Raw genomic sequence first — 50,623 nt, 5'->3', positions numbered from 1 at the left:
CATGTTTTCTACCCAGCAATACAGCCATCTTCTGTTAAGCACTGAGAAAAGTCAATCAACTCTACTTCGTCTGAAGTTTTTAATACAGTTCTCATGCTACTTACTTTGTCTTGTTAAGTACATTGTGTATGATGATGAAAAAAGGTACTGACAACTCCTTAATAAATGAAAATTAATGGCCATAAGTTGACACCAAGTACCCTTATATATGCGACTTAGATTTTTCACACTGTTTGTCTGACACAAATTACTTATAAGTCAAATACCTCCATTTTACAAGTTTATTAGCAGCTTGTTTATTCTTCTAAATATCTGTATTAAGAATTTCGCTAATGACTTTATCACTTACCAGTTGTTCTTTTAAGGCTTCTTTCAATCTTACGAGTACTAACCTACAGCAGATACAAGCCTTGTTTTAATTGTTATATGATAAACCACAGCTAGGTTACCTTCTTTATCAATATTAGAATACACAAGTGCATTAACTCATAGTTTGCAGGTCAGTATTTGAGACTAGTGAGCTGGAAGATAACCTTTCCGGTGCACACGCCTTTCTTCAGGCCTGAAATTGGAGGAGCAAATTCCAAAAGGAATGCTCAGCTTGTGCTGATTCCTCCTAATTTTAACTGGATATTCAGAATATTTGCAAAACAAGACAGTTGGTATCTGGGCAACAGATGAGAAATAAAACAGATGAGAAAGAGCATGGGAAGTAAGATGATTTTCTTCCTGAAAGGAAAGAGCAAGGCAGGTAAGTTATGGTTTGTGAAGAAAAAAAAAAAACAAAAAGAAAAACAAAAAAAAAACAAGGCAAAGTACAAAGCAGATTTTTGCCTAGTATGTATTTTATTTTAAAAAATTTAATTCAGAATTAAGGATTCAACTCACAGATTTGTCTTGGGAAGTCATTCTGCAGATTTTCCCTTGAGGATGAGCACTGAAGTTTCAGAGAGCATGCAGATATTTTGCCAGAATCACTACTTATCTGCTTTTATCTTACATTAAAGGGCTTACTCTGACATGTAACACAGTTGCCATGACAGTTTTAGGTAAACTGGATGAAACAGAACTTCCTCTAAGCTCTACTCCCTCTTATTACCTCTGCCCACAAATGAGACAGAGGGTTTTGAGTTTAGACTGGACCATTGCAGTTACTACAAAATCTTGAAATGTTTGTGCAAACACAGTCACATCCTTTGGAGTTGAAATAGATCCATAAAATATCAATTAAGAAAGACTTTCTATTACCACAGAAGCTTTTTTACTGATAAGAAATCTCGGATGAAATTTTAATTCCAGCTATATTTCTAGTCACACTTTATCACTTGGCACTTGGATCATTTCAATGCCTTTGATTCTTTTTTTTTTTCTTTTTTTCCCAGTGATGGAAAAGAGCATACAGGATTTTAATGACACATTTTATCTGTGGAGATAAAATGCAGAGTTGGTAGCCATTCTTCCTTCTCACAACTGGATAAATTTAGCAACCAGCAGAAAGTCTGACCTATGTTGTGTAGGCCAAATGCAATTTGCAGACAAGTATAAGTTTTTAAATAATATCTTGGCTTCCCTTACACTGAAATCTTATGACTGACAGATAATCAAGAAGAAAACCATGTGACTGAGAAGGGAATTAGCTGTCTGCTGATAAATCTTCTGCAAGGCACATATGTAAGTAACCATACACCATTTAGTTACAAGGAGAGATAAAGGAGGGTTTTTTTAAGCAGTAAGGTTTCTCTACTACCATATATTATTAACCAAATAAGCTTTTGAAGACTAGAAAGGAGTTCAAATCTTCTTAATCCAAGAATAAAAGCTTCTCCAGTAGTTTTAAATGAGGAAAACTTTAAATAACATCATAAAATAATCACAAGCTTTCACTTACCATGTAGTTCCTGGAAAAAAAAAATCCTTAGGTAATTTGTATTTGAAAGTAATTTTCAAAGGTATCTGCTTTGAAAGTCATATTGTGTCATACTACTGCTCGATTCAAAGTTATTTAAATAGGAATACCAGCTTCATTTGTTAAACTAACAAGTTAGAGATGATGCCAGTAGACAGTAAAGGAGGGAGGAAATTCCTTGCTTGTAGCACTGGTGTCCTGACAATTCTTCTGTAGCTTTAATCTTTATATCATTTAATAGGATTTAGAAGCTCAGATTTTACTAAGAGAGATTAAAGACTCTGAGGAGAAGAAAACCCAAACAAGCACAATCTGCTGAGAAACAAGAAGTTTCTTTACCTTTAGGCAGAGATTTGTGACACCCTCAGTAAGGTTAAGCACCGAGCACTAAGGGGGTGCTGCCTGGGCTCGTGCTTTGGAGCCAGTTGCATCTGAGAAACCTGTGAAGATAATGTGTTCCAGGCACAAGGTTTCTTCAGCTTTGGACCTGAGCTTCAGACCTACAGGAACAGGTTCCAAAAGCCACCTTGCAATGTGAGAAGCTGTTAGATTTAGCACTGACAGGATCATCAGAATTGTTGGTAGTATATATTAAACCCTGAAAAAGAAATTAAAAAAGCAACCTTCTACTGCCAGTTTACAAAATGTGTACAGTTGGATCATTTATTTATTATTTTCTTTAACTTTCAGGTGTTTTTTCTGCACAATGTCACTTTTCACACAATAATTATACAATATCAATCTTAGTTTTGGTAGCATTCAGTATCAAAAGTATACCTGTAACATTTAAAAAGTTACATTTACAAATGTGGCACATTGAATAAGATTTATTAAAGTTTAGTAGTAACAACTACACAACATCTAGAAAAATACCATGTTAATTTTAAAAGAAGCAGTATGAAATTTTATTATATAGTACAAAGTCAGGGTTAAATGTCTCTAAAGATGGCATTATTATAAATAATAATTTGATCTCAGTTTATATAGTGTCAATTCTAACAGAAATGTTCAAAAATACCTCATCCCTCTTCCAAGCTTTTATCAAAAGTGGATAATCCTCAAGGTGCTTTACACTACAGAATTCACTTTAACAAAGTATTTACTGCAAAGTTCGTGATCGCCAAGATATAAAGCTAAAATATGTATTTCCAGCATAGCAGGAGGTAACCACGAAGGCAAAGAACTGTAGAGAGAGAGAGGGGAAAAATAGGTTAGGAAATAAATACAATTGAGAACACTGTAATTTCTAAGGGAAAAAAAAACAGTTATGGGACTTGGGGGAAAAGGAAAATAGCAAGCTGACTAAAATGGCACACTCTCACCTCCTTGTACTTGTGTGGCCATTGCAATCAACACTGTGTAAAAATAAGCTTATACTATGCATAGAAATATAGGCTTGAGCAGACAAAACATGACAAAATTCAACTTTTTTAATAAATTCCTCATTATATTGCCTCAGTACAGATCTTACAGATTGGACTTGGTACTTTTAGAGGCTGAGGAATTGTCTGTGGGACAATGTGAGCTCAAGCTAACACTGCTGCCCTGCTGCTGTGTTCCAGATACTGCCTATAGCCCACCTGTAGGGCTCACAGTGCATCTGCTTGCTTGCAGAGAAAGCTTGGATTCAAATGCAGGCCCAGGCATGTTCTCAAACAGCACTGCTGATTACCTTACCTATTCCAGAGTCCTCTACTGATAAATAAAGATATTCCTCTTTGACAGCAGCCGCACTGTCATATCACTACTTTGTCAGAAATTGGTAACAGAACAAGCCCTCCATAGCAGGCTAGATTTATTTCACTTCTACTGATAAAGTCAAATTCAGCACCAGTGCTTAAGTTCCTGTTAATCACTGCATGCTGTTCCAAACAGGCAATATTAAACATGGTCTTAATGACAATACCAGAATGTTTTGTGCTGGTAACTGAATCCAGTAAAGCTGTGACTGCAAATACGATTAACACCACTTTTCTAAAAGGTGAGCAGTGATAGGACAAGAAGGAACAAACACAAGTTATAGGACAGGAAATTTCAATAAGATATTAGGGAAAAAAAACCCCAGCAACACAGAGTGAGTAATCAAACAGGCACACAGGCATTGTGGAATAGCCATATTTGGAAATACTCAAATTCAAGTGGACAAGGCCCTGGTAGCCTGATATGAATTAGCCCTGCTGTAGGAGTGGAGAGAGTTGAACCAGATGACCTCCAAGAAGTCCCTTTCAGCCTAAAACTACTATTTTATGATTCTACAGTTGTTCCTGGCTTATATGGCATCACTGGCATGGGTAAGCCCTGCTGAGCATTCATCCAGGCAGTAAATCTAAGCCTTTCAGCAGAGGGCTCTTGGTGAGCACTGTCTGATGTGAATTTAATCTGTAACATCAAAAAACTGTAGATGATGATGTAAAATCTTATTACAATAAAAAAATGTAGTATTCTTCTTTTTTCAATCATTTTGTTTCTTATTAAATAAAAGCTCCATCTAAAATCTTTCTAACAAAATGACTATTGGGGATAGATGATTTGCTAAATCCTCTATCCATGAAACCCTTAATGGATTTTGAAAGCAAGAATCCACATTTCATAGTTTATTTAGACACTGTGTTAGATAAACATTATTAGGAAGTATTAGAAGAGAATCCAGACCTCCCATGAGACACTGAACATTCATGCATTTTGCATAAAACCTGAATCAGCATGGAAGCTTATCTAGCAACAAGCAAGTTCCTGTCAGCTGCAGTGGCTGAGTAACAGATCCGTAGCTACAAACTGCCAAGAGGAGAAGACCCTGAGCACCACTGAAATGGCAGGGATTTAATCATCCAATTCCCAGGACAAAAACAGAGCAGGTGTTTGAGTTCCTGTGTTCATGGCCATATAAAATAAGCTTCAGACAGGATTTGTGAATAGTCAGAACAGCTGCAGAAGCATGAACACTCAATAATTTGGAATTCTTGTATGCAATTGAATTTGACTCCTGTTGCCACAACATGAAAAACGTTCTTTTACAACTCCCTTACTTTTGCTAGTGAATGCATTCACCTAACTCAAAAAGTGGCAAGGCTCTTTTCTGATCCCTTTTTGTTTTTAAGTTCTTTTTCATCCACTTTGACTGTTTTGGATTTCTAAATCTAAGTACTAAGATATCAACATCAGACAAATTACTGATTTCATCACATCACATGATTTTTCATGTATTGCCCTTGCAGCTCAAAGGAAAGACTATCAAAGGTTGAAGCCTTAACAGAATACCATTGTGGAAACAGCAAAAGCATTCCAGGGCTTTCCCCAAGGTGCTGGGTGGGCAATGTGGACAATGGCTCAGCCCACAGAAAGCTGAATGCATCTTATCCATAAGTATGCAAAGTTAGCTGAGTTAGTTTAAATTGCTTCTGAAGTTGTCCAAGTGCATTGAGGTGACCCAATGCTCACACAATCTTTTTTGTCTGCTCTGATGTGCAGGCTCTGACCTCAGCCAGAGAGCCTGTAATAAATGGGGGCAAGGGAGGAAATCAGCGTGCTCTTAAAAATGTTACTGCCTTTTCTGATGTGAATGTCATCTCCTGGTGGAATTTCTAATCACCTCTAAAAATTATGTAACAAATTGTAGCACATATAGTTTTTGTGTATCACTCTGCAGCTTTTCAAAATGCAGAACACCTGCAACTTCAACCCACGCTTCCAAGGAGCCTTTATTTGATCTAACTTCATTGGATGCAGAATTGATTTAAACAAGAAATGAACTCACTGAAGAAGCTGCCCAGCTGTTGTAATTGTGATTGTCCAGGTCTTTGGTAACTGAAGATGCGTCCACAATGGCAGCAATGAGATACAAAACAAAGGCACTTCCATTAAAACACAGACCCTGATGAAAAGACAAATATAGGTCATTAATATGCACAGGCATTTGTTTTCCAGCATTACAAAACTCTATTCTGAAACACACTGAACACATGCAACGTACACTAGAAATGTCATTCCTAACTATTTTTGCCTTCTTCCACATTTCTATCTGTAAACTTAAAATTTAACTGCTTTGAAGATGTATAAAAATTGGACCATATTTTGGACAAACTGTTCTCTCCATCACACTAAATCCAGAAAAGTCTTAAAGTTGGTGTGCTCTGATTTACCAAAAGTGAAAATAAGGACTCAGTTTGGTTACTGCAATCTAAGGACTAGGCAGTAAGAATATGACACTACATGATAAAAAACAAAACAAAAAAGAGAAACAAGATGAAACTGCACTTTGATTACATTTCTAATCTATAGCAATATAGGAATCAGTAACTCCTGGCATATGGAGAATATTTAAAAAGCCTCCAAAACTTTGTTTTCTACACTACTGAAGGAGATAAAGAAGGTGACATTTTTTTTTTTCTCAGTTTTATTCTTCCATCTCTCAGTACCTTTCCCTTCTGCCTGTTTTTAAGAGGAAAAAGAAACAGGTAAATCCAAGGAGAACAGTCTGAACAGACTACATGGGTCATCAAGACCCATGGCAGATGCTGTGTTTTTCAAGAGGCAAATTTAATGTCCCAGGGTACTTACATTTATTACTAAGCAAGAAGCAAAGCAGATAAGAATGACCTCACATAACACTACAGAGAGCAAACAGAAAGTTTGTTTGGTTTTTGCATGTGAGAAAGAACAGGAAAGGAAGAGAGAACAGATGTCTAAGAAGATGAAAGAGAAAAATGTATGAGAGTTTTTTTAAACTACATGATTTTAATACTTTGTCCTTTACTTTCTCACTACTTGGTCATGGAAGTTTCTTCTAATTAAAAAAACAAGTTAAAGCCCCTCAAAGTCTGCTCTGCTACTTGTCTAAGGCACAGAGATTTGATGCCATGTTTCAGTGGAATACCTCTGACATGCTTTGCATCTAGTTAGAATTTCAGGGATTGGTAACTCAGTATAGACCTGGTCCTAACGCTGCACATAATCAGCTCCCTTCAGCTTCTGACCCCAGTTTAGCATTCCAGAGTGTCACACAAATATAACCCTCAGCTCTTTTGCTCCAGTTGTCTAAATGTTGCCATACTGGTGCAGCTCCAATTTACTTATTTGCACCGTGTTACTCAGCAGACGCTAGGAATTTATGCCAATTACCCACAGTTTAATTCACTTTTCACCAATTTTGGCAAAATCTAAAAAAAGGCTGAAGAAGAGAAGAGAAGTTAGAAGGAGCAGTGGAAAAAAAACCACTTATCTTTCCGTAGGAAACTGGGCTGGGCAGTGCCTCAGCACTCAGACAGAGTCCAAGGACTGGTGCTTGAGATTTGATTCACACACTTACAGACAAGTGCAGGTTCACCTCACCTATGTCAGTTTGCCTAATAAGAGGTACTACATCTATCCACAGATCTCACCCCGTGTTTTATCTGGGCATTACAGCAATAAAATATCAAACAGTTAATTTTAGGATGAGATGCCAACAATTGGCACGTTCTGGTGAACTTCTGTAAAGCACCGATTTAGAAACTCCAAATTTGATTACCTAGAGTATTTTTGTTGTTATTTTCAGATTTCCCATTCCAAAAAGACTCAATTACCCTGGAAAGCTACAAATCCCTGCAATATCTTGTCATGTAGAAAAGAAAAAAGCACATAATTTCTGAGAAGTGCTGCTCTGGGAAATAACACTGTTGGGGAAGATGGAATGCACTGCAAGCTGACTGGGCCTTTACTGCCAATATATTACTCAAACCAAATGGTTCATGCTAAATTACCATCTGCTTCTTAAATTCAAATTCACCAGATTTTAAAAGCTTACATTGATTGTTTTAGCAAAAAACTTGCACTATGTAGGAGAGTCAGTTTTGAAGCACATCTTTTGGGTTAATTTGCAGTAAAAGTAACTGCACCTTAAGCAATTTGGTAATGTGCTTAACCTGCAAAAAGTGAATTTATGACGGAGAGGTCCAGATGTAATTTTGGATACTGCATACAGTAGGAACAGTTTGAGCTTACTGTTGCCTAAGGAGACAGAGCAATAACTGGCAGATACTGAAATTCAGAATTCTTCAGAGAATAGGGTAAAGGTGGGTGTAAACTCACTCAAAAAGGTGTGTCATGGTCTTTCTAACAAAGACTTTAAAAGCAACTCTCTGAAAAGAGACTCAACGTTCCTCTTGGCCATATAGGAGCAGCAGAGGACCAATTCAAGGGCTGTCCCCAAAAGCTCTTTTAATACCTTAGGGCAAAACAAGCTGTAGCACAAGCATCTTTTATTTATTTTGTATTTATTTTCTCTTTATATGACCCTTTTATATAAAGGGAGACTACCTTTTGGATTTACATTTATGTTCGTCTACAATATATTTGTAACTCAGAGCAAGAAATATGAAATAGAGACAAATCAAATATTCTAGAATGTCTACAACATAGATCAGGGGCAACTCATTTATGTGCTGATGAAAGAAGGGTAATGACCAAAGCTTTATTCAAATGGATATAAAGATGCTTTCCCCTTGAATGTACTTTACTTACATGTAATGCAACGGGGAAAAAAAAAAAACAACCCACACCTTTAAATGTACCCAGACACATTACTGCTATAATTGAAATAATCCAATATTTCTATAGCAGTGTTACAGCCTTAATGGTAATTGCTGGGTATGAAACTTGAAAATAGAGAAGCTATCTGAATATAATCCTGGTTGCTCTTATTAGCAATTGCTATAGCTGGCTATTTATTGCAGCAGCAAATGGGAACACTAAAAGAGAAGAGTATTCTAATATTCAATTTTAGTCACATACACAATATAGCTGATAACAAGCTGTTAGCAACACAGAAGTCAAATACATTTCATCATAAAAATAACAGAATTCTAATCAATAATATTAGGCATAAAAAAAACCCAAACAGAATCTCACTGTATCCAACAAATGCAAAGACAAAATTTATATGGGTCACAAATAGCCAGTTGGCTGAAATGGCAGTGACTTTTAGGATCTACTATCCTGAAGACCAGGCTGTTATGCAAATGAGGTAAAAATATACTGTTGAGAGTTGGAGCTGGACAGGTTTGCTCAAACCATAAAAACTGGATCTGCATTTTAAGTGCCTGTGAATTTTTTCTGTAATTACAGTAGCTGTTTATCTGATTTGCTTTAACTCTTGAGCTCAAAGCAAAGTATTACATGGTACATATTTTACATGTATGTAATTTTCAGTACCATTTTCACAGTGGACTACATATGGATTGTCAGAGTGTTTCTACCTCTGAACTATCCTTGCTTTAACTTTAGCAGAGGAAGACTCATCTTTTCAGAGCCCAAGTCCTGCTTCTAATGCATGGTGTTGATTCCAGTAGGGATTTCTGCTGTTTAAGCCATATGGCCGGGTCTGTTAGCTCAGAGGCAGCAACAGACTCATTCTTCATGGGATTTGACCACTACAGAGAGAAAAAGAGGTCACTGTGCATAACTATCAGTCACACACACACGCATTAAAAATCAAGTCACTGCAATAACCGCTGAACAAAATGGTGAAACATCATAGAAAAAGTTATGAAAAGTGTCTGTGTAGTATGAAAGTTAAACATTGCAGGTATGCAGCCACACAGTAATTAGGGAAAAATCTGCAAAGAGTACAAGTAGAGTTGGTTAAATACACACATAGAATGCACCAATATTTAGAGTACAAGTAGAGTTGGTTAAATATATACACGTACAATGCACCAATACTTTATTCTCTTCAAAACCCAGCAAACCTGAAACAACAAAGAATGTGTGTATTTACCACCATGGTCCATGGCACCTGCGGGATCCTGGTGTAGGTCATTGTCATGTAGATGATCAGAAAGAAGACGGTGAGAACCCAGTAAAACACAGCCACAAACATCACCCAGCCAAAGGCTGGGTATAGAAAGTATTCTGTTCCAGCGATCAGGGTCCACACCAGCAGCCCCAATACCTGCAAAAGTTATGGAGAAGAAATAAAACTGTTACATAGTTCTACACTTCATACACTCATTCAAGGTCAAGGAGTGACACCACTGCCACCCACATGAACGCTGAATTGGGATGCTGCGCTGGCAAAATACTGAGCTAACAAAAACGAACATATAAAACTGGTTTAACTGTGGCAGAGTATCACAAAGGGAAAGGCATCTTATCTGTTGATTTAACTCAATTTGGAGCCATACTTGCAGTGGTTTTACAGCTAGCTCCCAAAAGGATTGATTATTGTAGCTTGCTGCTGTACATGAAGGCAAATACTGCTGTTTTGCTGCCGGCAAAGTCACTTTAGAAACAACAGCCTGTGAAAGACCACTGGGATCTTCAGGTTCTGTCTGCCACAGTCACAGGTAACTTACCAGCTGGGGTCCAGCTCAGGATGGTCCATACCTACTCTGTGGATTGGCAGGCACCACAGACACAGAACAACTCCTAGACCTTACTGCGAAAGGTTGTAGTAAAATATCAGCACCACTACAACATGTAACTGTAACTGGAGAAAAGCAAGGCAGATTGGGAATGTCATTATATTCCACAGTTCTTAAAACATCTCCCAAGTGACTTGACCCTAAGTAGCAAACAAGGATGCACACTCAAGCAAATTCCTCAAATAAATCAGTCTGGGGGGAAAATCCTCCCTCCTGATGTGGCAGTCTGTTCAGATCTAAGACACCAAGAAATACGTGAACCAGAGATCTAAACATGCTTTCCAGTTCTCTCCAGTGTTAGGTGATCTCCAAGGCATTAAGAGGAATGAGGAGCAAGTGAAACATAAGTCAAGTAATATGCCACAGGAAAAAAAAGTTGTGTGTTTTTCAGGTTGTCCTGAAATTAGAAAAATCTTAACCACAAAAAGAAAGTGATATTTTATACCTTAAAAACATGCAAATAAATAAAAAGCCCACTCCACACACTTTATTAGAGTCAGATGTGAGAACTAAATTTCAAGCTTTACCCAGGCTTATCTCTTTCTGCTATCTGGACTATGGTGAAATTTCCTAGCAATAAGAAATGGAAGGATTACAAAATTAAAGCAAATAGCAACACCTTTAACACGTAATAGCCACAGCTGGACAGTCCAAAGAACCTTCTACCCCAGTATTCTATCTCCAGCAGCAGTTAGTACCAGACACCTGAGGAAATACATTAAAGAACAGTAACAGTAACATTTTCTAGGACTACCTTCCTCAGCTCTCAGGACTGTGCAGTGAAGGGACTTCCCAAGCTTGTGGTGATGTCTTTGTAATCAACAGACCCTGACAGCAGATGACAGCTTTCCTGCAGCTTCATTTGCACAAGAGCTGATCCTATTCCCATGCAAACTGCTGGCCATGGTCACATTTACTCCTCTATTGCAGAATTGAACGTACCTATAATGTTTAGAGATTTCACACTTACAAGACAAAACTATACTGTTAAGTTTCTTGTAATTGGTCCTCCTACCACCTTGCACCTGTTTATTTTGTCCTCAATTCATCCTCCCACTTGCCACACAAACTTAATTCAGCCCTCTATTGTGTATTGACAGTAGATTTCATGTATATTATTTGTACATTCATCTGCATCATCCATACATAGACACACTGCACAAATGTCTGTTTTATGGTTTGTTTGGAGTTTTCTTTCTCTCTTTACAGAGAAAGCATATAGGAAGTCTGTTTAAGAGCATTTTCCCCCCACCGTTTTCACCAATCCACCAATTTCTCTTCAATAGGAAACTCTAGAACCGGCTCATACTGGGATTAAAATTCCTGCTTTTCACAGCATACCAGGGGAGGGCAGCATTGCCTCGTAACAACAGTTCAAACAGTGTTAAGTGGATCCTTTAAAACACACTATTTTCAATGCAAAGTTACCGGTTCACCAGTGCTTCCCATAGTTCATTTTAATTCTACTTCCAACAACATTTTACTAATAGTAGCAATCCAGTTAATAGCACCTCAAATTGAATGATCTACCCACAATCAGATAAGAACCAACTCAATTTTAGTGTAACAAGTGTTGTAAGGCTAAACAATTCTGATAGACTGTTTAGCTAACAAAATGCCATTTTCTTAAGATACACAGTAGTTTTGCATTACACTCATCCACTTTAATTCAAACTTAAATTCATCATCCAGAAATTATACTGATAAACAATTGATCTCGTGCTTGATAAACAAGTATTAAAGGCAGATTTATCCTAGATATTAGTATCTTATAAAATACCAAGAACAGAAATTTCAAAGGTGAGAAAAAGGAATTAAACACCATTAAATACTCTGCTTATAAGTGTTGGTTTTTAGAATAGTTTTAAATACAGAAGTAGATTTTTCATGAAATGCATAAAACTATGAAATTTTTTTACTACTAACTGCAATAAGTTTGATAAGAATCTCTTTTATATAATGAATTATTATTCAAACGAGCAAAATCTTCACAAGCAGCAAATTATTAAAATTAAAAAGGAAAACTCTGAGATTACATGAGACCACTAATCTTACATTACTACACACTAAAGCTGTCAAGACATTCCCTAGAGCATGAGTATTCATGCTGGGCCCTGTTTTTTCCAGTAGTATTCTAACCTGGAGTTACCACCCCTCTTTCAAGATCATTTTAATATTTAGGTGGCTGTACACCTCAGATGTATTCCAAAGAACTCCTTTTAATCCATGTTTTTAGCTAGTTTGTATCAATGGCAGAACAACTCACCCAGGCAATTGAGATGCACCACAGATGCTACAGATTTATATTCTTAACTGGTTCCTGCATCGTAACTTTGATGGGTTGCATATTAGAGCACATTTGACATTTTCACTTAGATCCAGATACTCTCACAGCATATTACTGGAGCTGACAGGCTAAAATAATATTTCAGATTTCTTGATTAGACCTGAAAAGGTCAGATCAGCTCATGGTCAACAATTCACTCCCTGTAGTTAAATGATATGGCAAATGGTTTCATTGCATATGTAAACATACGCAATAAATTGATTTAAAGTTCACGCTGGCCGTCAGCATCTACAAAATACCTGAGGAGCCAAAGGAATACAGACATCTAGACAAGCCTTCTGTGATTAGCCTGTATTCTCAGCATGTTAAATACTGAGATTGCTTCTGTGGTGTTAAACAGCTGCCTCGTAATTTTCTGACTGTCCCTTACATGACAGGTTTGCTGTTCAACAGATCAGTACAAACTGGGTGACACTCCTGTATCTGCTGGAGTTGAGAATGTCACTTCTCCTACTGGTCTGGTGTCACACCTCCCCACTGGGAAAAACTGGACTACACTCAAATGTCATCTCGATGAGCATCCAGGGTACAGAATCTGGCAAGTGAGTGACAGGTAAGCAGTACTGGAAAGCCAAGATCAGCAACAGCTGGGGGGTGCCCGCAGTAATTCAGCGAGCACAGACACTGCACAGCCACCTTCACTACTCCAGGACAGCTCAAAGAAAGGGAGAAAGCTCCATCCAGGAAGTGGGAAAGGCCTGTCCTTTATTTATTATAACCAGGTAGGCTAGAGTGTATTAGTAATAGCTAAGTACTTGATTTTAATTTATGAGCAAGTCAGAATATGCTTAATTAGAATTACAGGAACATACTACCATCCTGGAAGAAATGGGCCCAGGAAAGAGGGAGGGAAAGGCATCAAGAAGGCCCAAGAAAATAATGCATGTGGTAATGGGTGAGAGGCGATGCTGGGTCCTAAGACTGTAAGGGCTCCACCAACAGGGTCCAGTCTTTCAAGTCAGATGGGAATAGGGATTTCAGTGCAAGATAAAGGCAAGCAGTTTTCTGTTGTTTATGGCAGGTTCTGATTTCAACTCAGACATTTATTTTGTGGTCATTTGGCTGCTGCTTGATCGGGTACCTCCATTACTAAAATGCATTAATATGTCAAATGCACTAATGCCTACTTCAGCAGCTGGCAGACACCATAAGAAGGAAGAAACTTGGTAGCAAAGTCCAAACATTATTGAGTGTGCAGATTTAAAACAAAATGCTTAATTATATATTCAAACCCTTAAATAAGTGCCATAATTCTTCTGCAGTGTTGAGAACTTCAAAAGTATCAGATTATTTAGTCACTTAAAAAAAAAAAAAAGCCTTTGTTGTTAGTACATGAGACACATCTTGGCTGGTGTCACAAGTTAGCAGATATAAAAGCAGGTGTGAGCTTGAATCTGTGTATCCAGTTTTACTTTTTAAAGCAGCTTAAAGACTGCAAAAGAAAATTTGTACTTGCAACCTGCGTTTAAAAACGCTACGATGTAACAACTCCTCTCCATTGACGGCAGGGTTTGGAATTTTCCAGTATTTCTCCTGAGCAGTTAACTCAACAACAAGGTTAAAAATGTATATACGTCCTTTCCACAATAAAAGAAGTCTCATTGTAGCAGAAGTGACATGAAGAAAAACCCGATGCTCATCAATTAAAAAAAAAAATCACAAAAAAACCAAAATGAAACAAAGCCATATATATATATATATATATATATATATGTATATATATATATGCCAGAAGCTTTTCCTATCCTTTGTCCAAGAGATGTTTCCTGAGACCATAAGCACTGCAGGATTTATATGGAGTTGCTGCTGGCACAGATGACAAGGATGGCAGATGGATACTAAAAGAGCTGTACATTTGCAGCACGAATTGCCTCCTGTAAGCAAAGCCACCTAAATGTGGACAGCATCCAGCAAGGAGAAAGCAAGACATCTTGCCTCTTCTTCCTAGCAAAGGAGATTTATGACTGGAAGACAGAGAGACCGTTCTAAGTTATTGCACATCATAATTTCATTACTAAATCACAAGTTAGGAGCTTCCTTAGCAGCAGCACAAGCAGCCTGTGAATGTCTCAACCTCCATCCTTTTCTCCCTTGGTTACCTATCAGGATGGTGTGGTTTTTAAGGAGGGAAAAAAAAGGAGTGAGGAAAAGATAATTCTCACTCTACTGCTCCTGTAAAACATGTCCAGGACAGTCAGAGGAACAGGCAGATTTAATTGTATTATTTCCAGCTGCTTTTATTTTACAGATCTATTGATTTATTTGCAGATTATTTACAGATACATAATTACTTTTTTTTTAAAATGTTTTTCCAGCTCATACTAAATGGCGTAAATGTTTGCGTTGCACTTAAAAAGCGTCTTTAAATCAGAATTTTTGTGCTCTCATACATCATCCATGAAGTGACATACAACAATTCTGCCTTCTGCCACTAGAGCGAGCACAATCATTGCTTTTTTCTTTAGGAAAGGGGCACTTTGCCCAGCAGTAACATCAGGGCAATTTCCATACAGTGCAACCCCTGCAAATCGAGAAGGATCACTCAAAATAAGACATATATATATATATATAAAATCTTTCACAAGGGTAATTCCAAGTTTGAGTGTCTTCCCAAAGCAACTTTAAGAGGTTCACTTCCATACCAGATAGAACAGCAACATCAACTGTCAGTTTACCCATGAACTAGTCAAAATAATAACACTTGATGTGTTTTACTTAAAAAAACCCCAAAAAACCCCAAAAAAAGAACCAAAAAAACCAAAATCAGAAGTGTAAGAAAAAATAAGGTGAAAGCCTACAATTACTGGATAAATCAAACATTAATGCAGACTAAAATATAAAATATAAAAATCTCATTAGTGCTGCAGTCAGACAAAAGGTGATGAGCATGTTTTTAAATAGAAAGATTAAAACTTAAAATATTTCTATTAACTCTGAGTAAAGATGAAAAGATGAGGAAATTCAAAAATATTTTTGGCCATGGTTTTTAAAGATATAAGAACTTTGCTTAAGTGTCTTTGAAATTTCAAGGGCCATGTGAATGTACTCTGCAATAATCTATTCAATACATTGCCTTACTCTACTGCTTCTCTTTCCCAGTCTCAAACATTGTTTTTCAATCACCAAACATAACAATGATCTGACATCAGCCACTCACTACTGTCCCCTCCTCATTAGATTTTTCAGGGCTTTGCCTTGCTAGAAAAAATTTTTCAAACCCACCGTGCTCGCAGAAGTATGTCAGTAGTCATAGTAGACATACCAATTTTATAATTTGAATCAAACTTAAGCAACAGCTAAGGTCTCAAGTTCTCTCCTAGCTTTGAAAACCCTTCTGCCCAATGAAAGTCCAAAATTTAGTCTCTTCTGCTTTCCCAGAATTTCTAAAAATTGTCTGAATACCTGTTTAATTACTTTGAAGTGACCAGTTTGAGTGCTGAATCTTCCCACCAGTCTTCAAAATGTCTGTCATGCTCTTGGCTCTGTGGCAGCACCAGCACACACCCCTCACCACAGGTTAAATGGGCTAGAAATAGTTCTGATCATGGCTTGTGATAACCACTCTGCTCCCCAGAGTTGTTGTTTAGGGTAGATTTCCTAAGAAAGAAAACTGCTGGAAGCAGCACGTGCCAAAATATGTTCCAGAAGTATGTCTTCATCAAAGACTGAACTCTCTCACCCCAGAGCTTAGTCCACATCCTATGACATGTCAGAAAACCTCCTGACCCAGGATTGAAATGGGTCAAAGCCCTCTGGCAGACACTTCATTCAATAGTGAACACACCTATTCCGGAATGAGACTTCAGACAAAGCCCTTCAAGGACTGACATACCTCTGCTGCCTTTCCCACAGCTCCACAAAGCAGGGAAGTACTCCCACACCTACCCCAAATCCCCCAGAAAGAGTCCAGGAGCACCTCTGCCTAAAAAAACTGGGGACTAGACTTCCTCGTGTGTGAGCCAGTAAAGAAAGTCCAGTCCTGGTGTTCAGATGGTGACGCTCATTATCCAGACCAGCCATGCAGGGAGGATGCACTGAGCTGGCCACAGCATGTGTAAATAAGGGTATCAGCTTGCACTTCCAGAAGGAGTCACACTGGGAGGCAGAGCCAGCACTGAGGGGTGCCCAAGAAACTATAAAGTCTCATTGGGAAGAGCGGAGAGAGGGAGGTGTGCAACTGAGAAACTTCTTTTTTCCAATCAGAATGGGCACTGTCCAGGCATAAAGACAACAGCACCTGGGCAAAATGCAGCAGCACACCCAATTTCATGTCACTTTAGTAATCTACCACCTACTAAAAAGGTGTAAATCACAAAGGTGCTCCTTCCCTACTGCAGTCCATGAATGAGGAGTATTCTGTGATACGGTGCTTCGGCTCACTGCATCTGGCATCCCAGAAAAATAACTCAGGGGTGGGAGTCAGTATGAAAATCCTGCTGTCCATGCAAGCAGCATATTACAGGTTGCTTCACCTGAGAAATATGCATGGAATGTGTGAGACCAAAGCTAACACCAGTAACACAGTAAATTTAAGGAGGTAGCTTATATTAAAAAAACCCCAAGAGATGTTTTCTGGAAAACACAACCATACCACATCAAAATTACGAAATCACTACAACAGATTTCTTACAGTTTCTCAGGAAGTTCTATTAATAACTAGAGGCAGAGTAGTGGATATTCAGAAGGTTAACAAGAAATAAGAGTTTGTTCAGGTTGCAAATTTTGTTCATGTCATCAAAATTGTTACAATGAAAGATTAGGAACTCTTAGGAAAAAAATAAAAGTAATAAAAACCTCTACCAAAGAGAAAACACCAGAGTGCTTTATAAATCAATGGTGTACCCACACATTGAGCATGTTCTGCTCATTCCTCCCTTCCACTTACAAAATGATTCAGTTGGATTATTCAAGGCACAGAGAACAGCTCCTACAAGAAAAGAAAGTTATAGCTGGAAAAAAAGACAGATCCAATTTTCTGTTGAAGACTGAAAGAGGATATGACAGAAGTCTGCAGAATGTCAGGTGGCATAAAGAGAGGAGTGAGGAGTAGATTAGGATTTGTGACACAGGGAGCACCCTGCTAAATTATCACACAAAAAGATGAAAAGCAAATGGAATGAAATGGTCTTTTAAAACAAAACAAAATCAAAAAGAAGAAAAAACCCACAGTACATAACCAAATCACAGAATGCCATAGGAAACTTCATACACACTCCAGGTCAGGCCTGTCTGTATATATTACACACATACATGATAGTCAGGATAGTCAGCAATCTTCAGCACTGGAAATTCCTACATGTGCAGTTTTCTAGAAGTTAGAAAACCATAACAGAGAAGAAAAGTGCAGTATGTGCTCCTTCTTACACTCCTTCCTAAGTTTTCAGTATCAGTGATTTTTAGAGACTGAGCTAAACAGACCACTGACCAGATCCATTACTTCTGGTTTTAATTTGCCTTCCTTTCCTGCAAAAATCTCTGGCAGCCAAGATGTACAAGCAAGATGTAAAAGTGTTGACAGAATAGGATGAGATGATCACATGCCACATCAATATATCATTTGCTTCTAAAGTAGAATTACAAGAAATAATCTCAAGCAACTCTGAAGAATCTGGCTTGAATTATATCATCATGAAATTTATCTTCTCAGTAGAGTGGAGGTTGATCATTAACAGGCCATTAAAATGTGTACAAAGCATAAGGATTGGTCCTTGTCCCAGGGCACTTTCCACATTAAATGCTCTGGAGTTTGAGGGCTGCATTCAGGAGCACAGTTCTGCTTACCCGTGCCTGTAAATTCTAACTCAGTCTTGTGTTTTGCCTGGGGATCTGCACACACAGAGTCATTTATACAGGCTACTATGCATACATTAATTTAATCTACAAAGAGGCAGCAGAAGACAGCCTTGTCTGTGCCTGTCACGTTCTACAGTCTGAAACAAACACCTTGATGCAGGATACAGTGAGCTGGGCAGCCAGGAGAAAATCCTGCAAGCTCAGAGCTGCTTCGGCTGACTGGGACCACGCTGGTGGCTGCTATCAGTGGCTCCATCGGGGCCACAGTGTAATGTAAAAATAAAGAGGTGTGGCACAAAATGCTACTAGAGATAAGGAGCCTGGCCTAAGCAGCTAACTCACCTCTCTGGAAGGGCACCCGGTGACACAGTGCAAGGCAATGACCTGCACAGCGCTCAATCTCTAAAGGTGGACAGGAGCATCTAAACACCCCAGAGAGGAGACAGCCTCTTATCTAACAGTCCCGAGGGATGCTACTGAAAGGAATGCTGCTGCCACTCCCTTTTCCTTCCCCTTCAGCAAGGCCTGGCCGTGGCAGGGGTTTCTCCCACCACCTAGAATTTCCTAGAGAGAAACACTGATGTTGTGCAGAAATGCTTGTTGGTTCCAAATTCACCCTCTCCTCCCAGCCCTGTCAGGAAACTGAAGTGGTACTCCTACAGCAAACACTGCAGTATTGTGGAGCTGGGAATTACTCACTGGAATTGCTGCTGCATTTTGCCCTTCAGCAGCAGAGAAAGGAGAATGTAAAGTAATAGCACATTAGAATCAAATATAAAATAATCTGCCTTTTCAGTTACTTTCTGAGGAAGTTTTCATTTAACCGTGCCTTCAAGTATGAATTCTAAAGCAGACAATTACAAAGCAAAATAGTCACACAGAGAGACACATGAGACACAGGATATGTATTTCTTTGTTTCCTAGTGGCTGCTTTTGTGCAACCTCTAGAGGTGATGGCTTTTTTTGAGAAAAAACTTGAAGATTCAGTACAAACACCTTCAGATTTAAAAGTAGCAATTAATTCAAATTCCAATAATTTTTCCTTTTCAAAAGTCTGTTTATAAATCAAGATTGGTGAAAGTACAGGGCTGAATGATTTTTTATTTAACATTCAAATATTAACACATTTTGGAGTTCTGAGTATAATCTGTAACTGATTTATTTGAGAATTTATTTGAGAATTAGCATTCAAATTAGTTCGCTAAACAGTCCTGTCCTCATACAGGCAGTAAAAAAGTAAAAATAAATCCTATATGACTCACATGAAATGCAGGGGCAATTTACTGAATTGATTTGTGAGGAGACCTATCACTGCACTCATACAATACCATATGATTTAATTGATTTAAATTTTTGATCTTCATACAATAAAATTATGTGCAGATTTGAGAGCTCACATGAGTCAGGAACATCAGCTACTTGGTGGAAGGATTTAAAAGAACTTGCAGTGCTCCTTTGAGACAATTTAAATTAAAAAAAAAAAAAAAAAAGGAAAACCACATTGGCAGGCTTTTTGAATTCTTCTTTTGGGACGTGAAGCTGAGATTTGAACAAAGAAGCTTCCTCACACTCACCAAGAATGTCAGCTGATGATGGATTTCACATGTCTCCTCAAGACAGAAAGGACTTCCAGAGTGCAGCTGCAGTTTAACTCTGAGATAGGGCTGCCCCCTTCCAGCTCAGGGTCTTGGGTGGGGCAGACAAAAAGCTTAACATATTCCTTTTCCTTTACACAAACAACTGGTTCACAAACACATGAGCATTTTCCTGAGAAGGACTATGGGCTTTAAGGTAGTAGAGGCATATTTCTGAAGACCACAGTATAGCCCTTGAGTTCTGAATACTACTTCTCCTTCATAAAGCACTTAGACAAATTAAATGTGCAGGCTTAACCTGCCCTGTTCACTGAATAAAATGTTTGTATCTTGCTTTTGAGAAGTTCATTGTGAGGACTTCAATCACTTGATTGTCCTTGTACAGAAAAACAAGAAAAAAGATGCAGTAATCTCTAAATGTCTGTAATCTCATTTTACTTTTTCTTTTATTACTTAAACTGGAAAAGGGCAGAAGCAGATTCTGAATTCAAAAGATACAGGGCCATTTGTGTCTGTCTGAACGTGTCTTCTCCAATGTGGCTATTTAATATTTTTTTTTATTACTACAACTACTACTGTTTCTGAATGGAGCAAGATGGCAGGAAGGATTTGTTCTTTTGATCAGATAAAATCACATACATGAAAAGTCTTCCTCAGCCTTGATATTGCCTCTTCTATCGACATACAAACTCTTCCTTTGAAAGAAGTTTTGCAGCACTCCATTTTCCTTCCTCCCAACTTCCCTGAAGGGATATAGTTCCTGAGGGTAGAAAAATACCAGCCTCTCAATAAGTGGCAATGATTTTGTAAGTTACTTTTAACATATGTGCATGTGAAATACACACCCACAAAAAAAAGTCATTTTGCCATCGTTTGTACATTAATAAGGTGAACTATTTTTAAAGCAGAATTCCTAACAATGCTCACTTATGAATTATGATTATTTATGTAGTTCACTTTGTTTAAATGGTTTTTCAAGAGAACAATGCTGTATACAGCTGCTTTATTAATAATGTCACTGGCTCTTTGTTGCTATTTTTACATCTCCACCTTCCTGTTAGGCCATGTAAATAGAGATGCCTATAATTAGTGGGCATGCAGCATTGTTTCACAAGTCTCAGCTGCTACATTAAAATAGGAATATTATTACTTTTTTGGGAATAACTTTTATTTTGCCCCATAGTTAAGATACAAAGTCATAAAGCCAGATATGATGCAATGGAAAATTCAAAGGCAGTATCTGCTATGAAAATCTGTTGCTGCATTCCTCATCCATTTAAACAGAAGGAAACCTTTAACTGCTCATTCAAAAAAAATCTTTAGATTGAAAGTATATTTTAATTTCCACAGCTGAAAACTGCAAAAATTTATTTTGTAAAATTCAGACTTTTTTTCTTGCTGTGAGACAGAATCTTTAAGTCATCAAAAGTTGAAACAATTCCCTTTGCCTCACAAACAGAGGAGAAAATAAGATGATAAAGATATAAGAAAAGAAGTCTGCATTCAGATCTGTTGTTGTCTGGCCATTTAGAAGCTTATTGTATCTCTTGACTACTTCTATAATTGAGTCCCAGATATAATAATCCAACCCTAGGACTATGATTCACATTTTTAGGTAAAGATTAAGGATTTTACAAAGACTGATCAACATGTTGTAGAAGCACCTCAATGAAAAATCCTTTTCCTTCTCTGGAAAAATTGCTTTCTTTCCTGAGTACACTTTGCACTAACAACACAGAAGAACTGCATGCCTATAAATATTTAACACTTGCATATAGTCTTCTGTAGGCATTTGTGTTCAAAGACTTCACTGTCAGAAAGGACCATTTTGGCCACGCTGCCAATAGCATAAAGATTTCAACTTACAACACTCTTTCAACTCTCTTTTTGGAAAGAGGTGACACCTTGGCATAGATGTTGCAATGCTAAAATTCATCTTGTCTCTAAAAAAAAGCTGCCATAATGTCTACTGCTTTCATTGGTGAAAAACCCCAGCCCCACTTCTCATCTGAATTTTTCTGAAGTCAGTTACAAGTCACGTCCATTTCCAAAATGTCCATCTGTCACCAATATATCAAAGCTAACTTTGAACTAAGAGCCATATTCAAAATTGTTGACAAGACACAGCTGAACAAGAGATAATCACAAATACTAGCATTCCTTCTGGCAACAAGCTACATTGGGTTTTTTAATTCTGCTTTATCTTTCTCTCTATTCTTTTTGTGGTAGTAGTAGAAAGAGCTGACTTTGAAGGAATCAAGAACAAATACAGCATTAAATTTTTAACAGAGGCTTACTTAAAGCTTGTTACTACTGTTCCACGTTTAATGCGTTGCAGAGATATTTAGGGTACTAAAGCAACTTCAGGATGAAAAATTAAATGCTAGTGAAAATATTAATGCCAAATAAAAAAAAATTAATTGGCCAAACAAGTAAAACAACTGTACACATCAGTCATGCTTTTAGATAACTCCTTTTTCTCAAGCTCCATAACTTTATTTTCAAGGCTCTGAAGAAAAAATCCACAAGCCTGAAGGACTTCCCACAGCCTATCTGCTCTCCACAATAAGTACTCAAGCAGTGCATGCAGCATAAAAGAACAAAGTAAAAAGGTCTGTGGGATACCTGACACTTGAAATTCAAACTACCAAAGTCATAAATTAAGTATACATGTCTGCGTGTGAGGCAGGGTATAATGTTCTCCAACTGCTTCAATGGGCCTTATGTAAACAAAGAACAAAACAACTGGTGACAAATGTCAGCTTTCCACTGCAAGAAAAAAAGTCTCCAATCAAGTTTTAAAAAAAACCCCTCAATCCATTGGCTTATCCAGATTTAAATATGTGAGCAGAAATGACTTAATGTCCCTCAGATGTTTGCTCTGCTCTTGTGCCAGAGGTTAATGCCCTGCAAGGGTGACTGCAGACAAAGCTGCTCCTCAATTACTGCACTCTAATGCTTAGTATATTTGAGGTAAACAAATCACTGGTTTGTGGTATCACCATAGGCTAGAATGTGAACTGCAGTGAACAGCAAGGCATGGAGACCTTGTCAGCTGTCTGCATTCATGAGCTATCAGCCTGAAACCAGAACTTCTGTATTTGCCTCCCATAATGCATAAACATAGAAATGCCAAGAGCTGCTGCTCTCACTGCTTTCACTCATGCTTCATTGTCCCCATAATACAGCTAATATATTTTGAGTTTTCAAGAATTTTTGATTCCATTTCTCCTCTAAATCTGATTTTGCAATATGGCTCACAGATGTCAGAACAGCTACAAACTACAGGGATTACTATGGATTAGTGAATCTCACATGCCTGAAAGTGTTTAGAGCAATTACACCTCTTAGTGGAAAGGTATTTCCCACATATTCTCCTTCCAGCTCCTCTGTCAGCAGGGCAGTTTCCCTGAGAGATGAGCATGTTGTTAGACCAAAAGTTGGTACAGGCCCCAAACGTACCTAGCAAAGTGTGCCCACAGTCCTAGCCCATGCCAGAACTTTGTTCTAAATTTCAGGGAAATCTCAGCACGGCATCAAACCATTGGACTGAGACAGCACTGCTTGCTCTCCATCCCATCCAACCTCCACCCATCCCCTGCACTCCTTGCTCTCCATCCCATCCGACATCCACCCATCCCCTGCACTGCCAAAGCCAAGTGAGCAGAGCAGGACACCAGCTCCAGTGTCTCAGGGCAGAGTTTCATGCACAGACTAAGCTGTGAGAAGGGAAGACAAGGCTCCCACAGTATCGACCAGTGGCTGATGAGAAAGGCAGATAAATGGAGGGCAGTCACCTTGTCAGACTCCACCACCGAAGAGTCAACCACCTCTGCTGCGCTCAGGTCACAGCGCATCACGGCTTGAGCTGAGGGGAGCTGTGACTGGGTCAGCTGCTGGGTCGGTGCAGGCAGCTGGAAGTACCAATATCCAAAAATGCAGCCACTGGCTTTGTCAAAAGCTGTCTGCATCTGAGCTGCGATTTATGAGCAGCAAGTGATGCAGCACACGCCAAGGTAATGAGGAGGAGAGCTCTAGGTAAGGTAGCAACAGCCAAGTTGCTGAGGGGTTACAGGCAGAGTAAGGGTGTGCTCTGCACCAGCTTTGGGGGGAAAGCACACTAAATATCTTTGACTGCACACAAGCTTTTTGAATAAAAAGCCTCCATATCTATGCAAGCTTACAGCTTTCCCTTCCCACCCAAATGGCTCTTCTGAAAAATCCAAGCCTCTTCCTGTAGTGCTGTTTATATTATAGCATCCCAATATACACAATCAACTAAATTATATCTACTTAGCTAACTTCCACACCTCTTCCCCTTTCTATTTCCTCAGATTTGGATCACGGCTTTCTTCTGCTCAATATTTTCTTCTCTAGAATGACAATAGTGCAGATACAATAAAGAGGTGTTACCAGCCTTTTGTTCAAGTGCTCTTTGTTGAGTATTTCGCTATTTACTGCCCCCTCAGAGGTTCCTGTTTTCCCACTGAGGGGGGAAGGGAAAGCCTGTATAATGACATGGCAGCTTTTTGTTCAAAAAGTCTGCCTGCAGTCAGAGATGCTTAGCACATTTTCCCTGCAAAGTCTGATATTATGAGTTTCAAATCAAAAAGAGAAAAACCTCAAAATAACTTAAACAAAAATTACATATATATAAAGTAGTTCTAAAAAAAAAGTAGTACTTTGCAGACACCCCTTTCTTCAAGCTATGAATTATTGCTGTATCAAAATGCCCACGTCCACACACACTGAAAACTCAGCCCACTATGATGAAATGTGCACAAACACAGAGTCATGTAGTGTAATCTCCTACTGCCAAGAGCATTGCAGGTCTTAGCACATAAAACCAAGAAACCAAAAAGGAATTAGAACACTGAAAGACATCACAAGCTGGGAGCTTTGCTAGTTCACACAAAGGGAAAAGGAAGAACACAGCACGCATAGCAATTTGTCTTTGATACAGGAAAAGGCATATATCGTTTGATAATCCAGTGCTAAGGCAGGACAGCTCAGGGACAAACCCATTTGTTGTATTGAATAAACACATTTAGATTGATACTCGTGATGCTGAGCTGTTTTTATACACAGGATTTAATAAAATCACATTGTGGATGTAAAAAAATTATCAATGTTTCATTACAAAATAAGGTATCTCCTGGTACTGTGGGATACCTGACTACAGGGAGCTTTGAAGAAATACATAAATTAGACAATTGGGTTTTATAAAAGAACATGTAAAAGCAATGGATCTGATCTGAACAGCTTCCCCTTTCATCATCTATCAGCTAGATGTTCAAGCAAAAGAAACTGTGCACAAGAAGCAGGTAGTATGACAGAGAATTTTTGGGGTAATCTTGTACCAAGTGGGTTAACTGTGACTTTTATTTTCCCACAGTCAATGGTAAAAGCTGTTAATTAGGCTCCTCCTAATCTGAATCTAGACAGTGAGGGCTCCACGAAGGGGTATTGGAGAGGAAAGGTCTTAAGGGGGGTGATCTCTTTTATTGGACTAATCCATAGCCCTGGCAGAAGAAACCAGGGGGGAAAGTTTCTGGGCATACCCTTTTCTTCAAAGCGCTGAACGGAAGCAACACCAGAGCCGCCCTTTACCAAACGCTAACAAGTGGATAGGAAACGACTCTCGGAAAGGAGCTGCTGGTCCTTAGGAGTCTGACAAACAATGTCAGCGCTGATTAGAGCACACAGACTTCACGGTAGGTTGGCTTTTGTGTTCTTCTCATTTCGTGTGCAGATATGTGGGGATGATTGAAGTCAATGGGAAATTCACAACAGGTTTTAATAGCATCAAGAACTGATTCATTATAACCTTCTCTTCATAACAATATTGTTTGTGTACATCAGATGTAATCTGATTTTGTTCCCATCAACTCATCCGGACTGTATTTGCACCAGTTCTCAGGGTTATCTTCTTGCTTGTGTACATTGTCCATATAATATGTAATCTACAGAAACAACAAGTCAAAATTAAGTGGTTTTTTTTTAAATTCATTAAAAAAAATCCACCATTTTTTTAAACTGAGACCTAAATTGAAGCATTTTGAAATGAAGCTCAGTTATAGAGTGAAAATCACTTCAGACATACTATAGGGTGGTTGGGGTTTTTTTAGGAGTTTTTTTGGCAGGGAGAGGGATGTTTGGTTTGGTTTGTGTTTTTTCTTTTTTTTCGCCCAAGACTAGCATTCCACTGTAGAGCTTAATAAGAAAGTGAAAATTAGATATAACCAAGCTTAGAGAATTCCTTCTCATTTATCACTGTGTACTCAGTTTAATTTTAACTTCAGCTGGTAAAACACTTTACAAGAGACCCCATGTCACCTTTAACACATTATCTTGACTTGCTTACTTCAGGCAAACATTAGCTAGATAGTTGTCTGTTACTGCATAAAGAGAATGTCAAGTTCTTTGTACAAGCGTCTGGTCACGTTTCACGATTGCCAAAGTCTAGGAAGAAATCTCCAGTTTGAAAAAACTGCTTGGAAACCTCATTCTCCTGCTAAGATTCCTACCATTTTTTCTGAGAAGTTAAACAGAAAATCCTTTCAATATACCAAATGGAACAATGAAACTGTACCTAGTAACATATAGCTGTTTATCACTGTTTCACTCACGGCAAGTTTCATCATTAAATTACAGTTCCACAGGCCTGCGTCGTATATTCAAGATTAGTTTTATACAACTTCACATTTTATACATCTTTACATATTTCAAACAGAAATATGTAAAGAGAAGCTGTCTCTTCAAGTAGGTCATTACTTTCTTCTTGCACACTGCCATTTAAAGCTAAGTCCCAGCAATAAAAGAATGTACTCAAAAGAGTAAAATAAGGATTGTGGTTTTCCAAAACTAAATATAGTAGTTTCCCAATAACAACTGCTTTTCTGTCTAGCATGAGTTTTACATGGCATCCAAGCTCATTCCCATGCATTAGGAGAAATAAAAAGAACACTAATTAATGTATTGATTTGTACTGTGCTATATCTTAGTAAGAGCATGGGGAAGGGGAAATATTTATTGGAGGTCAACTGGCAGTCCACAATAACTGTTGTGACTGTATTGCACAGTCCAATGGACATGACTTATGCACATACAGAGGTTTTGAAGCATCAATCAGAAATTCCAAGAGAGATCTTGCTTTTCCATGCATCCTGAATCTCTTACATTGAAGAGCTTTTCAGCCTTTTTCATCTTTCACTGTGATCACCACAAGATTGTGGTTGGTCTCAAAAAACCCAGCTCTGTTCAGCGTGTTTTATGCCTTTCATTTCAAAAAAGTTTAGTTCTTGCATTCATCCAGAACGCAACATGTCACAATATTCACCAACAACCTCCTAAATCACTGTATCGCTATCAGTATTTCTAATACTGTTCTAAAATACTATGGTATTTTTCATAGTTTTGTTCACCCACAGCTTTATGAAACCATTAAAAGATGGATGTCTCTTACTGAACAGAGCCTGTTCTTTCAGCTGCCCAACACCTCCTCTCTTCAAACACCATTTTGCCAAATTCTTAGTATGGGAGCTGCATTGTCTATGTTGACTTTCTCTGTCAAGCCTGAAGAACAACAGATAAGAATAATGCAAAACAGACCTTTGGCAAGTTGCCCTGAGCTGCTGGACAAGAGGGCTTGAAGAAACGAGGCAGGGAGACAACAAAAACCAAACCCACCACAGAAGACAGATGGAAAAGAGAAGGACTTGGGACAGAGGCAGAGGAGTGGATGAGAGAGAGAGACAAACATGTTGAAATACCTGCAGCTAAGTATGCAACACCTCCAGAAACAAGTTCTTCACACATCTTAATTCTATCCTTGGTTAAGTACACAGTATGGCATAATCTATAATTTTCTGACCACATACTTCCCCTTTCTCCACACCACCACCTGCATGCAACAGAAAGGAAAGCCTCCTTCATAACTAAAGCCTTCCCTTATTTTGCTTTCTGCCTGTTTACTTGTGTGGCCTGCAGAACTGCAACTCAGAGCTTTGCATCTGCTTGGGCTCTTGAAAAACACCGTGTTATCTGTATTGTCCCACAAGTCAATCAATAAACTCTTAAACACATCTCTGTGAGATAGAGTAGTATGCTATCCCAGTTTTAGACAGTGCACTAAAATCAGGATCAAAAGCCAATTCTTGCCAAATTTCTGGAAAACTCTTTTTCCACAGTATTTATTATGGCACTGCATTTTGCATCTTTTAGAACACAGAGCTCCTACTGACTTTCAGACATATCTGACAATAATCGCTTTTTCTGCAACTCAGACCCAAAGCTGGGGATTCAGAAAACCAGGAGTAAAGTGAACACAATGAAAGGTAGGGCTTACTTGCCTTGTCTAGCATCCCATAGGAACATTATGGTACAAGCAGAAGATAAAAATCAAATTTTCTAAGGAAGCAATTAGCCAGGAGACCATCCTCTCCCTTTGAATAATCCCTTTCCTTACTCACATGACTTCCTCCAATGCTGTGTGCACAATATCCCAGTCACGCCTAGAAAAGCTCTTCTGTGCAATGACCATGACAGGAGTTTCTTGATAAAAATAACATGATCAAGCAGGTTTTGACTGGATTCCAGTACCTGCATACAATTCAATGTGAAATCAACACTGCCAGGGTAAAACCAATTTTGATGCTTCTTCATTTCCAAGACCTTAATAAAATAATTTTTTATTTGTTTATTAAGTACCTATACACTCTTTGAAATAAGCACATGGTGTTCCTGACAGCAAGGTACATCACAGTTTACAAATTAAACTACAACCAAATCAGCATGAATACTGCAATTTTTCGGTCTTGTTTTCCCCACTAAGGATTGAATTGCAGCATCACTCTCCCCAGCATGTATCATAGTTGTGTCCTGAGCCTGTAAAGGACAACTGTGCACTTGTTTATGCTTTCCAATCCACAGCAGCAGTAACAGGCATTCACCACAGACTCACCACCTCCTCACATGATCCTTGTCAGTCTGCCCTACAGTGGCTGTCTCTGGCTGGGCACAACCAAAGCTGATGTTATCAGTTGAAAACCCATTTTAAAGACACATTGTAGAGGTTTTCCTTTTGTTAGAGGCTTTTTTTTTTTACTTCTTTCCCCCATTCCCCAGTGCTGAATTCCTGCCTGCAACACTCTGTCTCCCTTTTTAAGTTTCACCTACAGTTCCTCATACTTTTCTCAAAACTGCCCCATTCAGCCATTACCTGCCATAGGAGCCAAATCCTTTGGAACACCATTATTGTTGAATGTAGAGAACATATGCTAAAATATACATTAAAGGGACAAACTGGAAAAAAAACTTAAAAAAAAAGAAAAAAAAAAAGAAAAAAAGGGAGCCTGTTAGCAGCTGTACAACTTTGAGGCTAAATAAATGGATCTGTGCAAAAACAGCATCACCTTGAATATTCAGGCCTGGATACAGCAGCCACATTTAAAGCTGATGATACAAACCATTCTTATTTTCAGGTATGAAGCAGAGGTTCTTGACAGATTTCCTTTGAAGTTGTGCCCATTAGGCTACCAGTTAAACGCAAGAACTGATTACCAGAGCATGATCAGAGAGGCTGCTTTTCCTATGTGGCCTCTTTCCAGGGTCCTACTTGGAATGTTTCCAATTTATTTATTCTTCATAACTAGATTATGATATATCCAGAGACAGACACCTTGCTGATTGTTACTATGCCTACTTACTTTGTCTCAGTTCTACTGAATCTGATTTTAGCACATCTTAAATCAGACCAGAAACACTGTGGCTGCCCAGAACTAACCGTGCAGACTGCATGCCTCTAACAATACCAATTTGTTGAAACTGGTTTTGCTTTGCTCTGAAGATTTTTCTCTCAGCAAACCTGTGGTTGCATCAGTGTCATCTGCACACCCATACCTTGCAAAAAGGGTCAGTGTAAACAGTCAATATTGCGCTCTAGCTTGGCAAAAATGCAGTCACAGCCAGGACTGATCCAAGCCTGTGCAGTGAAGAGATCTGGCAAAGCCTGGATACTGTATTACTGCATATAAAACCAAAAGCTCAGCCTCCTTAAGTTCATTAACAGAAGCATAACACCATACTTTCCTTGGACCAGTCCCAGGTGCCACTGAAAGCACTGACTTGATTCTTTCCTTACTCAGTCCCTCCTACATTGGTGTTTTAAGAGTCTTATACCTGATCTGGTCCTTTCAGAGGCAGGTGAATTAGTGCCAGCAGCTTCCATGGGGAACTGGCTCAGGCCACAGGAACAGAACTACCTAGCCAAAGGCCTGATGGATGCTAAAAGCTATTTGCTGTTTGACCCTAGAAAAAAAAAGGGCTAGGTCCTCTCTGCAAGGACACACTTTCTGCTTGTTTTCTGGAATTCAAAGGGGACAAAACTGCAGCAATATCACACAATACAATACCAATACACACAATACAGTACTTTATCCAAAACAAAACAAAGCTAAAACCCACATATATATATTATATTATATGTATTTTATATACATATAAAGAATGTGTGCATATATATGCATATGTATAAAATTATAAATATGTATATATATATGTATATATATATATGACTATTTGTCTACATGACCATTATAAACTAAATATATGGCACTGTTATTCCCAGAAGAGAACAGGAAAGAACAGTAGGCTGAAGGAGAAGGCAATCAGCAGACAAGAACAACACACCATCATTCCCTTGCCATTCTGAAGGGTTCAGAGTCCCCAAGAGAATTTTTCTGTGGGTATGAGAACGCAATTTTTAAGAAGAATCTTTGAGGCACCACTTCTCCAACCCTGTCTGTTGGTGCTACACAGGTGGTTCAGAGCACAGAACACAGCAAACACATCGGGATTTATATTATATTCATTATCCACTCAACAATAAATTAGATGTTTAAGTATGACTTTAAAGCATTCTTCTCATGAAGAGATAATAACATTTCATACGTGTTGTACCTTAACTGTGACGTATTGAGAATATTTTGCATTTTTGACCTTTGGTAAAACATCTTCATTCAGTTTAATAGGCATTTTCACCCTCCTACCACTTTAGCCCTGACACTGTTTCTCTGTCATCACTTGGAGCATGTTCAAAAGGTTCTGTTTTCTTGTGTCCCCCAAACAGTTCTCCCTTCCCAAGGAAACACCCTGATCTTGTCCAGGAAACCAAAGACCTTACCGGAAACGGAACTTTAAATAACTACATGATCCTAAAGGAAGATGGAAATCATATAGATGTGTATAATCAGTACACTAAGGACAGCTAAGGGCTAGCAGTGGAACAACAGCACCTAAAGAAGGCAGAACTGAAACCTGACGTCAGTGAGAGTTTTGTCTGATCAAGACCAAAGGAGAGAGCTGAGACTTTATATTGTGTGTTTTCTCATTCATGCATAGGAACATGAAGCTGCTGGATGAAGTGACTGACTAGTTGCTACAGGATTTGGTTTTTTCCATTCAGTAATTCAAAGTGAATAACATTAAAATATGTGCTTGTGTACATCTCCTCTAGGCAAAGCGCTTGTTCAACACGTCAGGAGGTAGCTCAGTGTTGTCAACTACTTGCAAGCTGACATGCTATGACTGGAGTAAAAATCGCATAGTAAGAAAAAAGGAAAAAATCTCAACTGCTCCTGAAAGAAGAGAAAGTCTTGCTGCTACTCAGGTGAGGAAAAGGGCTCTTTGAAACTCCCTTCATGCTTCTGAGCTATTCTTCTGAGCCATTCCAAGAAATGGGAGGGCAGGAGGAAGATGGCATATATACATAAAACTTGGAACTGCAGTCAGAGAGGGCTTAAGACTAAAAGAAAAAGCTAAATGCAAGGAGAGCTTTAAGTGTAATTTTAGTATTTTAGCTTTTTCACAGTAGATCATCCCCCCTGAATTATTTCTATTTTGCTTAACATTTATATGACTATTGCTGACTTAATTCAACACTTGAATATCTGTAGATGAGTTTGATGCATCTCTCAGGAAAAAGAGAAAGGTAAAACGTCTGTTGAACAAACACTTGCACATTTCCAGTTGTTCTGGTTGGGTAACCTCAATATCTTAGATCTGACATAACTTTCAATATCTATTTAATATTCTGAGGGTCACCAGTCTACTAGAATAAACAAAGTCAACAATATTTCCTTTATGAATTGAACCTTCAAAGGTCTAACATTTGAAGAAGAATAATGAACCAGTGATCAAAATTATTTTTATTGTCCAGAAACAAAAATTTGAACCACAATTTTATGTGATGATAATAAAGTACATAATTTTCTATCAGACTTCTATTTCAAATATCTATTTTATTTTGGGCATTTCAAAGAATAATGTGCATAGAACAGCATAAAGAAATGCAACTGTAATTACAACTTACTAAAATTTAGACCATCACAAGATCTCATGTGCAGCAGCAGCCTAACAACCTTCTAAACCTTTCCAAGCTATATAAGTATTTGTTTTTGTCAAGGTCAAATAGCTATCACAAGCCTTAAAATCAGTAGTGCAAGTTTTACAAGAGACTTCATCTAGCAACACATTGATGTGAAGCAACAATCTGAAGAGATCAATGTCATCCTGCTAGAAAGTAAATATTTTTATAACTACATCCATAGCAACCACAAAACTCTCCACTTCCCCAAAGTGATCCATAATGTTTGACTGGAGAAGCTGATTTAAAGCTCCGAGAAGGTATCACTAGCCATCATTTTTCTTGGCCATAAAAGTCCCAGGAAGATAAACGTAGCTTTTCTGGGCCATCATTTTACAGAAAAGAAACACTCAAAAGATATCTCTAGAAATCGCTATACTTGCTCATTTTGAAACTGTAAATCCTCCAGGGGGACTGGTGGTGATACACTGTAGGAATCAGTATCAATCATTTTATATGGTGTATTTTTACTTCAGTGTCAACCCAGGCAATTGACATCTCATTTTCTCATTTAAAGACTTTCTGTAACACCACTTACATCTTCTAAACTACTTTTCACCAATGGATCTCAGTCAGCCTTACAAAGATTTGTGCACATATTCCATGTATGGATGAGGTATTCTAAGAAGTTAAAAGAGATTCAGATAAATTATTTTCCAGTAGTCAATGGCCAACTAAGGCCAGTAAATCCAAGTCTCCTGAGTCAGAACCCCTGCCCTGTCCAGCAACAAGTGCTTTAGACTTCCTTCCATGCACCAAAGTTATGTTTTACACCAGTTTCCAAAAGCCTCTCAGAAACCCGGTGGCATTTTCTATTTTGCTCTTTCCACTGAAATAAAGTGACCCCAGTTTTTTCCAAGCAAGTGGCAGGAAACCTTGCACCTGCTCTGGTCCTGGAGGCAGACGTCGAAGGCAAGGGAAATCTGTCAGCACCAGGTAATTTAGCCTACACTTCAGGCTGCATTTCTGAGTTCATTCATGCTAGATGTGTGCAGTGCAAGACCAAAAGGCATTACAAAATTAAGCTAAAGCAGGTTTAGGTACATAACTCTATTACTGCTGAATAGGCACAGTCAGCCTCATCCTACATTTACACAGGCTCTAAAGCAGCCACATAAAGGACAGATAATACCTGATCCATCATAAAACCTGTCTTTATAAAGCTAACTCATTTTGAACAAATTTGAAACAGCAGACTGACTTAATAGCAGAGCAGTGCTTTGCAGGACTACAAAGAATCTCTGAGAAGGAACTGTTAGGCTGAATTTACTGTGCCATTAAATCACAGTCTCAGTGCAGATGTAGGCTGGTTACCAGCACACATGGAAATTCACACAGCAGTTAATTCATCTTCACAGTATGTAAATTAGGGAAGTGGGAGCAAAACCTGATCAAGATCCTTCATTTATAGGGCTAGAATATTTCATTTATGTGATAACTTCCTGCTTTTCCATTCTTTTTGGTCAAAGAATAACACAGATTTTCCCCTTGCCTACACAGAGAAGAGAGCTCCAGTTTCAGAGCCAGGAGACACAGACTGCACTCCTCCTGCTGCAGGCCCATTGCTGACTGACAGCAGCAATAATCAAATATTTATGCAGCCCCACAGTGCAAACTCTCAGAGCATTTAGCACCATTGTTTAATGCCCCTAGCTCAGCTCTAACATGGACATGGGATCTGCACTGATAGCAGATATTACTAAAAACACTCCTCTCCCCTGTCCATGTCACAGGTGTTGCAGAGAAGGGCACCAGAAGCAAAGGGATGGTCCTACCACAGCAGCTGTTCTTTAGAGCTCTTTAGACTAAAAAAGATCTACCAGGCTGCAACTCCTGAGACTGAATTACGTGCTGCTCTTATTTACAGGTTTGAAAATCTTTAGCAGAGAGATGATGCTATAAGCTGGGGGATCAGTACCAAGGGTCAGAAATATCCTGAAGGTTCAATTGGTGCAGGCAAGCCACAACAATCAGGACAGGCTGATTTAGGGTACACAACTCCAATAAAGTTAAATATGCACAGAAAGTTTTGAAATAGAGATCTTGGGATCTCTAGTCATGCTCTGTTACGGCACATTTTCTCTCAGGAAAACAAAACAAAACAAAAAACATACCAAACTGGTGGAAAATGTTTAACCAAAACCTGATGCCAAATATATATATATATACATACACACACATATACATACATATATATATGTGTGTGTGTGTGTAAACTCACTATTTGATTTTAGTACCTGGGGTTCTTTCAACTAATTCCATATAAAGGTCTGTATTAACATGTTTTTCTTTAATTTCATGGAAGAACAGCTACTCTAGCTGCTTTAAAATAAGTGGAGTTAAGAACTAGAAGTATTTCCTTAAAGGCACATTCTATCAGTAGATATTCTGTAGGACCTGCCCTACAATTTTCAATTTCATATCAGAACAGTACTCTGTTCTCTAAAATACACCATCACAAACCAGTAACAATTAATCTACCTTACAGACTTTTATTAGCTCCTTTGAGTTGGTCAGGAACTGCTCATATTCACATTTTACAATTATTCCAGGAGTTAGGAATGGTGAGAAGAAACAAAATCCCCCTGAAAAGCATCATCACTGTTTAGAAAGGTAAGCTGCACAACCTGTCAACACAAACTAGAAGGATTCCAACAAAGAGTAAGCAAGAGCCTGTCCATGCCCTGTGGCCATGTAGCTCAACGTGAGTGCAGCTGATCCAATATTCACAGCCAGGATGAATATATGGCATTCCAGCAGGGCTTGGGAAAAGCCTTGGGCACCTCTGTAACAATCTTCAGTGGGATCAATCTTCAGATAAAGTACAAGAAAGGTACATAACTCTGTTGTAATTACTAACTGAAAAAGCTATTCTTTCAAAAACTTGTTTATTCACAGATCTACCACAGCTTTGACAGTGAAGCATCTCCTGTATTTAACAGCCAAAACAAGCCTACAACCACCTATCAACTAGATATCAACAGAACTCCCAAGGACATTGGCAAACAGGGTACCAGCTGGTAGCAGGCTCTGACTTCACAGCCTCATCACTATTGGCTTGCACAACAATCTGGCATCTCAGTGCATTCTCTCTCCAATGGCACTGCTCCTGCCAGAGGTCCTACATCACACATCAGCCTGAAGCTTTGCCTAGTTATTTTAACTTTGAAGTCAGCAAAACCAACAGCCATTCCACGGCTCTGGTGAAACACAATATTTTCAAGCCTTGAAAACGAATGTGGTCTGATAAGTTAATCCTTGAAGCTTCAAGACAACAAAAACTTCACACAGGAAACTCAAAAAGTTAGTTGGGGCAGCCAGTTCTTTAAGATCTTTAATTATTAATAGTGTAGATGAGTGGAATTAAACACATCATTCTTAAGAGGAGATGCTGTGTGTCTGTAGCTCGACACACTTAGGGCCCACAGGCCTGCAGAGGGATCCTGGCGTTCTGCTGTTCACCACCTACCACAAAGGCAAGTGAATTTAGCGTTGCCTGGCCCTCTGTACGTTCATTTACACCTTATGGACTACCTGCAAAAAACAAATTCACTACCAAACCCAAAAGGCGTCAGTTAATCTCCCGCTCTCCACAGGTGTATCTAGGCACTAAGAGCGTATGGAAATGTTTTTTATTGACCTAGGAAACAAAGATAAATTTTTTAATTAACTCTGACGTCATGACTATTCGTGCGCTATAAAGTGCGAAGCATACACAACCAATGTGGTTACGGAAAACTCTCCAAAACTCAGTTCCCGGTCTACCAAAACTCGTCTTTCCCCTACGTGACGTGATGATACCGCCGATACTACGGGAGGCTGAACAGACCGCGTGTGCCCTGCGCTGATTTTCCAGTTTCCCGGCGGGACGCTTGTACCCCGCCGCGGAGCCTCTCCTGCTCCCGCGGGCACGGACCCTCGGCAGCCGCAGCGGGCGATGCGCCGAGGGGAGCGCCCCGATCCCGCACCCCAGCGGTGGCCGGGTGTCCGGCTGAGGCTCCCCCGCCCCTCCGCGCCCCCCGCCCCGGGTCACTCACAATCTCGGTCACCATGAGGAGCCCGGGCACGGTGCGCAGGAACTCCCTGTCGTAGGCGAGGGTGCTGGAGCTGGCCGACAGGTTGGCGGTGAAGGAGCTGCTGGTGGTGGTGACCGTGTGCGAGCGCGGGCGCGGCGGCTGCTCCTGAGGCGGCACGGGCGGCTCCATGGCCGGCGCGGAGGCACCGCCGCTCGCCGCTTTGTGTGGCCCCGGCGCCGCGGGCAGCCCCCGCCCGGGCGCGGGGGAGGAGGAGGAGGAGGGTGCTGGGCGCCCGGACCCGGGCCGGGGGGAGGATCCGGAGCCCTGCCGCCCGCCCCGAGACCGCCCAGCCCTCCCGCCGTGCCCCCGGGGCGGGACCCGGCGCTGCTGGAGCGAGGCATCCCCGGCGCTGGGGAACGAGGGTCAAAGCGCGTCCCCTCTCAAAACCATCTCCTGACATCCAGGACTTTTACACACTTGCTATCCCGCCTGCTTCCAGTGCAGCCGAGGAGCCAAGCTGAGCCACCGTCCTGTGTGCCACAGCCCCGTGGGCCGGCCGTCATCGTCCCTCCAGGCTGTCACCCCTGGCTCCACGGGCAGCAGAGGCTGGCAGGAGCCGTGCTGGTGCTGCCGGTGGCTGTCCCTCCTGGCTGCCATCGCCTGGGAGAGCAACCACCGAGAAGTGCCGCGGGAAGGGAACAGGAGTCGAGGACATAATGCAGCCCTCTCAGAGCTGGAAATTGGGTTTTTGCTGGGGTCTGCCAAACAACCAAGAGGCTGAACGACACAGAAGACTTTTAAAAGCCATAAAAGTCATTATTGTCCTACTACTATTGTCATTATTGACCTAGTACCTGGCAGTGTCGAGCTGTTTCTTAACCTATATTTTTCATTACTCCAGTCTGAAGTGTTTTTTTTTAAAAAAAATCAAATCCAAACATTTCTGGATCTTTTAAGAGCTTCTAAAGAGATCTTCCATTCCACCAAAATCATGGGGTTTCAACAATAAGCAAACAGATTATAGTTATTTTCAATGTTCAGGAGCTCTAATTAGCAAAGGACTTGCATATGGCCATTCAGTAAAAATGAAGTGTTTTCCACATGTCTGGTGGCTATTGTCCTTGAATTGTTTACTGCTGCTCTCCTACTGGATAACAAAGGCTGGATTTTGTGGTATTACCTTTCAGCAAGGGATTGAAGCAGCTGGGGAGGGAGGAGGAGGAGTATGGGAGAGTTTCTGCCATAAATACAGGAAACATGAATTACCCAAAGGAACTGTTCTTGTGCATTATTGTGCCTCTGCTCACAGTGTAAGTGTGCACCGTACAGGCTCCATGGGCTTCTTGGAATGTGTATCTTGGCTCAGGCTCTGTGGAGCCTTCGTGTCCTCTAAACTCTGACTAGGAAAAGAAGCAAACTCTGATTAGGAAAAACATGCAATTTGATGAAGCCTTTCAATGTAAATGTTTTAAACACTGGTGACTTTTTTTTTATAAGATGGCAGAAGAAATGTGGCAGAGTTTTGCAAACATGAACTGCAGGTCATCAGAACATGATGCCTGTCACTCAGCATGATAAGATATACAGATAGCTTATTTATTTATTTATTTATTTATTTATATTTTTGGTGAGAAAAAAAAGACCATTAGTAAACCACACACTCAAACCACTGAACACAACTTCTTAATCATGAAACAAGGAATTTTACACTTTTTGGCAAAACCTTTTTTTTTTTTTTTTTTTTTTGGTGGTATTAACAGCATTCTGTATTTTTTGTGTTCCTATCTTATTCCTTTCTATTAAATGACAGTTGATATTTTAAAGGAACAGAACATACCTGTGCACTGGTCTGTTAGGAGGCCTGCTTCAACTGGCTTACAAGTAAGAAGTGTTTTATCTGATTGTTCAGCACTGCTAAGGTTCTTTCCAATGCCAGAGCTACTGTGCCATGTCTCTGCTGCTGTTTTTGAGGATCCATTATAACAGCATTTATTTTCCCCTCTGAGAGATTCCTGTCTTTTCAGTTTTCCACCTAGAAGATCAGTAAGTAAAAGTGAGGAAATGTGGGGCTAAAATTCATGCTGCTATCAAAATTAACACTAATTTCAAAGTTGTTTAAGCCATTCAAATCACTTTCCCTTTGAGAGGTGATTTATTTTACACTAGATCTCACCATGTTTCCAGGATGTTACTCAGTCCTCTCAGCATTCATGCATAATTCTAAAACTTTATTTATTTTGCTCCCTAAACTCTTGAGGGTCAGTGTTGATTTTCTTTCAACCATTAGAATCAGAGCAATACATTTCATTGCTCTTGGTCTGCACATCTATTATTTGAGCATCTCAGCTCCTTTAGGGGAGAAAAAAAATAAACAGACAGATAAGGAACTAATTGTTTTCTGCTTCAGTTATACTGTATGCTACATACATATACTGTATGCTTTCAATGTCTGTTGTAGAGGTCTAGTATCATGATTAATTCAACAAGAACTGGAGGGCTACACTTGTGGGCAATTTATCTGAACACTGGCTGCCACTCTGACTTCCCTAGTTAGCTTATTTTTCTCCAGCAAACATATTCAAAGAATGAGTTTCACTAAAAAAAGGGGTAAACACTCCAGAAGCTTTTCTGTATCTGATATTCCTGGAAGCAAATTCATTCTTTAACTTGACAACATAATACTTGACATTTTGAATGTTGATTGTGAGGCTCTAATTTTTGTTTTGCATCCTTGCACTGAGGGCTGGAACTGGAAAGCCTTCAGGGACCAGCTAAGCCTAGCTAGATTTTTTTACATGTAGATAGCATCAGAAACAGAATAATTGAATGCTGCTGCTTGAACAATCAACCTTTTATTACAGAACTACCAAGAGAGAATAAGGTGGCCCATTTTCTTTATTTTAAATTAACCTTTCAAGGGAAGGATCGGCAAGGCTTTTAAACACCAGTCAAGATTGTAACCTCTTGTTTGTCAACTATTATTAGGAAGTAAACTCTGATTAGGAAAAAAAATATGCAGTTTGGTGAAGCCTTTCAATGTAACTTATTTAAGTAAAAGCAAAATAGTGGATACCAGTGTTATCAAGTTTCTCAGGAAAGGGATTATTCCTGAACGTCTCAATGTCTAATTAACAAATTCTTCCATTTAAGCTGGTTTTGTTCTCAAATCCTGAGGTATCAACATTTTTGACATTGCTGATCTAGTTCTCTAGAACTATTTTCTTAGCAACAATCTGGACAGCTGGAAGTGCTAATTAAAGTAGACTCACAGGCCCAAGGAGTGGAGCTGACTGGAATTTCCTGAACTGTTTCTCTGGTTTTGAAATATAGCTTCCCTTCCTCCTTCCCAAATCCTAGAATTTTCAAATATTGAACTCACTCAGAATTTTTTTAGGTAAATAAAACATGTTAACATATAAAAGATAAGTGAGATTTTTCAGTGGTTATCGGCAGGTTTCAGTCCAAACAGAAAACTCACTGTATTTAAACCACCTAGAAGTGAACTATGAAAGCTAAGGGAACTTATTCTGAAGAGAGAAAGGAACTTTTCTTTCCATAAAAACCAGGTCTTGCACAAGGAATGGGGGTTAATGTCGGATGTCCAGGGCAAATATTCTCACCCTTGACATCCTACTGTGCTAATCTGAGGATATTTTTAGTTAGCATTAAATCAAGAAATGATTGGAAATTTCCTAATGGCTTTTCAGAATTAGAAAAGTATAGGCTTTAAGCTACAAAAGTATTCAAGTAAATGATTTATAACATATTTTACCCTTCGGCAGCTTACAACCATATGGAAAAGCTGATTTATACTAACCCAAACCAGAAATACTTGATTTGTACTTTGGTAGTAACACATGCCATAGGCACATGACCAATCAAGGCAAATGTCTCTGAACAGGAATCCATGTTTCACAAAGTAAAGATGGTTTTCATGACTGAGATACTTGGATCTTCTAATGTAGCTTCAACAGAGAGAATAGATGAGATGCTCGTATTTTCAAAATGGCCATTATTTGGCAAATCCATAGAGAATCTTTGTTTGTTACTGAACACAAGGATTGTTTTGTTTTGCAGCTTGGACACCTAAAATTAATGAGCATAAAATCAATACCAATTCAAACAACAATCAAAGTAATGGCAGTATATGGAATTTTATCATCAGATGCTTGTTACTACCATAATGCAGGAAAAGGCAGAATTTAGCTGTATATGTTCTGTACTCTTATCACAAATATTTCTTTCTTTACATAAAGTTTACTTTATTGCTTTAATTATATGGACAAAGTCCTGACTCTAGATACACAGTCGTTTTACCTGCCAGAAAGCCGTCTTACAACATGTTTTACCATACAGATAACTAACTCTGTGCTGGGAACAGTAATATACTGACTTTTAGATTTTATTTTTCAGTTTTGAAACCCATGACACTAAGTAAACTGTGTGGTGATAGAGACTGTGCTAAGACAAGAAAGCACAAAGTACATAAGCCATGTATTTTCTTTGCATTAGGCTTTCACCAGCTGTTTTATCTGCTCTGGGAATCTAAAGATCCCTGCCAGCCCTGCAAAACAACTATGTCACAGATACTGTGCTGAAGAAAAATTGCTTACTTCTTTCAGAGCTGACTTCTACTTAGAACACACTGTCCCTGCACTCTGAATATATATGCTGAACTTCAGGGCAGAAAGCACATCTACTCAAATTAAAGAGTTTGTAGTGAGAAGTATGAAGTCTACGTACAAATCTCAGAACAGGAGTTGTGGTTTTCATACTTAGGGGCCAGGGACCTCAGCTCTGTAGTGCACCTGCAAGAGCATGTCTGCATTTTATTTCCCAGGCTGCTTCCCAGCTGCTCTTGGCCGTCTTGCTCTCCAGTGAGCCTGCAAGCACAGCTGGTGGCTGTGCCTTCTCACACCTGCAAATCAGAGGCCACCCGAATACTCAAGAGTGTCTGGCGTTGTGTTATGTGAGGAAGGAGCTTACTCTGCCCCTGAGCATGTCCAGGCAAGCTGTCCCTGAGGCACACTCATAAATACTTTCATTAGGGTCAGCAGTCCGCCACAGACCTTTAAATATTATTATGGAGCAAACACATATTAGTGATTACATCCTTGAGAATATAAACAGTTCCACTGAAGACATGTGCATTTTCTACTTGCTAAGGGTGGTGCTTGCCTAAGTGTTTATGTAAATTGCAGCAGGTAATGTTTATACAGCATCCAAGCCCAGTGCAAAACAGCAGGAGGAAAATATCACCTTCAACAGTTGTGAATGCCGTATTTGTTTTTAGATAATTAATGACAGACTATAATTCTACCGTGGTTTCATCACAGCACCATCCAAGTTTAAGGAGAAAGTTCACAGCCAACTCCATTTGCTTGCAGGCTTAAATAAAATAATAAAAAGTCAGATATGTTGCTCTGCTGTGGTTGGTATAACACCATGATGCAGGCCTGAGACTTGAAGTGTACCTTATATTATCCCAAATTATGAGGAGGTGACTTGAGTTTGCTGTGTGTATATACATTGAGAGAAGACATGGCTGGCAGGTAAAAACCTAATTAAATACTATGGCTAAAAGCTGAAACTGGACAAATTCAGACAGAAAATAAAGTGGTTTTGTTGGGGCTTTTTGAATTTATTTTTTTTAACATAACGTGATTAGCTATTTGAAGGATTTATTAAATAAAACAGTAAACTCACCATCATTTTAAATCTGTAATTCCAAGCTATAGGTTTATTTGAAACGTACTCCTTACCACACTTACAAACTGACAAATTTTGTGGTCTTTATTACACAGAGCACAACAAGAGATGGCCCAAATGATTTGAGAAACCACAGAAATTAATTCCAATCATTTCCATGAAGTGACAGTCTTGTTAACACTCTAGTCACCCAGCTGTACAGTACACGTGCAATACCAATGCCTGACACATCTCCTGGAGCGGCAGCAGAATAAAGGATCTCATGAATCTTGCTATGTCTGAACAGTGAAAACTGGTAATGAAACTGCTGTACAGGGATAATCAATTTTATGCAGATGGACTGCAAGGTTTAAGGGTGGAAAAATTCTCATCTAGAGAAAGTTAAAAAGCCAGTGGGCTGACTTCAGGATCTGCAGGGAAAGGTGACTGGGGCAAGGTGCTGGAGTGTACATGCTCTGTCATAGGGGGATGAAGTGCAGAAAAGAACTAAGCCTGGCAGGGCACTGACCTAAATCTTGGGGAACACAACAGTGGAAGGAGAAGACAGAGAAGTGCAGGCAGATGTTTTACTGCTCCTCACACTGGTTAACAGAGCGTTTCTGTTAGTATGGAATAAGGGTGTTTGACATCTATCCATTAACAAGAGAGGAAAATGTTAACAGAGGACACAGTACACCACACAGTGGCCTGAAATCTGCAAGCAGCTGAGCAATTTAGTATTGGTATTTTCAAATCAGCAGTTTATCTTTGCATCTAGACAAGCGCCAAAAGACTTTTGTGCAACAAAGAACAAAGTGACCCTGATGTTTGTATTCACAGAGCAGTCTTAGCCCTGAAATAAAACAAAACCAAGGAAACAATTCTCCCTAGTACAAAACACAGTCAAGTTCAGCTCAAAGCAGGACACAGAAATGCAGGCACCAGTATATATTTTAGGATATACAGAATATGCTCATGACTGTAAATCACTGGATTCTTTCATAGCATTGGTGTTTGAGATGTGCAAAGAACCAGCATGTAAAGCCCCTGATTCCTGGTAAGTCTCTGTGCCAGTGCATGAAAAAATACCTGCAGTGATGCAAGGTGCTTAGTGCACCCTTCAGTTCTAGCTTCTCAAAAACATCCTCTGCAAGAGAAGCAGGAGTTTGAAGAAACAGAAGAGAGAATAATGTTTCTGTTATGACTGCATGTATTTATGGGGAACAGAGTGTGTTTTCTGCTGCTGGCCTAGTAAAACCTGCTGGGATTTTTAAATGAATCAGAAAGACAAATTTAGTTAAATTTCTCAATTCACTTAGTTTCCTATGAAAATTGTAGGCTTTGGGCTGTGTGAGAACAGTGCATGGTGTGAGACTATAGAACAGCCAGGGGGTAGATGATGGGCTGCCTTTTGGAGGGACTGGGATTTCCTCAGAACAAAGGCTTATTCCATTTATGCCATGTCTTGAGAAAGCTTATCCTGTCAAGTCATTTATCACCCTGCTAACTAGCTACTGAGCATGGATAATGCTTCTTCCCTAGATCAGTGAGGGAAAAGAGAATTTTAGAAGAAAGGAATGTTTTCATTTGGGGATTTTAGGAGATTGGGAGAAGAGCAGATAGGAGTTAGGATATCTAAGCTCTTTGAATGAAGAGGAAAACATACCAGGAAGGATTTTTTTAACAGCTCATAGTGCAGCTAAAATAGTCTTTCTCCTGAGGGCATCCCAGGTATTTAAACTATGTGAACTGGCTCAGCCCTGTGGTTTGCAGTACTAGATTTGGAGTAAGTAGAGAATGCTCTGTGATGGATGTGGCCCTAATTACTGATATTAAGATGAATGAAGTCCATCATATATTTGCAAATCTCTGGCTTAATGCTAACTATGAGACAATTACGATGTGAGATTTTTAATTATACAGATGTCCCCATACATCCCTAAAATGAAAAAGCTTCTTTTCCTATAAATTTTGAGGCTGGCTCACCTTAATGATCAAAAAAAAAAAGTTCAGACTCCATTGGTTGTGCTGGCTGCAGTGGGGGTATTAGTAAGAGCAATCAATTCCATGGAGATTTTTCTACAGAGAACATATCCTCAGTTAGCACATTCTTGGAATTTACAAGAATTTGTTACCTTCTGGTAACCTTCCTCTTTGTCATGTTTACCTGGAATTGACCAATCATTTAAGATTATGAAGATGAGGACAGGTAGTGTGATAGTTTGATCTCCTCAGCATATCAGAAATCTGAATATATATATATATATATATATATATATACACAGAGGCATACAAGAGCATGTCCCATAGATCCAGACAATTATTAAAAAAAAAAAAAAAAAGTGGTCACTAAATATATCAAATCCACGATGTTACAAGAGCAGTGTGATTCTCTGAATACACCAATCAAGTAATTACTCACTTGCCATCCTCACAAGGATTCAATCAGAGGCCCAGAAAAGAAGCTGTATCAGTGTGTGCAAATGAAGGTCATGCATCAAACTGCTGGGCTTTCTTTTTAAGTGATGCTACGATTGCTATTTCAGTGAAGGAGTAATCAGGGAGGTCATCATTTCATGATTCATCATTCCAGCAGGCAGTGCAAGGGAAAATATTGAAGTTAGCAATGACACATTTAAACCAGGTATTACTTTGATGAAATCTCATTTGCTCCAAGGGAGATTTAGATTTGATATTAGAAAAGCTTTCTTTACTGAAAGGGTGGTCAGATATTGGAACAAGCTGCTCAGGGAAATGGTGGAATCACCATCCTTGGAAGTGTTCAAAAAACATGTGGGTACAGCACTTGGGGGCACAGTTTCGTGGTGAAGATAGCAGTGCTGGCTTAACAGGTAGACTCATGGATCTTAGAGGTCTTTTCCAACCTAAATGATTCTGTGATTTCTTGCATGCACACATCCTTCTTGTGCTAGAATACTTCTTTTATGAGCTGTCTAAAATCACTAATGAAGGTTTTCTTGATGTAATTCACAAGTAAAGGAAATATGAGTAAGTGGATTACTTCAGTTCATCAGTGATGAAATGCAGGATTTAATAAATTATCTTCATCAACAGCAATCAACAACACTGGGATACCTCAATGGGTATTTCAAGGTATCTATCTAAACAGCAGCTGATTTATAGATGATGTCCTCCAGCCTGCAAAAATACTCCAATATAGAAAGCAACCCAGTCTAAGGCAACCAGCGAAAAAAAAAAAATATGCAGAAAAGGGGAAAAAGTGCTGCTGAAAACCTGTCCTCTACTACAAGGAGGAGCACAGAAAGGGGAGCCATGGGAGCCATTCAGGAGCCATGAAAGGGGGCCTCTCTAGGAGAGGAGAATGGAGGGTTTGCAGATCCTCAGTCTCCCTCATGTGAGTGTGAGTGATACATTTCAAGTCCAAGTCTGAATCTGGGGAAGTGAAGAAGAGGCAGGACTTGAAGGACTACACCCCCATGTACTTGTTCTCTGTGTATCCCTGCCTTGAAAAATAAATCATTATTTTCCAGTTCTTCATTAATGTGATTGAAAATAATTTTTTTTAGATGAGTAATAAAGAGAGGAATAGACTCCATGATCACTAATAGAGAAACTACCTTTACCCCGTGTGTGTGGTAGTGAATCCCTTGACGTAAGTTGTTCCAAAAAAAGCCACCAATTCATTATAATCAGTCAAGAATGCTGGACTAAAGAAGATGCAGTAAGTTGTGTTCATTCACAGGCAGCAGAGAAAATAAAAAATTTGCCAACCCACATCACCACCAACCCCAAACACTCTGAATCCATATTAAACTGAAGATCAGCTATTTCTTGAGATTTGCCCACTGGATTTCAATATATTTTACTAATCATCTCAAAATAGATAATTCCTTTGAAAGCAAAATAATCTTTCCAAAGCTCTATCTAGCTACACAAAGACTTGGAAATAAGTAAGCCCAAGAAAACTGCATTGAATAGAGATAAATCCTATGTTAAGACTAATACTTCAGAACTGAAAGCAGATTTGAAAATTAAACGTTTTTCCTGTTCAAGTGTTGTCTGTGCATGCATTTCCTTTTAAAAATGTGAATTTAACACTCAGAATCAGGTAGACAGCAAGCAGTCCCAGGGAATGATGTCACTGGTTCCTTAAAGTATGTCCAGCAAGGTCAGCAATCTGAGGAACTGCCTTCTAACAGTCCAGTTGAAATGCTTTTATCCTGACTCAAGCAGGCTGCCTTGAATAGTTTAGGTTCCCTGCTCCTTCACTATATAACTTCTGTAACAATAAAACATTCTCATTTTAGTGATGCATTCGAGGAGGACTTGTGTGAAGCCTGGTTATCTGGTGCAGAGATTCCAGTCATTATAACATAATGTGTTTTAAATCAGTCTAGTAAAACTCGGTAATTAACACAAGGTAGCTTGAACTGAGCTTCTCAAGTGTTCCCATTATGTTTCCTAAAATCTGTCTGTCCATGCACTCTGGGCCTAATTACTGTCCCAACATTACAAGAACAGAGACGCTCAAACCTCCCAATATTTGCTCACTGCTCCTTGGATGCTCTCCTGGTCCAACCTACATGCTGATATGACAGGTTCTAGCTAAACACAGTCATTTCACATGAATCCCTCTTCAAAAGACATGTTACCACATCCACTACTCTTCACTTTGCATTGATTACAGTAGTAATTAAAAAAAAAACCCAAAACAGTGCTGCTGGCTTTGTGCTAGGGAAGAGAGCTTGGGTACAACATGCAAGTTCTCAGATGGAAGCAACCAGGAACATTTCCAGCCCACCTATTTTAAATTAATAAAATCACATCTGGAGTCAGGAGTGTCCCTGAAGTGTTCTTGCTCAATTATTTTCATTTAACCTCAACCTCTGATGGCAACAGGGCAGAGCTGCTGGCAGTATTATACTTATTTGGTTTTAAGAGCACATAATAAAACATTAATAGCCAGGTTTATGGCTACCTTGCCATTACCTAGGGCTCCTGCTTCTAGCTATGAATCTGCAATTGCAAAAGAGAAGGAAGATAATTCCCTCAGAAATTCAGGAAGAGCATTTTGAGGAGCTTTGCTTTGAGGACTTATGTCTGACTACTTAGTCAAACCTAATCCTGCTTAGTTTAGCTCTGAGAAAAATCACAAACTGATGAGGAGGTAACCAACACTTCTGATTACTTCTCACTTGGTAAATACAGTATGTGCAACCCCAAGGAAGTTGCAGATATTTCTCTTGCCAGCCTTTCTCATAACCATCATCACATTTTCATGAACTCTCATGATCCCACAGAAAAGTGAGTGAAGTGCATATTTCCTCTCTATAAGTTGTCTAGAATGCATGAACAACTTATTTTTCTCATCTCAGTTTTCCATTTCTTGCTTGTAGAAACAACACATGGAATGGAAAGGGAACTTCAACAGTTTTATCTCTATGCATTTTGATAACACCAAGTGTGCTTGTGAAATCTCTCTTCTACTTCAGCAACTGCTAAGTTCTCTGAGGGGACATTTTCCAGGTTTTAGTTTTAAAAGGAACGTTGCTGCACTAAGTTGTTATCATAAAGCCATGCCTGGTACAGACTGACAGGCCAAAGGGGACTTCAATCAACTCTCAACAGCTTTGTCTTCACTCTTTCTGTATTTCAGGGCATGTTTTTGTATTACCATTTCTTGCACTGGTTAAAACTGACTTAGGCTCATTCCTTATGTTCCAGCAAATGCAATACATTGCATTCTATTCCCTCTCTTGTCCTCACACAGTACATACATGTTAACACTTAAAAGGATTTACCTGTAGGGTTTGCAGTGCAACCCCATTCCACTGATTCCTTTCAGAAAGCTAATTGTGCCTGCTAGCAAACACCTCTGCTGCTCTAGCCTTGCCCAGCCTTGTCAAGGCTAAACACACATTGTATTTTGGAAGAAAAGCAACACCTGGAAATTGTCATACCTGGAAACTGCACATTCCTCTGTCAAATGGCTTCAAGGAGCTGAATTACCAGTTTTTGAATGCATCTGTGAATAATGTATAGTCATTCATAAGATGGAGATAAAATTTCTGAGGGGGAAAAATCATGTAAATGAGCATAGTAACTAGGTAGACTACACCTAAGTGTAGCATACTATGGCTCCAGAACAGGAATACATTAGAATCAACATAAGCAGCTTTTGTTAGAAAGCTTAAGCAGAGATGGGTTAAAGATCATTGCTAGCTACCAAGATCTTGGTGCGATCATTTTTAACAGAGACTTATAGCAGCCTGAACAACTGCATCAGAAACACCACTAAGAAACAACTTAAGCTGCTGCTATTTTAAAACAGTCAATATATGAATAAAGATGGGAGCAGCATAAGGATTAAACCCAAGAGCATGAAAGCTTGGAAGACCTTATTCCTCTTAACCTCTCTGCGGGGCATCAAATATAAGACAAGGTAAAATGCACATGGCAGTACGCTGATCCTTTTTTTCCATGCTGGCTAAAGCTCTGGGAGTAATGAAAGGTATTCCTTATCTGTAGTAGCCTACAGCCTGAAAAAATGCAGATAAAGAAAACAGGAGGGTAAAACTAAACAAAGACAAGGGAAGACTGGCTCGACTAAGTGCTACTGCAATTACCACCTAGCTTGAAGCTTGACAAAAATTATGTTGATGACATCATCATTAAATTTTATAAAAGCCCAGGAACAACAAAATATCTGAAGCATCTCTGTCACATTTCATTGCAAATCTGCATGGTAAGTGGGAATTAGAAAAAAATATAAATTCGGTTTAAAAATACCACTAAAAATACTTCTATAAAACCTGGGCTTTAATCCAAAGCACAAGTACAGCCAAGGCTGGCTCTGCTCAGCTATCTCAGTAACGAGCAGCTTGCTTTGTGCTCACTTTGCTTTCAAGTATTTAGAGCCTCCTAAAGCATGGATCACAATACATACAGGTTTATTTCTCCATGCAACAATACAGGGAACGGGTACCACAAAAAAAGAACAGCATGTTTTAAGAAAAAAAAGTCTCAGAGTCCCGAGCAGCTGTGATGCAAGTGCTTTTGTTTGACTCTGCATTTCAAATACTAGTATTCAAAATGATGTAGATCAGGAACACAGCCAGTGCTTGCTAACAGATTTGGCTTGCTTTCCAGCTCTCTCCAGCCTTTAAATAGCAAAAGAGCAAACTAAAAGTCCCCAAGGCTGTACTTTCTGAGCCTACCACATGCCTGTGCTCAGTAATCATCAAACTGAAAGATACTCACCAAGTCCACAAAAACACAAACCATACAGAAGAAATCTATCACACTGAGAGCTGAAGTATGTTCCTATGACAAGAACCGGGTTTATAATAAACCTGGATTTGGAAAAAGAAAGGGCAAAGTAGTTCAATTAATGTCACTATTATTTTCACCTGAACATGAAATATGTACTATTTTCTACAAATGTGGCATTTCAAAGCTTCAGGGACTGGCAGCATGGATGTGATACTGTATCCCTGAAATAGTAGCATTGTTTTCAATTATCCCAACTTGACTTATTGCCATCACAGGCAGAGAGGGCAGGCTGGAAGAAATCTGTGCACTAGCTTCACAGCCAGACAGCTTTAAATGGATAGATAGACATTAGCTAGTGCAAAGGCAGCTGAACATTAATCCTCTTGGTGGTCTTGCTAAAATCCTGTGCAAAATTCCCAGCACCTTACAAGGCTTATTTGGGCACATAAACATTCAAAAGCAAGGTAAGTAAGGGTTTACCTGTGTAGATGAGCATGTGTGAGCATGTACACACATCCAACCTTCTGATATGAAGAACACTTCTTAAGATTCACTACAAAACACATACAGGTGCAGCTAGACAAAGATGAGAAGGAAGCTGGAAAAGGCACAAAGAAAAGCTGTAGGGTGAAGGACACTACGTGACTCTCATCCAGGTGAGAAAAGGAAACATGCAGTGTAGCAACAAACAGCAGTGCTAACATCAGAGCAGAATGGGGATTACACTAAGTGGACTCTGGCAGCTACATCCACCTAAAAAATCAGGATTGCTCACACAGGTCAGAGTGATACTTTATTTATCATTCATTGATTCCTTCAGGACAACTTACAGGAAGGGCATACTTTTAAAATCAGTAATTCACACAGTTTCTAGTAACTTACAGAAATAACCAACAAATGGTCCCCAGTGCCCCTACAATTACCCTTCACTAAACCTAAAACAGATACTGTAAGTAACAGGTAAATGTAACAAATAGGTAAATTCAATTTAGACATGGGGAACTCTGACAGAGATACCATTATGCTGGGTGTCATCCCATTGTTCTCCTCTTAAAATCTAGTTTTGCAATTGTTTTCTTGAAGAGCAGGACTAGACTGACAGATCAAGAGTATCTCAAAGCCCTTACCCAAAGCAGGGAACTAAAATCAAGATTCAGAACAGACTGAAAGAGAACCATGTTTCATTTAACCTGAATGCCAA

General features: G+C 39.2%; 1 protein-coding gene across 2 annotated transcripts; it reads right to left on the bottom strand.

Moving 5' to 3' along the window:
* Positions 1–855: 855 nt before the first annotated feature.
* On the bottom strand, positions 856–36,744 carry CMTM8 (CKLF like MARVEL transmembrane domain containing 8). Of its 2 annotated transcripts, XM_033511913.1 has the most exons (5): positions 36,502–36,568; positions 20,680–20,800; positions 9,660–9,833; positions 5,661–5,777; positions 856–3,089 (listed from the first exon to the last, which is right to left on the bottom strand). In XM_033511913.1, exons 2-5 carry the CDS (start codon positions 20,761–20,763, stop codon positions 3,006–3,008), a joined length of 459 nt encoding a protein of 152 aa, XP_033367804.1. In that variant the 5' UTR covers positions 20,764–20,800; positions 36,502–36,568; the 3' UTR covers positions 856–3,005. The 2 variants fall into 2 exon arrangements, with proteins under 2 accessions (XP_033367804.1, XP_015475606.1); XM_015620120.3 differs by lacking the exon at positions 20,680–20,800 and having other exon boundaries at positions 36,502–36,744.
* Positions 36,745–50,623: the final 13,879 nt, after the last annotated feature.

This window comes from Parus major, chromosome 2 (genome assembly GCF_001522545.3).
Source record: "Parus major isolate Abel chromosome 2, Parus_major1.1, whole genome shotgun sequence".
In the NCBI taxonomy this organism is placed as follows: domain Eukaryota; kingdom Metazoa; phylum Chordata; class Aves; order Passeriformes; family Paridae; genus Parus; species Parus major.
Note: the sequence above shows the minus strand (reverse complement) of the source record. Positions and strands in the feature narration are given on the sequence as shown.

Excerpts from the sequence above, each read along its gene's own strand:
- CMTM8 (XM_015620120.3), bottom strand. The coding sequence starts at position 36,669 with ATGGAGCCGCCCGTGCCGCCTCAGGAGCAGCCGCCGCGCCCGCGCTCG. Across the intron at positions 9,834-36,501 it reads TCCTCATGGTGACCGAGATT|GTATTGGGGCTGCTGGTGTG; the intron begins GTGAGTGACCCG and ends TAACTTTTGCAG. Across the intron at positions 3,090-5,660 it reads ACAGCTGGGCAGCTTCTTCA|TTCTTTGCCTTCGTGGTTAC; the intron begins GTGAGTTCATTT and ends CTCTCTCTACAG.